The 71,063-nt window shown below is 44.2% G+C and overlaps 2 protein-coding genes and 2 long non-coding RNA genes across 12 annotated transcripts in view; 2 read left to right on the top strand and 2 right to left on the bottom strand.

The window, feature by feature from the left end:
- The window catches only part of LOC146405401 (uncharacterized), a 4,263-nt gene extending 2,251 nt beyond the window's left edge, over positions 1-2,012 (bottom strand). Inside the window, exons 1-2 of the long non-coding RNA XR_014837330.1 lie at positions 1,846-2,012; positions 1-805 (exon numbers count right to left, since the gene is read on the bottom strand). The exon at positions 1-805 is cut by the window's left edge and continues 2,251 nt beyond it. This is a non-coding gene — a long non-coding RNA (uncharacterized LOC146405401). The remainder of the gene's footprint in view (positions 806-1,845) is intronic.
- On the top strand, positions 1,135-4,488 carry RNF187 (ring finger protein 187). The gene is made up of 4 exons (NM_001435417.1): positions 1,135-1,711; positions 3,017-3,109; positions 3,311-3,532; positions 4,148-4,488. Exons 1-4 carry the CDS (start codon positions 1,322-1,324, stop codon positions 4,148-4,150), a joined length of 708 nt encoding a protein of 235 aa, NP_001422346.1. The 5' UTR covers positions 1,135-1,321; the 3' UTR covers positions 4,151-4,488.
- Positions 4,489-25,978: 21,490 nt separating this feature from the next.
- Positions 25,979-31,581, top strand: LOC146405400 (uncharacterized). Of its 2 annotated transcripts, none has more exons than XR_014837329.1 (4): positions 25,979-26,113; positions 26,224-26,393; positions 27,419-27,590; positions 28,835-31,581. It is a non-coding gene; the product is annotated as an uncharacterized LOC146405400 (long non-coding RNA). The 2 variants fall into 2 exon arrangements; XR_014837328.1 differs by having other exon boundaries at positions 26,224-26,503.
- A 59-nt stretch (positions 31,582-31,640) lies between these two features.
- On the bottom strand, positions 31,641-65,486 carry LOC146405399 (butyrophilin-like protein 10). Of its 8 annotated transcripts, XR_014837322.1 has the most exons (6): positions 65,211-65,486; positions 64,309-64,402; positions 61,340-61,442; positions 59,989-60,294; positions 57,364-57,622; positions 50,147-51,939 (listed from the first exon to the last, which is right to left on the bottom strand). XR_014837322.1 is itself a non-coding variant. In XM_085012153.1 (5 exons), the coding sequence occupies exons 2-4, from the start codon at positions 64,399-64,401 to the stop codon at positions 61,348-61,350; spliced, it is 495 nt and encodes a 164-aa protein (XP_084868279.1). In that variant the 5' UTR covers positions 64,402-64,496; positions 65,211-65,486; the 3' UTR covers positions 58,929-60,294; positions 61,340-61,347. The 8 variants fall into 8 exon arrangements, 1 of the variants encoding a protein (XP_084868279.1); XR_014837326.1 differs by lacking the exon at positions 50,147-51,939 and having other exon boundaries at positions 64,309-64,496; XM_085012153.1 differs by lacking the exons at positions 50,147-51,939; positions 57,364-57,622 and adding an exon at positions 63,622-63,928 and having other exon boundaries at positions 58,929-60,294; positions 64,309-64,496.
- Between the last annotated feature and the right edge of the window lie 5,577 nt (positions 65,487-71,063).

Below are 71,063 nucleotides of genomic sequence, written 5' to 3'. Positions count from 1 at the left end.
CTGACTACCTGGTTTTGTTACAAAAGCTATCTCGCCTCCTCCCTTACCTCTGCAGAGCACTTCCTCAGACCTGACTGAAAGGCAGCTAAGCACTCAGCAAATCTGAATAAAACATAATTCTCAAGTTTTACGTTATGCATTTTTTTCAGTTGATACCTGTTTCTCAGGTTATAGGCTTCAGTAAGTTCCCTGAATAAAACTTCTACATTGTGCATTTTTCTTTAAGTCAACACCAAGTTTTTTGTTTGTTTGTTTTTAAAATCTACAAACCCAAAAAGCAATACCTAGGAATCCAGTTTTGTACTTAACACGGAATAACAGATTCACTTAAAAAATTAAAAATTACATTAAAAAATTTAAAACCACATTCTTGTTTAAAAAAAAAATACCCCCAAAAAAAACCAACAGAAAACCCCACCACAACGTTCTTCCCCCAAACCATTTTTTGTCTTTTCTAAAGAAATAACTAAAAGCTTCCTAGTGTGGGCCTGGAGACTGGTAGCTCTGGGTCTTCGGTGTTTCCCTGCCTCCAGATTCCTCCGTTTCTGGGCTTGATGGGCAAACAGCCGCCGCAAGGTCCGTCTCCGGGAAGGATGTGGGATCTCCGCGCAGGGTGGCCCTCACAAGACGGTTTCCCCTGCAGAATCCATGCAGGACCCATGCAGGCCGGGCAGGCCTACGCGGTTGGGTGCCTGCAGAACGACTTCACACCAGTAGGTGGACTGGAGGGCGCCCACGTCTTTTCTAGCCACACTCCCACCCGGTGTGGGCATTGAGCCAAGAGGAGGTACTTGCAGCTCAGGTCCTAGCAGGTTACAAAAAATAAAATAATTTTTAAGTGGACTCCAAATAAAACTTGACTTCCCTGTCGCACACACAAGTCATTTATGGGAGAAGTGACAATCACTGTAAGATTTCACTGTGCGAGGACTTGGTCGGCCTGCGGGTGGTAGAATGCAGCGAACCACTGTCAGCTGGGCGAGGGAGTGGGATGTACACCGCTCCCAAGACCTAAACGACGTTGAGCGTCCCGCTGCCAGAAACCGGGAGTGTAGAGTACACCGCTGCCGGGACCTTACGTGGAGCACAACCCTGCCAGGACCCTGCGCCGGGCGCCCAGCCATCCCCGCCGCCATTCTTGTCTTCTATTCCTGATCTGTACCCCCGTCCGCGCGCTCCCGTCCCCAGCTCTCTGGCCGCTCTCTTCGTGCCTCCGGTTCCCCGGGTCTCCGCCTTGCTCCGGCCTCGCCCTTCCAGCCACCCTTACTCCCCGGTGCACGCCTCTGTCTGAGCCCTCCTTGAGGGCCCCATCACCGCCGCCCTGGCGCTTCCCGGGGGCCCTGCTGAGGCCGCCTGCGCCCTATGCCAGCGCGCGCCCCGCGAGCCAGTGCGTGCCGATTGCGGCCATCGCTTCTGCCGGGCGTGCGTGGTGCGATTCTGGGCCGAGGAGGACGGGCCCTTCCCGTGTCCCGAGTGCGCCGACGACTGCTGGCAGCGCGCGGTGGAGCCCGGCCGTCCGCCGCTCAGCCGCCGCCTCCTGGCACTGGAGGAGGCGGCCGCGGCGCCCGCGCGCGACGGTCCGGCCTCTGAGGCGGCGCTGCAGCTCCTGTGCCGTGCCGACGGGGGCCCTCTGTGCGCCGCTTGCCGCATGGCCGCGGGGCCCGAGCCGCCCGAGTGGGAGCCCCGCTGGAGGAAGGCGCTGCGCGGCAAGGTGTGCACGGACGGCGTCCGATGCGCTGCCCTTCCCCTGGAGGGTGCCCTGTTCCCCTCCCCACCCATTCTCCAGATGGCGCCCTAGCCCCCATTTCCATCTTTTGGATCATGCTCTGTTGGCCCTTTTCATACCTTAGTTGGTGCCCTGTACCCTTGCCATCCTCTGTGCGGTGCTCAGCACCCTTTTTCCCACCTCTAGACGGTGCCTAGTTCCCCCATTCCCTTACCCCAGACGTTGCCCTCTCCCCTCCCGCCGCCTCCGGAAATCATCCTTTTCCCTTTCCCCATCCCTGGACTGTGTATGTTCTCTCCACCTCCCCCACCCCCCCACTCATGTTGCCCCTTCCACATTCCCGGAAATGTAATGTTCTGCCCCACCCCCCACCCGCAGACTGTCCTACGGGCCCTGCCCGCACCCCCAAGCTTTGCCGGTTTGTGTCACTGCCCTGCCCCCAGCATGACATCACCCTATAGTAGCCCTCCTGCTCCTACAGGCAATGAAAGTGTACCAGACCTTAGGCCATCGGCCTCTCTGAGCCCCGTGCACCCCTCTCCCATTCTGACTTATCACCTGCTCTGGGCCCTCTGGAGTCCCTTCATTCTGTTCTGGAAACTTTGCTATGCTCTCAGCCATTATATATGGCACCTGATTCTGGGTCGGAACCCGCCTTTGTAGAGTCTGGTCACAGCTGGGGCCTGGGGACCCACCGGTGTGTGTAGGGCACAGCGTTATTTCTGAGAGAATAGACAGCCTGGCTCCTGGAACAGAACCAGAGGGGAGAGAATAGCACGTTTGGGGGTGCTTGTGTCAAGGGTTGGGTCTTAGGGTCCCCTTGGTGAGCAGTTGGGTGTGGAGTCCAGGGGCTGCATCTGGACTCCAGCCCAGGACTGGAGTTGGGCTCTCTTGCTGAAGGACTCCAAGTACCCAGTCAGTGCACTGGAGCAGGGGGCAGGCCCTGGGTGTGGCCATGCTCACCCCAAAGGGCCACCCTTCATCTCTGCTAGGGACAGTAACTCTGGGACCCAAATGGATGGTCTTGTATACAGTTACCCTGTTAGAGTCTTAACATGAGTATTTCTATTAGACTTTCTCCTGGAGAGAGCATAGTGGATCACTAAGACCCCCTCTGGTGCCTCTGGGGTTTTGAGGTGTCTGCTGGGCCTAGACTATGAGCTGGGGCCTTTTGGACAGTCAGATGGTCAGCTAACTCTGGTGGTACTATGTCCCCCCCTGGACTGGGCTAAGATGGGCCCCAGACCTTCAGATGTGGCCACTCATCCTATAACTAGTCTCTCTTTCCAGGAGAACAAGGGGTCTGTGGAGATCATGAAGAAAGATCTGAATGATGCTCGTGACCTGCATGGCCAGGCTGAGTCTGCAGCTGCTGTGTGGAAGGCAAGTCGGGGGTAGGGTTGGAGTCCATGTTAACAAGGGAACTGATCCTATTTGGCTGGGCCTTGGAATGCAGCTGAGTGCCATACAGTCAGATGGTCAGGGGACTCTCTTCTTCCTGAGGTGGTCACTGGTAAGGTGGGAATCTCAGGGTGTTGCCCGAGGACACGGGTGTCCCTCCCTGCCGCCCACCCCATCCTGTAGGGACACGTGATGGACCGGAGGAAGAAGGCCTTGACTGACTACAAGAAGCTTCGGGCCTTCTTTGCCGAGGAGGAAGGGCGCTTCCTGAAGGAAGCAGAGAAAGAAGAAGGATCCCCAGAGGATGAGGATGAGGACCCGGCGGAGAGGTTCAGGTCTCTGCTGCAGGCTGTGTCGGAGCTGGAAAGGAGGCACCGCAACCTGGGCCTCAGCATGCTGCTTCAGGTGGGCACCCTATCCTGATGGTTGGGGAGGGCATATATTACACAGATTAGAGAATTGGTAAGGTGGTAGTTTACCAAGAGAGAACCCTCAAGACCACTGCCTGGTTTCCATTTGGAGCTGAAGTTCATGAATGAGTAATCCAAGAGACTTTCCAGCTTCCACGTGGAAGTGGACATTCACAGAGAGGAAGGACTTGCATCCCAATATTGAAGCACTGATCCCCTAACCTGCCATGGGGCTCTACAGGTAGGAGCTGGCAGTGAGGTCAGGAGAGACAGGGATCCCGGGGAGGGTGGTGGTTGCTATGCCTTCCTCCTGAATATCCTTATACTCTGCCCTGAATTTTTGCCTAAATCTGGAGATTCTGGGCTCTTTGTGCCCCCAAGTCTCTGATCATTGAGCCAGCAGCCTTCATCTCTTCATCTGAGTTGGGAAGTGTCATTTCACCTCTGGCAATACTGGTTAACCAGCTCCAAGAGGTTGGTGATTGCCAGTGATGAGACTTTGGCCTTGGGGAATTGTGTGGGTCTGGTGGGGCTGGATTCTCCAGTCACCAGGGTTCTAGGATAGAAGCTCCCTCTCTCCTTCACTCTCCTTTTCTCTCTCCCCACACAGTGATATGCTGCTTGTCCAGGTACCAGGCAGAGGAAGCTTGCTTTATCCCTGGCCTGAAGCAGCTCCTCCGTTCACCTCCTTCTGGACCCCTTTGTCATCCTTCAAGACATCCCCTAACCCTGAGCGTCTTCACCTGGGTGTAGATATGGGCTGCGAACCGTAGGTGCCCAGCTTGGGTTGTTTAAGACAGTGCTCCTCAGAAGAGTGTTTGTGTTTCCTTTTCCTCTGGATGTTCATGTTTATAGACTGTAACCATTTCACTATAGAGATCTGTACTGGGGATAAGTTAATCCAAGTGTATACTGACTCCATAAAGCTCTTCGCTGCCCCAAGCCTTGTCACATTTGCCCGGGTCTTCATGGGCGTGGTTGTCATCATCTCTAGGTGGCTCGGGTTGTCCAGACCTGGTACCTGCCCTGTTTAAATGCAGCCCATATTCAGGCTGCTCCACCGGACATACACACCCAGGCACACGGACCCCTACCCATGCATCGGGCATGCCAATTAAATTTGGGGTGAGCAGTGAGGGAGAGGAATGTTCAGGGTGCCTGGGTGGGTAAGGTGGGCAGGTGAGACCTGTCACCTCTGTTTCAGGTCCTCTGACTGTGTACGTTGCACAAACCTACACCCATAGCTTGAGGTCTGTGTTGGAACAGTGTGGCCCCTGGCTGGCCATGTTCTTGAGACTCTGTCCCCATTCTGCCTCCTGGTGTGTCCACTCAACCTACTCTCATTCTTGTTTTTCATCTTCTGTCCCTTGGATGCCTGTGGTTTCCCAAGAATCTGCCTTAGCATCACTGTTCATCTGACCTGTCTGCCCACTCGCCTTTCACTGATCCAAGTTTTTCCTGGGACAGGAGAAGCAAAGCCAGGCTCAGGCCATCACCTGGCCTCACTGTATGTTTCATTTCCCTGTATTTCTCACTTCCCTTCATATTTCCTCAGCTACAGATTTAGCAAAAACCCCTGACTTGGTAGTAATTTCATTGTATAGTTTAGTTCAAGTGAGAAAAAGCACAGGGCAAGGTGACAAGGGGTCCAAGGGATCCTAGAATTGACACAGACAGATGTTTAGGATAGTGGTTGTGTCTGTGAGTTAACCCTAAAAGTGTAGCTTTGTGGTCAACGGCCCATTTATGAACAAAGCCTTCCAGACTTGGGAGTCATTGGTCTTTGGTGCTGCTGAGCTTTTGTGTTTCTGCGAACTTGGCGGTGGCCTGCCTGGCCTGGTAGCTAGCATTCACAGAAGACAGTAAATCACCCAGTTTGCTTGATTTCCCTCCTCCCACCTGTCTCCTCCCTATGCCCTGCCCAGTCTCTGAGGAGGCACTGTGACTGCATGGCCAGACTTCTGTGGGTGGGACATCTCTCTGAGGAGACCCCCCCCACCTCTTTCTTCCACGCGGTGAAATTGGGGAGCTGCCTCAGTTTCCTGTGGCTCAGATATAGCTGCCCACTTTGCTCCTTTGCAGAAATCTTTGAAGAGGCCTGCCCATTCTCCTCTCAGTTGACTGCTTGGAGACTGATGTGCTAGACAGAGCTGGAGTGCAGCCCAGAAAGGTGGTACCCCGGGTTCTCAGTGGTGGGGAGGTATGGGAGGTTGTTACACCAGCATGGACTGGCTTCTTACTGAAGGTATATGGATAGAATTCTCTGCTCATGGGCTGTTTCTCTTTTTCATATACTGTCTACATAGGAATGAAGCAGAGGAAAGGAAAAGTTGCTTGGTCTGTATCAGAAAGAGAAGGGTTTCATCGTCTTGGCAAACCTATAGGACCTTGGCCAACTAATTCTAATAAATAATCCTGACTCCTTAGGTCAGGGGTTAACTAGGGGTGCATCTGGACCCCTCCCCAGTTCCAGTTCGAGATGCAGCAGGGACATAGGAGGGAGCTGCCTGGCCTGTGTCTGGCAGGTCTGGAATGTCCCTAGCATGTATGGCTTTTGATTCCAGTAAGGTTTGGATTCCTGCAGCTCTTCTGAATGTCCAGTGGTGAAAGCTTCACACTGGCCTGCCAAGTTGTACAACCTATGCCTGTCATTTCCTCACTCAAGTCACCTCCCACTTTCTGCTCCCTACGGACTGGTCATAGTGGCCTATCCATCATGGGTCCCTATCCTCTGTAGAATAATGTTCCTCTTCCAGATGTATGCATGACTGGTTCCCTCATCTTCAAATCAAATTTTATAGAAATCCTATGCAATGGAGGATCTGTGCAAGCTCCTGCCCTTGACGTGGATGAGCAGGGTTCCAGTGAATGTGTGACTTCACAATTCAGATTCATTTGGCTGGCCAGGATCACATCAATCTCTGCATGTCTGAGGTCAGCGCAGAAGGATGAGTGAAGGGAAACCTAAGCTAGGCTTTTCATGATGTACAAGAAGTAGTTTTGTCTGCCAGAAGGTAGGGAGCACGTTTTAAAGAAATTGGTTTATTCAGTACTTAGATCCCTTTTCCTTCTAATTCTTATTATCAGAGCCTAGTAGGGAAGTGATGGATAGTTGGGGCCTATGGCCTGTTTTCAGTGTCAGGATCCTTTGTCTGAGGGGAGCAGAGACACATGCCAAGGGTTGTTTTCATACTCTTGGTTGAGTAATTTCATCAAGTTGATGATAACAAAATAAGAGGATATACTTTCACTCTTTGATACTCAGACTTACATATGGAAAGGCCAGTGAAGTATTGCTCCAGCTCTTAGGCTGATGGAAATTAGAGACCTGAGTGAAGTCAGGCTTGAGTCAGGAAGCCCTGAGGGGATATGCACTGGTGCTGCCCTTTGGGAGAGCAGCCTGAGAGGGTCAGACTAAAAAAATAAACTTAGGAAAGTCAAGCTATCTGATTGCTTAGAGGGAACCAGTGCCCAAGACCTGCTTCATGCTGGATAATTTTCTAGAAAAGCTCCCAGAGCTCACTGAAGGCCCTTAGGGTGAAGGTTTATCACTGAGAGAAGAGATAGGTTAATATAAGCCAAGTGGAAAGTCACATCAGGGAAAGTGCCGATTCTGTTGTCCTTTCCTCATGGAGTCAGGTCAGTGTTTTGGTGTCTGTGTGTGATCAGTCAAGTGAAGCATGGCCTATGGGGGGATGTGGGAGGCTTCCTGAGTCCCTAGCCTCCCTTGGGTCCATTGCATCTGCATGCTGACTCCCCACAGGGCTGGTCTTATCCTGCAGCCACTCAGGAGATAGAGCTATAGAACCCAAAGCCCCTGCCCCACATCAAAAGGTCAGACCACCCAGTGTGGCCCATGACCCTAGGCACAGACACTCCTATCAGGCAGAGTGCCCAAGGGTTCAGAGGTCACCTCCTGGTAGTTGACTAGACAATACAGTATGTGCTACTCTATGATGTGGTAATTCCAACCCTGGGTTGGAGTGCCAAAGAAATGACAGCATGGTTCTACGAAGTGGCATGTTCAGGACAGTTACTGAAACTTGTTTGTAGCATCAAGAGGTTGGAGGTGACTCAGATCCCTGTTACTGAGGTAGCAGAAAGGTGGCCATGGGGGATGCCAGTATGGGAGCAGTGCAGTGGAATTGGTTCTGCTACACAACATAGGACAGGGGTGCCCCGACATGCTCTGCATGACCAAGAGGTGTGGAGAACTCCAGAGAAGGTGGTCTGCTGATAGTGTTCTCCCTGCAGATGCAGCTTTTTCAAAGAGTATGACCTGCTGGGAAGGGTGGGACAGGCCTCAGGGCTATTGCCAGTGCTGAGGTAGGCCAGAGCTCTGTGCACACCTGTGGACTGATGCCCATCCTCCTGTCATTTTTAATAGGATATCCGCCTAGCTCAGCCCTGCCGCAGGTTGGGGGGTAAAGGGGGGGGGTCATGGAACACAAGAACTACCCACAGCTTTTTGACAAGAATACTGTTGTCACTTTTCTGCCACCAGTGGACAGGCTGGGGACCACCTGGTGCTGGGAATGGTTTTCTCAGGTGAGATGGTGGGGCTTATAAAAAAAAAAAATCCTCCTCCACTGAACCAAGTGTCTCATGGCCACAGTCAATACAGACAGGTGGAGTGGTAGATGTTTGCAGTGTTCAGACCAATGTGGTTCATACCGACAATGCAAGAAACTCCCACAAATCATGAAGAGCCAAAAGTGGCTGGAGTAAGATAACATGGCAGAGATATGGACAAACAAGTGCATAAGAGGAGCCAGAGGGCTCAGAAACCCAGAAGGAGAAGCTTAAACTCTAGTTTTTGGAGCAGAAAAATTACACGCCCAGGGAGTAATGACTCACTGTTGAGATGGAGATGGGAAAGCTGCCACCCTTTGTCCCTTGCCCTTCTGCTGGGTTCTGCGCCACTGCTACCAGATGTTATGAGATTTAGGGCATAATGACTCTGGACCCAGTGGTCCCACTCCCATGTGTTTGTTCCTTAGTCTTCACCAGGCCCACAGGAGGATCCTCAGGCCAACTTGGGCATCTTTTGCACTACTGTCTTGGGGTGGGCAGGGCAAGTGCCAGTGGTCCTTACTGGGGGAGGTGGAAGGTCAAGTGGGTGATGGAGGCTACAGAGCATGCAGAAGCCCTGAGATAGAGAGGAGCTGGACAGACATGGTAAAACTTAAGTCATGGAGCTGTGGCGTCATGCTGCAAAGTATAAGATGCAATACTGTTTACCTAAACTTAATGTGTGCACGTGGAACACTTCAAGATGATAAATGGAACCCATTAGTGTGATTTCCTATGGAACAGGGAATAGCACCAAACAAAAAGTAAAGAACCAAGGTAACAGGACTGTGGGGTGGAAAATGGGAAAGGGAGATTGTTTGGTTGTCCTGGGACCACCCTAACTTAGGACTTCACATTGGAGAAGAAAGTTGGGTTCCAGAGTACTTAAGGCCACTCTGGGGTTTCTGTGGTGGCTACCTAGTTCTGTAACTAGTTCCATATCAAATTTGGGTGTCTGGGTGTGTGTGAAAGGATCCTTAGAAGTTTTGGAATGTTAAGGTGGTATGCATCCTAGAAAAAGGGGTGCCCCTGCAATAAATAAACCATTAAACCTGCACAAATTAATGTGCAGGCTCACTGATTTGATCTTGGGGAATCAGTAGTTCTCTCTAGCCACACTCATTCAGATTTCAAGAGACCTTCCTCCAGACTGTTTTTGAGATCTTTGGGAGCTGTGCCCTCCCACCTTGGAGTGTCTTCATTTCTTTTTGCTCTCTCCATTGAGCCCCAGTAATGGCAGCTTCAAAGCCCTCTGCCCTGGACGTCCTTGCTTTGTCCTCCCCCAGGTGTGGGAAGAGTGGAGGCAACTGTTCTTACATCAGGTCCAAAAATGGCCCCAGGGCACAATTAGTGCTTTCTCAAGGGAAGACTATTGCCTGTGAGGGGATGAAAGGCTACAACTTAGCTAACAGTTGAAATTACTCAGAGAGACTCCCACAGGTTCATGCTGGGGGCAGAGAAGCAGTAAAACACTGCAGGTGCTCCAGAGGCATCCCCTACTGTTCCCACAGGTCAGGTGGTACAAAGTTATGGTGCTTCATTTCCTAACAGAATTTTAGTCCATTGAGAGGCAGGTAATTTAAATGGGACCAAGATCTTGAAGTCTTTTTTTTCTATTGAGAGCTGCACCTGTGGCATAATGGAAGCTACCTAGCTAAGGGGGTCGAATTGGAGTTAAGATGCTGACCTACACTGCAGTTTGTGTGGCAACTCGGGGTCCTTAACCCAGGGATGGAACCTGCATCCTCACAGACACTGTCGGGTTCTTAACATGCTGAACCACAACAGGAGCTTTTTTTTGGGGGGGGGGCTCAGAATTTTAAAAATTTATTCATATCTTTAAATTTTTAAAATTCTTCGTTCCTGAAGAAGGATGTGCTTGTCACTTCTACTTGACAAGTCTTTGAAATATTTATAAAACTAGAAATGCCAGTTAAACACTGTCATCAATACAACAAATGATGGGGTAAAACAGGATTAAATTCACAAGCTAGAGTAACAATTGAAAGGCGTCTTTGGCAAAGGAGAGGTTGCTTGTGTCATTTGTGAAAAACGAGACAAATTTGAAGAAACCCAACTATTGTAAAAGTTCTCAATCCCACTGAATTCATTCAGTGACAGATAGTGTCTCTTCCTCTGCGGGAGCAACTACTCCAGGTTGCCTTTGCCACAGACTCCTTTCTTGGTTAACTGTGAAGATTGTCTCCACTGTTAGGCTCCAGGACATCACTTTTCCGCTTCCTGAAGCATATCAGTCTGTGGGAGCGTCCCCAGCTATCTCAATCCGGGACTAGGCTGAGCTCAATGCCAACTGTGCCTGAGAACTGGCCACCAGCGCGTCCTGCCTTCCAGGGTTTGGCGCCCAGCAGTAAGATGATACTCTTGGGCAAGGCCCGCCTGGAGCCCTCTAGGCCACCTCCCGTTAGGGATATCTCGCGCTACAACCCCGCCCCCCGTCCCCCGCCCCGCCTCTGTGCCACCAGCATCGTGGGAAAGCTGAAGGTAAATTAGGACTGAGGAGTGTGGCCGAGCCAAAATGCCCCTTCCCCTGCCTTCCAGCTGGCAGAGGCTACCGAGCAGACCCTGTGAGTCTGGGGAGGCGACCATCAGTGAAGACGTACATGTCCCGGCGCTTGGAATACGAAGCTGCACTTCCGCCCCAAAGTTATATGTAAATGAAGTGACTTTCTAGGTCTCGTCTGATTGGACAAACTGAAGGGCATAGCAGCCAATGGGGCTGCGAGGTTGCAGAGCGCCTTTATCCCATTGGCGGTTGCAGCATGCGGCAGTGCTCACCCGGGTATAAAACCTCGCCCGCCATTGGCACAGAGGAGTCTGGCTGCCAAAGCAGGGTGGTGAGGCGCGCGCGTCCTACTTTTAGCCATCCGCAGCGACCTAGAGCTCAACAAGCTGCTAGGCTACCGCGCAGTATAGAGTCCTGCCCAGTAATCAGGATTTGCTGCTGCGACACCAAAGGGCCCTGCAATATCAAAGGCTGTTTTCAGAGCCACTCGGATGGTCAGAAGAGCTATGATATAGCATTCTCTCTTTGCTCTGTCCTTATCTTCGCTTGCCACTATGCAGCTGAAGTCTGAGGTGAGATAAGTGCACAAGCTGGCAATGGTCCTGGCCCTTAAGTAGGGAAGGTGTGCCTATCACTGTTGGCCACAGCAGGCACTCTGGACCTGGGCCATGCGGCGAGTTGTGCGCCTTAGTTCTCTGCAAGAACGCTGTATGGGGTTGGAGACATGTATGGGCTTCTTATAGCAGGGGTGTGAAATGGTTTTCCAGGGTGCTACCCAAGGGATACCCTCTGGAGTCTGGGCCCCTTTGGTGTGCAGAAGGCCCCCTGCTGGGTACATAAGTCATCCCTAGGAAAGAGCTTGGCTCAGTGCAGACTTAGCCTGGGTTCTACCCTCCTAACTGCTTCACGCAGACTTTTATCTCCAAAGCTTTTAATGCCCTTATCTAGAACATAAAACTTTCTGGGGAGTTCCCGTCGTGGCGCAGTGGAAACGAATCCGACTAGGAACTATGAGGTTGTGGGTTCAATCCCTGGCCTTGCTCAGTGGGTTAAGGACCCGGTGTTGCTGTGAGCTGTGGTGTAGGTCAGCTGCCGTAGCTCTGGGGTAGCAGAAGTGGCTTGGATCCCGCATTGCTGTGGCTGTGGTTTAGGCCAGCTGTCGTAGCTCTGAGTATACCCCTAGCCTGGAAACCTCCATATGCCGCGGGTGCAGCCCTAAAAAGACAAAACAAAAAAACTTTGTTAGATTGTTCAGGACACACTACCAACAAACATGGCACCTTTGCAAGTTGAATATCTTAAGCTTGAGAAATGACAAAGTTAGAGAAAATGGCAGAATCAGGAAGGTCACTCTCACTTGCCCCTGCCTCATCCTTCTATTCTGAAACAAGACATAAACCCTCGAGAGGTGCCCTACTTATACTGGGAGGAAAGGAGCATCCTTATTTCCAAAGGCAAAGGGACTCTGACACGAATCTGAACAAACAGTCCTTGCTTAGTTTTTTGCAGTTCACAACACTTAACCTCCTTACCTGTCATATTTCTCCACAAATATCTGTTCTTCATACCCAGCAATAAGTACTCAAGTCTGAGGAAAACCTTTCCTTCCCCTTTGATTGACTTACCTTTATTTCTCCACTGTGTTGTAAACTACACTACCGAGAACTAGGAAGAGCAGCTCCTGGTTCTTCAAATTGCCATGCCCTGAAGGAAATCTGGCACAAAAGACTCCTTTCTCCAAGCTTGAGCCCCTCTCTTCCTAAAGGGGAAGGAGTGGAGATGAAATTGCAACCCTCTAATCCCTTGATTGGTTTCCCTGGCAACCAACCTCTATTCTTAGGTGCTTTCTAAAAGGCACCTTATTAATTATTCTACCCCTGTCATTACAGAAAATTCTCAGGGCTTTAGGAGCTCTGCCAAAAACTGAGGGGCAGAGACTAACATATTATTTCTTATTGTGTCACACTTTGCTTTGCAACTTTTGTGCACACTTTCAGGAAAAAAAATTAAAAGCTTTAACATAAACAGTTCTACTGCATCAATTCTATCATGATTCTGCCCTCCTGTAGACACAGTTGGGGCCTGCAGCCCTTCTCCCCCGGCCCCCTAGAAGAGGCTCTTGACTCTCCTGTTCCTTTCATCCACTGGCTCCACTGGGATGCCAGTGGAGCATCCCACTCCCTGCCAGCCCTTCTGTAGTCTCTCACTGCCTCAGGAGAATCTTCAAAGGCCTTTCTGGGCCTCCTCTTACCACCTTCTCCACCACATCCTTCCTCCCCGCTGCCCAGGGATCCTCAGCTCCAGGTTCCTATTGTCCTCCCTGTTCTGGGAGAGTCCACAGCACACACACTTCTCCTACCTTCCCTCAGTCTGGAACACTGCCTCTTCTCCCTCTTCTCTATAAGGACTCACAGGCTGACAAAACATCAAGAGTCCCCAGCTCATTTTTCACCTGGCACTTGAATTGTCCTTTGGAGTCACTCAGACCTTGAGGGCACCTGAACATTTCATCCACTGAAGTTCATTCGTGGACATACCTGTTCCCCTTGCTGACCTGAGGGGCCAGTGGTGGTCTCCCACAGCACCTGGCCATTACTTGGTGGACTTGATTTGGATAAGGAAGGGGCCCAGGCTTTTTCACACAGTTTGCTATTACTCATCCTTAAAAAGGAAGGAGATTCTGACACATGTCACAAACCAGAGGAAACTTGAAAACAGTATGTTGAGTGAAATAAACCAGTCAGTAAAGGACAAATATATGATTCCATTTTTATGAATGAGATGTCTAGAATAGTCAAAGTCATAGGCACAGAAAGATTGCATGGGCTCAGCGAGGGGGGAGCCATTGTTTAATGGGTTCAGAGTTTCATTTTTGGAGGATGAAAACATTCTAGAGTAATGGTTGTATGACAATGTGAACGTACTTAGTGCCACTGAATTGTGTACTTAAAAATGTTTAAAATGGTTAAGTGTTATGCATATTTTACCACAATAAAATAAAAGTGGCACAATGTATTTTTTCCACAAGACTGGCTTTTCAAGATTCTTCACCTTGACCCATGTCTTGGGTTGGGATCCCTGGGAAGCTGAATCTGAGGTGTGTGCAGGTGTTTCTTAGGGACACTGGGCATAGTGTGTAATGATGGGCATTAGGCTGGAAGTATCACCACATCTCTGAGCTCTGGCACTGGGCAGCCCTGCAGAGCTGTCCTAAATGGAGGAAGCTACTATGGTCCAGTCCATGCATGACAAGTTCCGGTAGCATCATATCATTTTATGTTTGAAACATTATGCTTTCTATTCTATTTCATTTTAAAAATGTATTTTTATTATAGTTGATTTAAGTGTTGTGCCAATTTCTGCTGTATAGCAAAGTGACCCAGTCATATATGTATATATGTGTGTGTATGTGTATATACATTCTTTTTATTATATTATTTTCCATCATTATATATCCCAAGCAATTGAATATAGTTCCCTGTGCTATTTAAAAAATGTTGATCACTACCCACTAAATGGAGAAGACACTAATGAGTTGTCATCGACAGTCTGGAAAGTTCTACATGAGGGAAGTAGACAAGGAGAGACACTTTGGGAGGCCCAGAATACTCAGTCTCATTTCATCGTTTCTGTGGTCAGTTTTGCTGACTTATGTGCCAGAAGCAGCCTTCAAATTCAGCTAAAGAGGACAGGAAGGAGATTGGAAGGGAGTGTGTTATGAAGAGAGACAGCCTCAAAGGCTGCAGGGGAGGGGCTTTCCTGACTCTTCCAGCATTCTGATGGCTAAGTCACCCCAATCTCTGATTCTGTCATCACATTGTCATCTCCATTTGTCTCTGGGTCTCAAATCTCCTCCATTGTCTTCTGAGGACACTTGTCATTGGATTCAGGGCACACCCTAGTTCAAGGTTATCTCTTCTAAGATCCTAACTTAATTATATCTGCAAAGATGCTTATTCCAAATAAAGTCACATTCCTAGGCTCATGAATGTGTCATTTTGGGGAGTTACCATTCAACTGCTACACAGGGTGTATTAGTACCAATTCTTTTGGCCATATTTTGAGGACGACATATGTACTTAACCTCCCCATTTCACTGCTGGTGAGGAGATCAAGACAACATTGAGACACATAGCTACTATGGTCCTGCATGTTTGTTTCTTCATCTGACTTCTCTGACTTTGTGTACCCATTGCTCCCAAATCAAGCCTTAGGACCTTATGCCATAAGTAAATACCATGGAGGCCATGATTAGGTAAAGAAGGCTGATTAACCACAAGTAGCAAGCTGCACCATAAATTCCTCAGCCATCAGAGCTGCCAGGGTTGTGCCCTCCCCGAGGAAGTTTTCTGTACAAAGGGGCCTCCACTCCTGCCTCTGAGACACACCTCACATTACTGAGATGGCCCTTGTTCTCTGATGCTATCGGCTCACTGAGGGTGTTTCCAGTCCAGGTGTCATTTCCATAATTCATTCATGTGTATTCCACATTGCGGTGAGTCAGGGGGTGTCAGGAAACACTGAGGAATGAGCTGGTGACCACACATGCTCATCCTGGCAGATGATGGCATCTTTCTCCTCACCCTTCAGAGCAGGTTTTAAACTTTCAGATGCATGAGAAGCAGTTTGAAAACAGTTGTGGCTGGATTGTGTCCTCTCAAATCTATACATTGAAGCCCCTACCCCCAGCACTTCAGAATATGGCTATATTTGGATATGGGGCCTTTAACGAGGTGATCAAGGTAAAAGAGGTAATGTGAGTAGGCCCTAATCTGATAAGACTCCTGTCCTTATAAGAAAAGGCAATCAGGACACGGATTCACACAGAGGGACAACTACTGGAAGACAGGGAGAAGATGGCTGTCTACAGCCAAGGAAAGAGTCCTCAGGAGAAACCTGCCCTTTTACACTGAGATTTCAAACTTCCAGCCTCCAGGACTATGAGAAAATAAATATCTCTTTTTTAAACTTCTCTATCTTTGGTATTTGTTTTTCAGCCCAAGTTGACTGATACAAGAGCTTATGGAAAAATGTAAATTCCTGCCTCTTCCCATGGAACTAGTCTTGTAAGTTTGTGGTGGGGTCCAGATTCCAAATTGCCTCACACATGCTCCTAAGTCCCTGGAATTTATTCTAAGTAACTCTGCATTCCAGTGTAGACTCACAGGGGGGAAGAAATCACGGGATAAGTTGGTGCTTCTCAGCCTTTATTTCATCTTTGTCCCCACTAAGACTTTCTAAGACATTTTTTTCTGTCCCCATCTCCATGAAATTTTCACACCACAGATACACAGGGTATCTGTTTTTGTCCTGGGTCTTTGGAGGGCTACAAACCACTGTGTACATGCTTTTAGCCCCAAGAACCAATTTTTTTCCCCATAGGAAGGATATTACCCTCATCAAGAACGCATGGGACAGAAAAAGAATTGCCATATTTTTGCATAAGGAAAAATACTGCTTGAAAACATCTCACCCGTGAGGTTGGGAGCTCCATCTCATACCACCTATGCATTTGCAGAAAGCCCCAGGATCCATTCTGGGATCACATGGAGCAGCACAGTCAGTGGCAGGTGGATACTCATGGGTGAAGTAGGTAGATTTGGGGTTGAGTGTTCTGTCTCTGAGCTAGACTCTCATTAAGTCTGGCTCTTTGGGGTTCATTATCTGTGCAAGTGAGACCCTGAAGCCTACCTGTGAGGTTGTCAAGAGGTTAGAATGAGTGTTACAGAAGGCTCAGTGACCCATCTGTGTTCTCCAGGTGGTAGTATTTCCCCCATTCTCATTTCATCCTAATCAGGAGAGAGATGGGTTCGACTTGGTCTCAGGCACTTACCGAGTGTGCTGAGGTGGTGTTTTCATTAAATCAGAGGCGAATCCATTAACCTTACTTGTTAGGCCATTGAGGAGCCCTGGATTCCTTTGCTCATACAGTAATGAAAATCTGCTTTGGATTTGTGTGATGAGAATTTTGCTTCCTTCTGGCTCACAGGAAGGAGATCAGTGTCTGCTTGGGAAACAGTTCTTCCCATCGGACATCCATGGGAACAAGAATCCTTTGGGCTGCTGAATCCTCAAGGCCTCATAAGTTAAAGCATTTTCTCACAAGACTGCTTCTATTTCAGGTGCCATTCACAAATAATAGGGCCCACATTACCCAAAACTTCTGTCTGACTTTGCTGCAAATTGGAGATCCCCACTTAAACATTTGCTAGAACAGTTTACAGAACTCAGGAAACGCTTACTAATATTTCCTGTTTATTATAGAATAAAGGATGTGATGAAGGATGCAGAAGAAGAGGCACATGAGGCGAGGTCTGGAAGGGTTCCAAGCACATGAGCTTGTGTTGCCATAGAATTTGGGCGCACCAACTGCTGGGCACATGGATGTGTTCACTGATCCAGAAGCTCACACACTACTATTGGGATTTTAATGGAGGCTTTGTCATATAGGCATGATAGATCATTAACTTCATTTTCAGCCTCTCTCCTCTGGAGAATGCAGGATGGGACTGAAAGTTCCAAGCTTCTAAGGATAATTTTGTTTTTCTGGTGACCAGCCCCTCTAGAAGCCTACCCAGAGTGGCCTCATTAGAACAAAAGATACTTTGAGCACCCAGGAAATTCCAAGGTGTTTAGGAGATCTGTGTCAGGAACTGAGGTCAAAGACTAAATGTGGAGTTCCTGTCGTGGCGCAGTGGTTAACGAATCCGACTAGGAACCATGAGGTTGCGGGTTCGATCCCTGACCTTGCTCAGTAGGTTAATGATCCAGCGTTGCTGTGAGCTGTGGAGTAGGTCGCAGACGTGGCTCGGCTCCCGCTTTGCTGTGGCTCTGGTGTAGGCTGGCAGCTACAGCTCCGATTAGACCCCTAGCCTGGGAAGGGAGCAGCCCATATGCTGTGGGAGCAGCCCAAGAAATGGCAAAAAGACTTTATGTTAGAATAAAAAATTCTCTTGTCATCTCTTGTTATGGGGGTTTCAATTGCTCTGTGTCAGGAATGGGGACCCAAGACCAATATATGTATTTCTTATTTCACAGCAGGGAAGAAAGGAAGAGGGAAGTTCCCAGAAGTAATGCCATTGCAGGAAAATCCAGTCTGCTTGTGGATCTCCAGGACAAGTCCCTGAACTTGGCATAAAAATCCTGAAGTGTTGCACCAGGCCAAAAGTTAGTTGCCCTAGGGAAAGATGCACAGGCTGGAATTATAAGGAAATTAGACATTTTAATTTTATTTGTGTGACTATTGCATGTAGGGCACTGTGCCAAAACTTCTCTAGGCTTCATAGAGCTTAGAATTAGAGCAATGGGCAGACGCAGAAGAAAAGGACCCTGGGGACCAGACTTAACACTGTAGTCTCAGGTAACATGAGACCGTAGGAGCAGAGGGGGAACATTGCCCAGCGCACCTAAGTGACTGCAGGACTAACACTTTAATTATACATTTCTCAGTCAAGCATTTGGACATATATCCTGGCTACAAATGGGCTTATAGTTTCCAAATACAGTTGGACCTAAAACTCTGCTTTGATGGCTAAGTGATGTGAACCTGACCAGAAAAGAATGACCAAGAGTGTAACAGAGCTCTCCTGAGAAACAGAATGAAGAGGATATATGTGTGTATGTGTGTGTGTATGTATGATATATATGATATACATATTACCTGAGAGAGAGACTGAGACAAAAACAAAAATAGTTATTTCAAGAGAATGACTCATTTGATTGTGGGGCTGTTAAGTCAAATCTGCGGGGTAGACCAATAGGCTGGAGACCCAGGGAAGAGTCCATGTTGAAGCTCATGTCCAAAGGCCATCTGGAGGCAGAATTCTCCCTTCTTCAGGGAATGTTAGTCTTTATCACTAAGGCCTTCAGCTGATTGGATGCATCCCACCCACATTATGCATTCTCATCTGCTTTACTCAGAGTCTATTGATTAAAATGTAAATTGTATTTTTAAAGAAATACCTTAATAGCAAATCTAGACTGATGTTTGACCAAATACTTGGGGACTTTGGCCTGGCCAAATTGACACATAAAATAACCATCACAAGGAGTAAAATGTCAGCAGGTTAAAAGGCTTCATTATCAGAAAGTTGGCAAAGAAGTTACCATTGAGGCTCAGCGGAAATGAATCTGACTAGTATCCTTGAGGATTCATGTTCATCCTTGGCCTCGCTCAGTGGGTTAAGGACCCCGAATTGCAGTGAGCTCTGGCGTAGGTCAGAGACAGGGCTCAGATCTGGCGTTGCTGTGTCTGTAGTATAGACCAGTGGCTACAGTTCTGATTCAACCCTTAGCCTGGGAACCTCCATAAGCAGCAGGTGTGGCCCTAAAAAGACCAAAAAAAAAAAAAGAAGCTGGGAAAAGGAGTGGATGGAGAAGCTAGACTCAGGTCTCTTTGTCAAAGCTTTCATTGTTGCCATGTTCCATTGTTTCTTCATTAAAACAAAACAAAACAAAACCCTTTAAATAAATAAATAAATAAACAAGAAAACAGAAAGAATTAGAATCTGAGAGATTCTACATGACACTCATTCTGGAGCAGAAGCCCAGAGACTGGGCTGGATGCGGGCTCTATCATTTGGTTGCCAGTCCCTTGAGATTTCCTGGAAGGGGCTGGGCCAAGGAGAGAGGTGAAGAGGCCTTTTCCAGGCTCCTATCTCATGAACTCAGGTCCACCAGATCCTGTGGTGCCCAGCCAGGGAGACAGGGCCAGATCCTAAGCCAGAATTCAGAGATGGTCGGCCAAGCTTCCACAGAGGAGCCCTGAGGTCCACAATAAGTTTGGAATACCTTTTTCCTGGAGATGGCTCTCTGCTTCCCCTACTCTACAAGAGCATGACAAGATCATCCTTGTCTATGGATTCATGTGGACACAGATCATGAAATACAAAGACTATCTAGTCTCTAGCCTAGTCCACACCTCTTCCATCCCAGCACCTGATCCTTATTCCTTCATCCTAAGCCTCATCCCACCTCACCCCAGTGATTTCAACAGAAACCCATCTGTGCCCAGGCCCTTGCCACTCATGATTATGCCCCTTGGCTCCTTCACCCACTGGTCACTGGACCTGGTCCCCAGGGAGAGGTCAGCACCCCACCCCAAGCCCTGGCCTCTGAAACCCAGTGACCACACATCATGCTGTCTTTGCCATCCACCCAGCCATTGGTTTTCAGCACAAATTGCAGCTTCTCCTGTCCTGTTAGCCCTGTCTGCCCTTGGACCTCCCATCTCCCGGATCAGAGATGCCAGCAAAAGCAGGGAGTGATGAGGCAGACGCTGCACACCTGTAAAAGTATAGGAAGACTAAGGGTTGGGGGATGGGGAGGGGCTGATAGGCAGGTGTACAGCCTCCTTGGAGACCTTACTCTACCAAGATTCCCTGCCTAGCTGGGGGGGACAGCCATGATAAGGGGTCTTCCCAATCTGAGACTTAGGTTTACAGTGGAGTATTTGGTTTCTTCATCCACAAAACCTGCACAATTTGCCAGCAACAGCAAGAAAGTCAGGCAAGTCTGTAAGATTCAACAAAGTTAATTAAGTCTAATAAGCTGCCAAGGTAGTGGGGACAAGTGAGGCTTCATCATAGCCTTGGGCACCTGGGGCAGCTCCTTTTGGCCTGGCCCGATATTCTGTCAAATCCCAAGTTTTCCAAAGTTCCCTTCTGCTCTAGCTCCTTCTAGTAGATTTCAGGGTCATCTTCAGATTGTGCCAGGTGCCATCAGCAAGCCTGTCCCGCTGAAAACCCTTCCTTGTTCTCTACCTCTTTATATTTTGCGCATTTTTATAGCACTTAAAAATTCACCACCTGCTATTTTACTTGTGAACAAATTTAATTCAATCATTAAAATTTTCATCTATAGAATAGAGAAGGCTTTTAAAAAGATATTTTTCGGCATGTTTTGTTTGCTGCCCTGTCCCTGTTGCCTGCTACCTGGAAGAGGTTTAATGAATGAATACATGAAACGTCAGAGCCTTAAGGTGATATTTGCAAAATCCACTTAGTTTATAGATGAGAAAGTGAAGGCCCAGAAAAATGGAGGGATTTTCTTGAAGTCACATAGTCAGTGTTGACTTGGGATCTTTGATGGACTCTTAGCTGCCATGAGGAAATAGGGAGCTCCAGTCATGTGCAGGGGAGAGCCGTCCTCTACAGGATGAGACCCAGGCTTCATTTCTTTGATCATACACAGGGCCTGGAAGACAGGTCTTCAAGATTGGGTTCTCTCTGCTCACGGCCACTCACCCTCTTCCCCTCTCTTCCAAACTTCTGTCTTGGTAAAAGTGGGGGAAAGCTTACTAACTTCATGGGACCATTGTATGTGAAGTTGCCTTGTAATGTTCTGAATAATTTTGCAGGATGTGACTTGGGACCAGGGTCCTCTGGGGCATCTTAACATCCAAGGGCTAGAACACTAGAGGTTGGAAGCTGAACATCTTCTGTTTATAGGGGGGACTGGAGATGGAGTGAAAGGCTGAAATATTGCAAAGGAAAACCACAAAGCTTGTTAGTTTCCAGGCTACCTGCATATACTGGATTCACAACAAAGATGAGCTACCTTTCTGGCACACTGTCAAGGAGTTTCATGAATAATACTTAGTGTCAAGGAAAACAAGATTTCCCCCAAATTATGAAGTAGACAAATTGTCTTTTCTGACTTGGTTTAAAGAAGAATCAGAGGCAGCAGCTTGGTAGCCAAGATTTCACCTCTTGGCTTAGCTACTCCTGTCTGTACAAGGGCTCCTGCCTGCTCAGCTGCTTGTACATAAACAGCCTGGATTTTCCTGCGGCTTACCGAGTGGAAAACCAGCAGAGGGAGGGTGAGTTGACAGCCTCAGAAGTAGCCTGATTTCTCTCTCCCTCTCACACACTCACACACACACACACACACACACACACACACACACACACACACATTTTTTTTATATTTAATTACTTTTTTGGTTAAAAGCCAACATTCCTGGCTTCTCAGAACATCTTGCTCCACATTACCTCCTAATAATTGATAGGAAGAAGCTATTTTTAATCTTGCCTTAGACAACAAAACTTCCATCTTGATCTGATTTGCTACTTCCCTTTTCTTTTTCAATGGGCCACTGTTTCCCAACTCTATCATCCTTTTTTTTCATGCCCTCTCTGTACTTGCACACATATTTCAACTTTTCTGTTTGCCTTGCTAGTACAACATTCTCTTTTCCATGGACTAAAGTTTGATTTGTCTAAGAAATTTTATTTTTAACATCAGCAAACTATCAGTGCTACATATTCATTGGAAATGTAGTATTATTTAACATTACAACTCTTTTCTTGTGTGTGTACAATTTGCATTATGATTATGCAAATAACAATCATAATCTGCATCATGCTAATCTCACAGTCCAATGGGAGGGTGGGGTGTGAATTGTCACTCAGCAGAATGAAGATTTTAAAAGCAATTACCCTTCCATTGCATGGTCCCCAGTAAAGAATGGAACTTCTGCTCTTCAGAAGAGGCTGCTGCTGTTAGCGCAAGTCCCTGTGCCTGACACACAGTGAGGCCAAACAAATAAAAATGTTGGAGTTTGTAACATAGAAAGGTTTATTGCAGGGTATGAAAGGGGAGGGGTGGCCTATGCCCCCCAAAATCCCCTAATCCCTGAACCCAAATTGCAAAGCATTTTTAAAGGCAAAGTGAGGGAAGGGCATGGTTGGTTGTTGCAAAATTCTTGGTACAGAAATCGTTTGTTCTTGTAGATGTCCACAGAGGTCAGGTCAAGATATTTCTGTAAACCATCAGCCAAGATACATGTGATACTTTAGAGAGAAGCTAAAGCAAAGGTTATGGAGGAAGAGTCTGCTCCAGGAAAGGCCCATAGGGTCCTGCTCGGTTACACTGCCTCGTGTCTCTATCATGTCTATAAACAACAGGAAACATTTCAGTGCAGAATGAAAAGAAATGTGTGTTGATAAAAGGGAAAGGAAAGGGAACAGTGTTCCAGGGATAAAGAATAGCATAGGCACATTTCCTAGTATTTGTTTAACAAATAATATTAACCCAATTGAGTCCACTCTCTAGGCACTACAGAGTCCTACTTGAGCTGTGAATCTCTCTCTAGTAACACAAACCCTCTGATTACCCTCATTCCTGGTGGCCTAGAAATGTCTGCATACCTCATTTGCCAAGTCCTATCAAGGTTGTGCATTACTGTTTTCCCTATGATTTCTTCTTGGTTTCTCACCCGGAGCATGGCGGTATCCTTAAATATGTTAGGAAAGCTTAGTATAAAATAGCCTTTGTTCCCCACCCCTTCTGTGGCAGTCTTCCAGACTTCCTAGGAAGGGCTCCTTGTAATCAGGGAAATGACCAGGTACTCAGGTCAGAGAGGGCAAACGTGTACCAGCAGAAGGAAGCGTCACCTAAACTCTCTTTCCTTTCCCATGCTTGGTTAAGTTTAGATACAGCCAGGGCCAAGCCCAGCCATCCAGCTTGCAGGTTGCTCTGCAGGTAGCTTCTTCTCCCTTCCTGCCTGCTGGCAGCTGGAGGAGAATCCACAGTGTTTGCTTTGATAGGCCAATAAATCACATGCCTCGGCAGCTGGGTCTCACATCTTCCTGGCTGCAGAACCTATACATCTGATCTAGAGAAAGACATTCGTTTTGAATGGAGTCAGAGTTAGCCCAAGCTACATTGTCAGTTTCACAATACATCTGGAGTTCTCTTAGGTCTGTATCTGGGGGACAATTTTCCCAAAGTCTGCAATATGTTCTGATTATTTGTGGCTTTTCTTTACTATCATTAATGATTTGCCAACCCAAGTGACTTGATTTCCTTGATTTGTATGAAAACACCTAGTTATTGGAATGTAAAATGTGCCATAGTGTTGATTTACAAAAATCTGTTACTAATTGGCTCTCTTATTATTTTCTTTCTCATAAAACATAATTGCTATATGGTTGTCCAACCATATGCAAACTTCATCAGAGTCATGCCCCCTCAAATCCCCTCCCTCACACATGCATTAGATACTACTGACATTGTGACAAATTCCTCACTAGTGCATTTTAAGGGGCTGGATTTCAACATGATGTTTAAATAATAAATTCCCCTACTTAGAAGTATAAAACCCATTATAGGTGATTTTGTGAGCAAATTTCTAATTCAAAATGTGAAAATAGCTGTAAACATTGTCCTTGGGTATGACTTTGGCTTCTGTTTTGCTTTATTGGCTGAACTATAGCTTTGGTGGCACCTCCTGTTTTCCAGAGCAGCACTGCTTGGGTGCTGGTCACCTTGGCCTTGAGAGTGAATGGTGAAAGGTGAACAGACCCCGAAGTCTGCCACCCCATGATCCCATTTTGGACTCCCCTTCTTTCAGTCCACAGGTGGAATAGGCTGCTTTTGCCTTTAGTGGATAAACACCATTTTTAAACTTCGTTTCTACTCCCATCAATTTCATTAGGATTGTAAAAACCCTAAATTTTGATCTAACCAAGTTCAGATTTGCCACCATGACCCGTTCTGGCCTGTACATTCACACTGGCATGCCAGGGGACTGAGACAGGAGATGGGCACCACGATAGAAATTTACAACTAGTCACTTTTATGTTTATATTTCAAGATAGAAATAACAACAGGAACAAGGTAAATAACTGGAATTTGTCTCGAACACTTTAAAAAATGGTAATGGCAGGGGTAGAGAGGGGCTAAGCCCTGTTTGGGCAAAAGATCAAGAGGTCACATACTTCCCATCCTCAGGATCAGGGACACCCTAACTCTATATGTGCAGAAAGATGCCTCAGGGTCATAAAGGGAGCAGGGATCAGGCCATAATAAGTCCTGATAGCCACCCCCAAACCCTTTGGTCTGGAATCCATTTTGGCCAAAAGATCCGCATGCATATTGGGGAGGGCCCTGGGTCAGGTCGGGTGTGAGAAATAAAACAAGATAATTGGCCAAAGAAAAACAAAGGCCCAGAAGAACTGTCATATGTAAGTGATTCAAATCACCTCTCTGGCAAGCTCCTCATTCAAAATGGAATCCACATTACCAACAGAGCTCTCAAAAATGGAGCCAGAAAGCCACTGAAGAAATCAAAGGGGATATTAAAAAATACCTAGAGACAAATGACCACAAAGACGCAATGATCCAAAACTTGTGGGATACAGCAAAAAGTGTTCTAAGGAAAGTTGATAACAATACAAGTCTACCTCAGAAAATAAGAAAAAATCTTAAAGAAAAAACCTAAACTTACATCTAAAGCAACTAGAGAAAGAAGAACAATGTCCCAAGTTAGTATAAAGAAAGAAATCATAAAGATCAGAGCAGGAAAAAAAAAAATAGAAAAGATCAATGAAACCAAATTCTTTATAGATGCACCTGGACAAATGAGGGCCAGCATAAGTTTTTTTTTTTCCCCCAGCTCTGGTCAGACCTTTGCTTCCAAGAAAGGGGGAGCCAAATGCTTTTACCTCAATCAAATCTTGCTTGTGATGATTGACCTCCACAAAATTGGGACGTAAAAAGTCGCCATAAATATCTTCCATCTTGTGCAAGAAAAAAAAATAAAATTGCAAAAAAAAAAAAAAGTCTTACTTTGGGTCCTAAAAATTGCAAAATTTGGGAGACACAGATTTAGTAAAACCAATAGAGTGTTCTGGGGAAGAGAAAGGGTCAGGGGCTTATAATTACAAAAGCCACAGGTTGTTAATATTGCTTTTCAAGAATTGTGATGGACTCTGATGCATGTCAGGAAATATTTATCCTTAAGGAATATTTTAGGGTAAGGATCTGTTAAGTCTCTTGTTTCTGGCTGTGTTCTAGATGCCTTTGTTAGGACAGTAAGCAGTCAAAAGATCAGATTCTGTCCAGGCTGAGATGTGCATAAGTCACAGGTCCTTAGTGGCTTTCTGGCTCCGTTTTTGAGAGCTCTGTTGGTAATATGGATTCCATTTTGATTTTCCTTCCACAACCTCCTGGAGAACTCTGCAAGAAATCTTCCCAGTAGAATGCTCCTGAGGGGAAAGTAGCTCACTGCCTCATAAATCAGCCCTTTCATCATCTGTAGTCCCACGAGTTAGGAAGATCTGGATCTGAGTCTTAGGTCCCAGATACTCACTCATCCCACCAAAGGTAGATTTGCACATTGGCATTTCTAAGTGCCAGGTGCTCTTTTCAACCTTGGTCCTTAGATGAGCTCACTTCTCCCTCTCTTATAATTATAGCTCTTTTACAGATGAGGAATCCAAATCACACAAGAAATTAAAGATTAGTCCCAAGCCACAAAGTTTACAAGTGACACCAGGGCAGTCTGGCTTCAGGCACATTTCCTGGTCAGCACTGGGGTGAATATCTAGGCAATGGGAGGACTTGTGACTGCCTCTGTATCCCAGTCCCAATCACAGTGTTTTTCTTCCTTCCAGTCAGACCATCTTGGAATACTTTCCTCCTTTGAGTTAAAAGCGAGAGTGACAGTCCTAACCAGTGTCTGTTAAACATGAGAAGGTGTGTCAGTTTTCACTATGAAAATGCATTTGGCCTTGGGAACCATACATGGGCTGGTAGAGAAAAGTCACTTTTTCTCAGGATGTTTTGTCATTTTGTCCTTTTTTCAGCAAACTCTGAGCACGTACAATATGACAGGTTCGGCTTGATCTAGGTGTTGAATGTTCAAGGATGAAGAAGAAAGAACAGCTTGTCCCAGCCCTCAAGTCTGTCCTGATATAAAGGACAAAGTTGATAAAGTGATCATTAGAAAACATTGTTTTCTGTGCTACAGCAGAGGGTATGTGACAGGATTTCATGGGAATGGAGAAGTAGTGCCCTGTTCCATGTTGGGATAAGGGTCCAGGAACATTCTCTACAATTGAAATTTCCTATTCTAGAGAGAACCAGGTGAGTGAAAGTGCAGGATTATGACTACCAGGTGGAGCTTCACAGGGCTCCTATTCATCTCTGTGACCTTTGGCATTCAGGTGAAGCCTATCCAGAAAAGCATGTTTAAGTGTCTAAAATAAAGAGAACATAGGCAAAACATTCTCTGACAGCAACTGTACAAGTGTTTTCTTAGGTTAGTCTCCCAAGGCAACAGAAATAAAAATAAAAATAAACTAATGGGACTTAATAAAACTTATATGCTTGTGCATAGCAAAGGAAACCACATACACACACACACACACACACACAAAGACGACTTGTAGAATGAGAGAAAATAGTTGCAAATGACACAACTGACAAGGGCTTAGTCTCCAAAACATACAAACAGCTCATACAACTCAACAGGAAACAAACAAAAAACCCAACTGAAACATGGGGAGAAAATCTAAATAGACATTTCTCCAAAGAAGACATAATGATGGCCAACAGGCACATGAAGAAATCCTTGGCACCACTAATTATTAGAAAAATGCAAATCAAAACTACAATGAGGTACTACCTCACACTGGTCAGAATGGCTATCATTAATAGGTCTACAAATAACAAATGCTGGAGAGGGTGTGGAGAAAAGAGAACTCTCCTATACCGTTGGTGGGAATGTAAATTGATACAACCACTGTGGAAAACAATTTGGAGGCACCTCAGAAAACTAAATATAGAACTACCATATGCCCCATCAATCCCACTCCTGGGCATATATCCTGACAAACCTTTCTTTCAAAAATATACATGTCCTAAAAAAAAAAAAAATATATATATATATATACATACATACACACACATATATATATCCTTGTGATGATAATTGTACAGCTATAAATGTAATAAATTCATTGAGAAAATATATATATACATGTTCTCCTATGTTTATAGCAGCACTAGTCACAATAGCCAAGACATGGGAACAACCTACATGTCCATTGACAAATGAGTGGATTAGGAAGATGTGGTACACATACCAATGGAATACTACTCAACCATAAAAAGCACAAAATAATGCCATTTGCGGCAACATGGATGGAACTGGAGACTCATACTAAGTGAGGTAAGTCACAAAGAGAAAGAAAATACCACTTATATGCGGAAACTAAAATATGGCACAAATGAACCTATCTACAGAACAGAAACAAACTTGAGGACATAGTGAACTGACTTGTGCTTGACGTGGGGGAAGTGGAGGGAGTGGGATGGACTGGGAGTTTGGGGTTAGTAGATGCAAACTATTGCATTTGGAGTGGATGAGCAATGAATTACTGCTGTATAGCACAGGGAACTATATCCAATCACTTGTGATGTAACAAGATGGAGGATAATGTGAGAAAAGGAATGTATATACATGTATAACTGGGTCACTTTGCTGTACAGCAGAAATTGACAGAGAATTGTAAATCAACTATAATAAAAAATCTGCTTCCTAAAAAATAAAAATAAAATACATGATATTTTAAGAGAAACCCAACTGTATTGAAATACACCCTCACCAGCAGTATATTTTAAAATCTTTTGTAATATTATAATATATGAACTTTTGGCTAACTCATTAAATAACAAGGTAATATATTTAAAATACAAGCAATTTAAAATTCATATTTTAATAGTGTGAAAACTATTACAGCTTAGCTTGAATAAGAATAATATTAAGCTGTGGGGGGGCCATCTTGATAGTCAATGCTTAAGTCACAGGGACTATCCATCATTTTCATATTTTGAGTTGATAATTATAAATGTTGAACTCCAGCAGCAGTAAGAATTCTGACCTGAGAATGAGGAGTTCATCTCTGACTCCATCATAATCTATACCAGGTGATAAAGAAAAGCATTGCAATTCATGGCATAGTGTTGATGCCTTCAAGACAGAAATAATTTTTTTCAGAAGTTCTGAGGTGTTTCCAAGTATTTACAAAACTTTTCTTTCAAGTATGTGGACAAAGAACATTGTAGAAAGGGAGAATTGGAAAGTGGGTCATGCCATGTGGATGAGAACATATAATTTCACATCTGGTGGGCACAGCTCTGCTCACAGCTGAACTATTGTGTTTCCTGTGTTCCCAAAGACAGAAAGATTTCAGTCACATGCAATCCATTGCAGGCTGTGATTTGCAGCAGAAATATATGAATAATATTTTTAGATATTTCTAAGAACTATGTATTAAATCATGTATGAAAATGCCTGTGGTTTCTGTGGGTGACAAAGTCATAGGTACTGCTAACCTTATCACAGTTTGTTGCTTACAATCATAGCAAAAGAAATGCTAATTTTATTTTATTTTTTTTGCTTTTTCCTTTTAGGTCCACACACATGGCATATGTAGGTTCCCAAGCTAGGGGTCAAATTGGAGCTGTAGCTGCAGGCTGACACCACAGCCACAGCAACTCAGGATCCAAGCCATGTCTGTGACGTACACCACAGCTCACGGCCATGCTGGATCCTTAACCCACTGAGCAAAGCCAGGGATCAAACATGCATCTTCATGGATCCTAGTCAGATTCATTAAGCACTGAGCCACGAAGAGAACTCCAGAAGAAATGCTAAATTTTATTGCAGGTTAATGAAATTGAAAAGTTTAGTTTTTTTCTCCTGAAATTCATTGATCCATGGAATTGAGAGCCCAGCAATGAATAGTGAAGATGGAAGTGTCTGGGAATGTTCCCACTCTTGCAAGGAAAGTTCCTACCTAGGGCCACATCCAGGGTATTTAATTCCTTTGTGTTCAGTGGGACATGACTGAAATGTATCAAGTGAGAAAATGATGGCTCATATTTGTGTTTTACATTCTGTGTAAGGGGGACTTAACCGGGATACAATTGGAAACAGGTGAGCAGGAAGATAATTTAAGAAGTTCAGTTGAGAAAATATGGGAATTGAACTGGGGTAGTGACAGGGGAAGTAGAATTTGAATATATCATTTATATATTTAAGCATTGTTTACATGTATCTATATTGATTTATATATTTTTATATATACCCATATAATTTAAAGATGAAGTAAGTGGGATTGGTCATTTATTTGATATGGTGAATGAATGGAGAGAAAGGTGGCAAGAGTGAGTTCCACCTTTCTAGCTTGAGTGATTGGGTTGATGTGATGGCCCCAAATAGAAGATAAAAAATGAAGCAGTTGATTTGAAGCAAGTTGGGCTTGGTGGGGGAACCTACTATATACTCTCAAAGCATGAAAACAACCCAAATGTCCATCAACCCAAATGTCCATCAAAAGATGATTGGATTAGGAAGATGTGGTATATATACACAATGGAATACTACTCAGCCATAAAAAAGAATGACATAATGCCATTTGCAGCAACATGGATGGAACTAGAGACTCGCATACTGAGTGAAATGAGTCAGAAATACAAAGACAAATACCATATGATATCACTTACAACTGGAATCTAACATCCAGCACAAATGAACATCTCCACAGAAAAGAAAATCATGGACTTGGAGAAGAGACTTGTGGCTGCCCGACAGGAGAGGGTGGGAGTGGGAGGGATCAGGAGCTTGGGGTTATCAGATACAACTTGGAATAGATTTACAAGGAGATCCTGCTGAGTAGCATTGAGAACTATGTCTAGATACTCATATTGCAACAGAACAAAGGGTGGGGAAAAAATGTATACATGTAAGAGTAACTTGATCCCCATGCTGTACAGTGGGAAAAAAAATAAAATATATCAGGTGATGAAGAAATGATAGATCAAATTAAATAATGGATGAAATGAAGTTGCTTAGAAGAATCCATAAGTTAATAAAAGTCATAAACCAGGTGGCAAAATACCTAATGCATGAACAGAATGTGGAGAAAGCTGGCAGTTTGACAGTAATATGGGGTTGAAAACAGAAAGTAGGAAAATAGAATATAATGGACCTTAAAAAAATAGGTTTCCTTGCCCAGGCATATGTATTAGATTATTTCATGGGGATGAGTGCCATATTGGAACTTGGAATGAGAGGGACACCATTGCCATGTGATTGATAGTCATGGACTGACACAAAGAGTATAAACAAGAATAAGGTACATCCATAGAATTTACAAAATTTTAACTCATATGACCTCTGAATATCAGATTTACATACCCAATATTGAGGATTCTTCTCGTGGGTGATTATAATTATTGTGACTGAGTTCTTAATAAGTTTCAGGCACAATTTTACTCATATTATTTGATCCACACCTGCCCATGGAGTAATTTCTAATTTTCCTCACTTTTTATGAATGAAGCTGCTAAGGCTCAGAGAGATTCCATCACTTGCCTAGCACCACACAGTTAGTTAGTAAGGCAGTTGGCCTTAGAGTCTCTCCTGTTGGCCATCATAATCAAAATATCCCAAATAGATCTTATCCTTCCTTTTTTCCTGTCTTCAACATCAGCACCAGACTGACTCTCCATTCTCAGCTCACTGCACTAGATTTTTAGTAATTCCGACAAGATATATATTCTTCAAGAACTGTGCTTAAGTTTTCTGTTCAAGAAATTAAAAGACCTCTTTGCTGACTAAGGCCATGCTTCTCATGAGAAGATTCTGAGAAAACCAGGTTCAGGAGATATTTATTAGGTATTACATGAAGAAAGATTCCTGTGGTCAAATACATTCCACCTCCTAGCTTTACTGAGGTATAGCTGATATCCAAAAAACTGCACATAATTAATGTATACAATTTGGTGAGTTTGGACATATGCAAGCACTCCTGAAAGCATCACCCCAATCAAGGTAATAGACATATCCATCACTTCAAAAATTTCCTTCTATCCCTTTGTTGTGTCTCTGTGTTTAAAATATTGGCGAGAATTCTTAACACAAGATATACCCTCTTAACAGATTTCTAGCTGCACAATTAACTATTTGATTGTACTGTTATTTCTAGGCACTATGTTGGACCAAGTTTCATCCTGTATAACTGAAACTTTATAACTATTGAAGAGCAACTCCCCATTTCATCCTCCCTCTATCACCTGGTAACCATCATTCTATTGTTTACAGCTTTATGTTTGACTGTTTTAGATGCCCCGTATAAGAAGAATCATGGAATATTTGTCCTGTGTCTGGTTTATTTCACTTAACATATTTTCTTCAGGTTCATCATCTATATTGTCACAAATGGCAGGATTTACTGCTTTTTATAAGGCTGGAAAACAACTCAATAGCAAAAAACCAACTCACTTAAAAATGAACAGAGGAACTGAATAGACATTTTTATAAAGATAGTGCGATGGCCAACAGAAAAATGGAAAGAAATAGCATCACTAATCATCAGGGAAATGTAAATCAAAGCCACAATGAGAAATCACCTCACACCTGTTAGAATGACTATCATTAAAAAAAAAAAGAAATAACAAGTGTTGGTGAGAATGTGAAGAAAAAGGAGCAAATGTGTGTTGGTGGGGTTGTAAATAGGTGCAGTCACGATGGAAAACAGTATAGAGTTTTCTCAAAATATTAAAAATAGAAACACCATGCCATCTAGCAATTCCACTTTTGGGAATTATGCTATGGAAATGAAAACACTGTGTTGGAGAGACATTTGTATTCCCATATTCATAACAGCATTATTTACAATAGAAAAGACATGGAAACCACCTAAGTGTCTGTCAGTGGGTGAATGGATAAAGGAGTAGTGTATATATTTACAAAGGTGTATCCCTCTCTTCATCCACATTTTGCCTGACACAAGAGCTTTGATAGATGCTGTAGACCTCATTTGTTGCTGAATTCATGGAATTGAATTCAAGGAATTGAATTCATTAGCACTGCCCCCCTCCCCCAATGCTCCTCTAGTGGCTGCAATTTTTCCTCTTTATCAATAAGATCGACCTGGGGGCATGCAAGTGACTGCAGTCTCAGGGTGACAGGGAAGAGGTACAAACCTGGAGAAGGGTCTGGGTGCTTAGACAGGACCCCTCACCCAGGCACCTCACCCATATGGGGAGTGCCCAAATGGGCTTGATTCTATTGGCCTTTACCTCCCCCACCCCCAGAGCCCACTCACTGTATTTGACCAAGAGAGGTTTGCCTTTCTCTCCTTTTTGAATAAAATCCCTATGGCACAAAGAAGTAGAAAGTGCTGAGCTATCCATCTGGAGGCAGGAATGGCCCCTGCCATGGTCATTTCTAGCACCTGACCAGTTCTTGCCCAAATATCAGATCCCAACCTGCTGGTCACTATCTGGTAGGCCTCCTGCAAGGTATTTAATAGGCCTGGACAGTTTTCTCACCTACAACATGGCAGTTGTCATTAACTGAATTGTGTCTCCTTAAATTCATATGTTAGAGTCCCAACACCCAAGACCTCAGAATGTGTCTATATGGAAATAGGGTCTTTAAAGAAGTGATTAAGTTGAAATAAAGTCATTGGGGTGGGCTTTAATCCTATATGACCAGTGTCCTCATGGGAAGAGGAGATTAGGACATTGACACACATAGAAGTTTGATTGTGGGAAGACATCATTTACAGGCCAAGGAGAGAGGCCCCGGGAGAAGCTAGCCCTGAGCACACCTTGATCGTAGACTTTTAGTCTTCAGGATTATGAGAGAATAATAGTCTGTTGTTTAAAGTGCCCAGACTGTGGTATTTGTTGTGCAGCCTGAACTGACACAAAAGCCATGATAGTTCTTACCTGAGAGCAGAGTAGGTGGGTTGAACATGTGAGTATGATGTATAAAACTGTCATGGCAGGTCTTTTGTGTTTGCCATTACCATCTCTCCATTATTAGTAGATTTAAACATTTATTGGAAACCTGATGACTTTCCTCTTGCCTGCTCTGTCTGATGATCACAGCTGACCCAGAAGATGTGAGTCTCCATTTTCATGCATCCTTATGCATGGAGAAACTGAGGCATAAGGAGACTGCATGAGTTGTCCAAGCTCAAGAGCAAGAAGCTGGAGAATCCCATGTCTGGTTCAAAGCTTTCTCCGTTTTCCCCTATTGTGAACTGGCTTCTCTGCCGAGCCTCAGTACACATGCTCACTGTGTTTCTATATATAATATGTGGGATTTCACTACTATTTTCCCCACTTTATTGTGGTGTGACTGACTACAATATACTACATATTTGAAATGTACTTTCCTACAACTTTCGACATATATATATATCAGTGAAACTATCACCACAATTAAGATAGTGAGTGTTAACCCACCTAACATTCAAAATGGGGTTACTCTTAAAAAGATTTCTTTCAACATCCTGTTGCCTAACATTATTCAAAATGGAGTCACTTTTGACAAGATTTATTTCAGACATCCTGAGACCTGAAAAACACAGAGACTGAAACTCTGAGGAAAGAAAGAAACCATGACATAATGGCCAGTACAGTAAACAAGCCCATCCTGGAACTCCCAGATGAGGCTACACGCCATCTTCGGATAAAAATCTTGCTTGAGTGAGCCACCCTCTGAGTTGACACTGAACACAGCCACTTCTAACTCTTTTTAAAGTCAATAAAATCCCTGCTACCCTATTCTTCAGGGTCAGTTCCTCTATGCATCTGGCCCCTTTCTTCCCTTAGAAAGTGAATAAATCTTTATTTGCTCTTACTCTTTGTTCTCTGCAAATTCTTTCACAACCTGCGTTGGCTCACCTAATAGTGAATATATTACCATTCCCAAGTTCCTGCTTGCCCTTTCATCATCCCTCTTTTCAGACTCCTACAATGTATGTGTTTTCCAACACCACCAAGCAATTTACTCATTTCTGACACTGTCTACTTGGAGGTAGCATTGGATTTCACAGGTTAAGAGCTCAGTGCTGCAACACTGCCCCCCCAACTTCAGATGGCAGTCATGAGCCCTGGTTGTCACCTGTGCCTCTAACAGCTTGGCTGTAGATCAGAGGTTCCCACAACCCACTCCCTGGGTTTGATTAATTTGCTAGAGTGGTTCAAAGAACTCATAGAAACATTCTACTTAGTAGAATACTCTTATTGTTAAAGGATGTAACTCAGGAGCAGCCAGATGGAAGAGATGCATAGGGCAAGTTTTGTGGGAAGGGACAAGGAGCTTCCATGACCTTTGTAGGTGTGTTACTCTCCCCAAATATCCATGTTTACTGACTTGGAAGTCTCAAAATGAGTACTTTTGGGTTTTTATGGAGGCTTTTTTACATAGATATGATTAAATCATTGACCACTGATAATTAATTCAACTTCCAGTCCCTCTCTGGATATCAGGGGAGGGAACCCAAAGCTTCAACCATAGGGCTGGTTCCTCTGGCAACCAGCCCCCATCTTTAGGCTTTTCCAAAAGTTACCTCATTAACATAAACTCAGGTGTTGATTGACAGGGACTTGTTGTGAATAACAAAATATGCTTTTATGGCTCTTATTACAGAAAATTCTAAGCATTTCAGGAGCTCTGTGTAAGGAATGAGGATGAAGCCTAAATTTATATTTATTATAAACCACAATATCACCTCTCATCTCCAGGCCTCCTTATGAAACCACTGATCTGCCTTTTTTCCCCATTTTAATTAGTTTTCATTTTCTAGAGTTTTTTTTTAAATAAATGGAATCCTTCAGTGTGTACAGGTTCTATTCTTCTTTCCATCATTCAGCATGATTATTCCAAGATTCATCCATGTTGCAGCATCTGTCAGAAGCTTGATCCATTTTCCTGCTAGTCTGGATACTAGGATTTGTTTATCCATTCACCTATGGCTGGATATTTGGGTTATTTTCAAATGTTAGGCTATTACCGTTAAAGCTGCTATGATTGTGAGTCTTTGTGTATATTTATGCTTTCATTTCTTCTAGAATGAATGTGTAATACCCAGGTCTTCTGTAGGCATAGGTTTAACTTTTAAAGAAACTATCAGTGTTTTTAAAAGTGGCCGAACCATTTTACATTCTGACCTGCAGTGTATGAGATTTTCAGTCAATTTCACATCATGCCACCACTGGTAGGGCCTGCATGCTAATTTTAGGCATCCTAATAGATGGGGCATGGTGCTGCATTTTGATTTTATTTTCCACTTCCTGAATGACTTACTGTGAGCATCTTTCCCTCTGTTTATTTGCCTCTGTATGTCATCCTTGGAGAGTTCCACACCAAATCTTTCATTAATTTAAAAAATTGTGTGTTTGTTTTCTTTTTTTTTTATTTTTATTTTTTATATTCCCACTGTACAGCAAGGGCGTCAGGTTATCCTTACATGTATACATTACAATTACATTTTTTCCCCCAGCCTTTCTTCTGTTGCAACATGAGTATCTAGACAAAGTTCTCAATGCTATTCAGCAGGATCTCCTTGTAAATCTATTCTAAGTTGTGTCTGATAACCCCAAGCTCCCGATCCCTCCCACTCCCTCCCCCTCCCATCAGGCAGCCACAAGTCTCTTCTCCAAGTCCATGATTTTCTTTTCTGTGGAGATGTTCATTTGTGCTGGATATTAGATTCCAGTTATAAGTGATATCATATGGTATTTGTCTTTGTCTTTCTGGCTCATTTCACTCAGTATGAGATTCTCTAGCTCCATCCATGTTGCTGCAAATGGCATCATGTCATTCTTTTTTATGGCTGAGTAGTATTCCATTGTGTATATATACCACTTCTTCCGAATCCAATCATCTGTCGATGGACATTTGGGTTGTTTCCATGTCTTGGCTATTGTGAATAGTGCTGCAATGAACATGCGGGTGCATGTGTCTCTTTTAAGTAGAGTTTTGTCCGGATAGATGCCCAAGAGTGGGATTGCGGGGTCATATAGAAGTTCTATGGATAGATTTCTAAGGTATGTCCAAACTGTTCTCCATAGTGGCTGTACCAGTTTACATTCCCACCAACAGTGCAGGAGGGTTCCCTTTTCTCCACACCCCCTCCAGCACTTGCTATTTGTGGATTTATTAATGATGGCCATTCTGACTGGTGTGAGGTGGTATCTCATGGTAGTTTTGATTTGCATTTCTCTTATAATCAGCGATGTTGAGCATTTTTTCATGTGTTTGTTGGCCATCTGTGTATCTTCTTTGGAGAAATGTCTATTCAGGTCTTTTGCCCATTTTTCCATTGATTGATTGGCTTTTTTGCTGTTGGGTTGTATAAGTTGTTTATATATTCTAGAGATTAAGCCCTTGTCGGTTGCATCATTTGAAACTATTTTCTCCCCTTCTGTAAGCTGTCTTTTTGTTTTCTTTTTGGTTTCCTTTGCTGTGCAAAAGCTTTTCAGTTTGATGAGGTCCCATGGGTTTATTTTTGCTCTAATTTCTATTGCTTTGGGAGACTGACCTGAGAAAATATTCATCATGTTGATGTCAGAGAGTGTTTTGCCTATGTTTTCTTCCAGGAGTTTGATGGTGTCCTGTCGTATATTTAAGTCTTTCAGCCGTTTTGAGTTTATTTTTGTGCATGGTGTGAGGGTGTGTTCTAGTTTCATTGCTTTGCATGCAGCTGTCCAGGTTTCCCAGCAATGCTTGCTGAATAGACTTTCTTTTTCCCATTTTATGTTCTTGCCTCCCTTGTCAAAGATTAATTGACCATAGGTGTCAGGGTTTATTTCCGGGTTCTCTATTCTGCTCCATTGGTCTGTCTGTCTGTTTTGATACCAGTACCACACTGTTTTGATGACTGTGGCTTTGTAGTATTTCTTGAAGTCTGGGAGAGTTATGCCTCCTGCTTGGTTTTTGTTTCTCAGGATTGCTTTGGCGATTCTGGGTCTTTTGCTGTTCCATATAAATGTTTGGATTGTTTGTTCTAGTTCTGTGAAAACTGTCATGGGTAATTTGATAGGGATTGCATTGAATCTGTAGATTGCTTTGGGTAGTATGGCCATTTTTACAATATTTATTTTCCCAATCCATGAACATGGAATATCTTTCCATTTCTTTACATCTTCTTTGATTTCTTTGATTAAAGTCTTATAGTTCTCGGCATATAGGTCCTTTACCTCCTTGGTCAGGTATATTCCGAGGTATTTGATTTTGTGAGGTGCAATTTTAAAAGGTATCGTATTTTTGTATTCCTTTTCTAATATTTCATTTCTGGTATACAGAAATGCAACTGACTTCTGAATGTTAATCTTATATCCTGCTACTTTGCTGAATTTATTAATCAGTTCAAGGAGTTTTTGGGTTGAGTCCTTAGGGTTTTCTAGGTATAGTATCATGTCATCTGCATACAGTGACAGTGTTATCTCTTCTCTTCCTATATGGATGCCTTTGATTTCTTTTGTTTGTCTAATTGCTGTGGCTAGGACTTCCAAAACTATGTTGAAGAGCAGTGGTGAGAGTGGGCATCCCTGTCTTGTTCCAGATTTGAGTGAGAAGGCTTTCAGTTTTTCCCCATTGAGGATTATATTTGCTGTGGGTTTATCATAAATGGCTTTGATTATATTCAGGAATGTTCCCTCTATACCCACTTTGGCGAGGGTCTTGATCATGAATGGATGTTGGACTTTGTCAAATGTGTTTTCTGCGTCTATTGAGATGATCATATGATTTTTGACTTTTTTTTTGTTAATGTGGTGTATGATGTTGATTGATTTGCGTATGTTGAACCATCCTTGTGAACCTGGGATGAACCCAACCTGGTCATTGTGTATAATTTTTTTGATAAGTTGTTGGATTCGGTTGGCTAAGATTTTGTTGAGAATTTTTGCATCTATATTCATCAATGATATTGGGCGATAGTTTTCTTTTTTGGTGGTATCTCTGTCTGGTTTTGGAATGAGAGTGATGGTAGCATCATAGAATGTCTTTGGGAGTATTCCTTCTTCTTCAACCTTTTGAAAGAGTTTAAGGAGGATGGGCACCAATTCCTCTTTATATGTTTGATAGAATTCACCTGTGAAGCCATCTGGTGCTGGACTTTGGTTTGTAGGGAGTGATTTTATGACCTCTTCAATTTCATTTCTATTGATCTGTCTGTTCAGTTGGTCTGTTTCTGCTTGATTCAGTTTTGGCAGGCTGTAAGATTCTAGAAAATTGTCCATTTCTTCCAGATTGTCAAACTTGTTGCCATATAGTTGTTCATAGTATTCTCTTATGGTTTTTTGTATTTCTGATGTATCCGTTGTGATTTCTCCTTTTTCATTTATGATTTTGTTTATTTGGGTTCTTTCTCTCGTCTTCTTAGTGAGTCTGGCCAAGGGTTTGTCAATTTTGTTTACCTTTTCAAAGAACCAGCTCTTGGTTTTATTAATTTTCTCTATTGTTTTTTGAGTCTCTATTTTATTGATTTCTTCTTTGATCTTTATAATTTCCTTCCTTCTGCTGACTTTAGGACTTTTTTGTTCTTCTTTTTCTAATTCATTTAGGTGGAGGGTTAAGTTGTCAATTTGGGATCTTTCTTCTTTTTTGAGAAAGGCCTGGATTGCTATAAATTTCCCTCTGAGCACTGCTTTTGTAGCATCCCATAGATTTTGAGAGGTTGTGTCTTCATTATCATTTGTTTCAAGGTAGTTTTTAATTTCCTTCTTGATTTCCTCATTGACCCATTGGTTTTTTAGTAGCATGTTGTTTAGTCTCCATGGAGTAGGTTTTTTCTCTTTCTTTTTCCCATGGTTGGTTTCTAATTTCATGGCATTGTGGTCAGAGAAGATACTTGAGATAATTTCTGTGCTCCTAAATTTGTTGAGGTTAGCTTTGTGTCCCAATATGTGGTCGATTCTTGAGAATGTTCCATGAGCATTTGAGAAGAATGTGTATTCTGCTTTTTTTGGATGTAGTGTCCTGAAGATATCAATTAAGTCTACCTTTTCTATTGTTTCCTTTAGGATCTCTGTTGCTTTATTGGTTTTCTGTCTAGAGGATCTGTCCATTGATGTGAGGGGGGTATTAAGGTCTCCTACTATGATTGTATTCTCATCAATCTCTCCCTTTATGTCTGTTAATATTTGTTGTATGTATCTGGGTGCTCCTGTATTTGTCGGCATATATGTTGATGATAGTAACATCCTCTCCTTGGATGGATCCCTTAATCATTAAGTAGTGTCCTTCTTTGTCTTTCTTTATGTCTTTTGTTTTAAAGTCTATTTTGTCTGATATGAGCGTTGTGACTCCTGCTTTTCTGTCATGTCTATTGGCGTGAAATATTTTTCCCCACCCTTTCACTTTCAATCTATATGTATCTTTTGTCCTAAGGTGAGTTTCTTGTAGGCAGCATATTGAAGGTTTTTGCCTTTTTATCCACTCAGCCACTCTGTGTCTTTTGATTGGGGCGTTCAGTCCATTGACATTTAAGGTGATAATTGATAGGTGATTATTTATTGACATTTGAACCTGGTGTTCCAGTTGATTCTATGGTTCTCCATTCTTCCTTTCTTTCTTTTTTTTTTTTTTTTTTTTTTTTTGGTTGGATGGTCTCCTGTTATTATCTGCTTGAGTGTATTTTTTTTTCATTTTTTGCAAATGCAATATTTGGTTTTGGCTTGTGGTTGCCCTGTTTTTTAAGTATGCTAACCCCTTCCCATAATTGTGTGTTTTAGCCTGATGGTCCTGTAAGTTCAAACACTTCATTACTATATTAAAATTAAGAAGAGAGACATACAAACAAACAAAAAGGGTTATTTACTTCCTAACATCCCTTGCCCACATTTTATGGTTTTGATGACTCTTTTTAATTTTTTTCTTTTTAATTTTATTTTGTTTGAAGCATGTTCATGATTAAATCGTTATGCTGGCTTATTTGAGTGACTGCTCTCTGATTGCGGTTTCCTCAGTCCTAGTTCTTCCTCTTCTTCTTCTTTTTTTTTTTTTTCTTTTCTTTTTTCTTCCCTTTCCTTCCTTTCTTTTTGGTTTAGAGAAGCCCTTTCAATATTTCCTTTAACCTGGGTTTTGTGTTGCTGTATTCTTTAAGTTTTTGTTTGTTGGGAAAAATTTTTATTTCCCCTTCCATTTTAAATGATATTCTTTCTGGATAGAGTATTCTAGGTTGCATATTTTTTCCTTTGAGCACTTTAAATATCTCTTGCCATTCCCTCCTGGCCTGTAGTGTTTCTGTAGAGAAATCAGCTGATATTCTTATGGGGTTCCCTTGTAGGTAACATTCTGTTTTTCTCTTGCTGCCTTTAGGATCCTCTCTTTATCACTAACTTTTGCCATTTTTATTATGATGTGCCTTGCTGTGGGTCTATTTGGGTTCAACTTGTTTGGGGCCCTCTGTGCTTCCTGTATCTTGAACTCAGTATCCTTTAGATTTGAGAAGTTTCCAGTGATAATTTATTCAAATATATTTTCCATCCCCTTATCTTTTTCTACTCCTTCTGGAATTCCTATTATGTGTAGAGTGGCCTGCTTTCTATTATGCCATAGGTCTCGTATATTGCTTTCATGTTTTTTGATTTGGATTTCTGTCTGCTGACCTGATTGAGTGATTTCCATTATTCTATCTTCCATATCACTGATTCGTTCTTCTGCATTATTCATTCTGGTTTTTGCTGCCCCTAGTTCAGTTTGCATCTCTGCAAATGAATGTTCTAGTTTTTCTTGGCTCCTCCTTATATTTTATAGTTCCTTCCTGAGGGTATCTGCATTACTGTTCATATCTTCTCTTAATTCCTTCAGTATTTTCACTATTTCTCTTTTGAACTCCAGGTCTGTCAGACTGCAGAGATCTGTTTCATTGTTGACTGTTTTAGGTGAGTTCTCCTGTTGGTTTGACTGGGGGTGGTTTCTCAGCTTCTTCATCTTGCTTGTTGTTTTCTTTTTCCTGAGGGAGTTGTACTCTCCGTTATCAGGCAGTGTTTGCCTTGTCACTGCTGTGGAATATTTCCTGAGGGCTGGCGTTGTTGGTCAATCTTTTTTGAGGCTGTGTGGCTTTTCTGGAGTGTTGATGGGGCTAACAGTGTTTCTTTGAAGCAGAGGAGGACTTCCTGAGGGCAGACAGGACTGGGAGGTCCACACCACGATAGTAGCAGATTTCACTTGGTCATGCAGAGCTTGCTCTGGTGTTTTTAGGCTCTGGGGTTCCTGCAGGGGGTTGGTGGTGTTGGGCAGCTGTTCCTCAGGAGTGAAGCACCCCCTGGGGGCTGGAGCAGCTATCTGGGTCACTAAGAGCCTAAGAGGCTCTTCCCTAGGGCATCCCAACTCAGAAGGAGGGCCTGAGAATGTAGGCGGATATTTTCACAGTCTGGCCAAGCTTGTTGCAGCTTTTCTGGGCTGCAGGGGCTCTTCTAGGGGGCTGGTGGTGCTGAACAGCTATTCCACGGGAGTGGGGCACCCCCTAGGGGCTTTGGCAGGTAGCAGGGCCACTGGAAACCCAAGAGGCTCCTCCCCAGGGCAGCCTGACTCAGAAAAACCATCTAAGATCTTTTCCCGACTCGGCCAGGCTTGCTGCAGCTTTTCTGGGCTGTAGTGGGTCCTGCCTGGAGCTGGCAGTCCTATGCAGCTGATCCACTAGGGCACCCTCTGGGGGCTTGGGCGGGTAGCAGGGCCGTTGGAAACTGAAGAGGCTCCTCCCTGGGGCAGCCCTACTCAGAAAAACCATCCGAGAATTAGGCCAATCTATTCACAGCCTGGCTAGGCTTGTTCTAGCTTTTCTGGGCTGCAGGCCTTTTCTCGGGGGCTGGTGGTGTTTGGTGCTGCTCTGCGGAAGTGTAGCCCCTCCAAAGGGCAAGCAGGCCTGTGCAGGGACAGCCCCTGCGGTGGTAGGCTTCAGGCAATTTTTGAGGCCAGCCCTCCTGGATGGCAGGCATCCCCAGGTTCAGCGAGAGCGTAGGGGATGGCGGGGGTGGGGGGAGGGGATGCACTGGGAAGCACAGCTTTCAGCTAGCTAGTGGGCCTGTAAGCTTGCTGTGGCATGGGGGGTATTCTATGGGGACTCACCCCTTCTTCTCTCCCCTCCCCAGCACGGGCGCAGACCAGGCTCTTCTCCCAGGTTCCACTTCCCCGCCCCTAGAGTATTGCTCCCTTCCTCTGCGACAGCTTTGTTTTCTAGTCTTCCAGGCAGTCTCTGCCCCGTCAAATGGTTTCTAGACCTCCCAAGCAGTTTTTGGTCTGCCCCGCCCTCCCAGCCTGGGGACTAACCTCTGGAGCCTAGGTCTCTCTCTGCCCAGCCCCCACCCAGGCGTCCCCTGGTCCTTTCTCAGGGACTAACCTCTGGAGCCGAGGATTCAGTGCCCAGCCCCCACCCAGGCGTCTCAATTTTTGGTGACTGTGCCCGTAGTTCAGACGGTCCGTTCGGTTCTTGATTGGCTTTTCCGTACTCCAACTTACTGCTACACTCTTCTCTGCATCTGGAGATTGCTCCGATTTGTTTGATCTTTCTCCTGTGTAGGTGACTTTCCAGGGTGCGGGATCCCTTTCTCCTCCGCAGTTCCCTTTCAGGAGCTCCCGTCCTGCTTGGATTCACCTTCTCTCACTCTCCTCTTTTCTCCCGTTCTGCCCAGTAATGTCACAAACTTCTTGCTGTTATTGGAGTTTAGGTTCTTCTGCCAGCGATTGGTTGCTGTTCTGTGCGAGTCATTTATTCTGTAGATGTGCTTTTTTTGTTGTGTTTGTGGGAGAGGGCGAGTGTGTCCCCCTACTCCTCCGCCATCTTGTCCTCTCTCTCCGTGTTTGTTTTCTTATTGAGTTTTGAGAGTTCTTCTGTGTTTTCTTTTGGGAGTTTTATGGTTCTAAGTGTGACATTAGTTTTATGATCTGTTTTGATTTAAATTTTGTATATGATGTTAATTATAAATTCAAAGTTTTTTGGATGTATACAATTATTCTAGCACCTTTTTTCCTTTGTCAAAGATCAGTTATGTGGGTTTATTTCTGGGCTCTCTATTCTGATTTTTTTTTTTTTTTGGTCTTTTTAGGGATGCATCTGCAGTATATGGAAGTTCCCAGGCCAGGGGTCAAATTGGAGCTCTAGCTGCCAGCATATACAATATCTGCAATCTACACCACAGCTCACAACAATGCTGGATTCTTAACCCACTGAATGAGGCCACTGATCAAACCCTCAACCTCATGGTTCCTAGATGGATTTTTTTCTCTGTGCCACAGTGGGAATGGGGTGATTATATAATTTTTCTTTTTCTTTTTGTTTTTGTATCTCTCATCTGTTTGTTTGTTTGTTTGTTTGTTTTTTGTCTTTTTGCCATTTCTTGGGCCGCTCCTGCGGCATATGGAAGTTCCCAGGCTAGGGGTCTAATCAGAGCTGAAGCCGCTGGCCTACACCAGGGCCACAGCAATGCTGGATCCGAGCCGCGTCTGCGACCTACACCACAGCTCACGGCAACGCCGGATCATTAACCCATTGAGCAAGGGCAGGGATCGAACCCGCAACCTCATGGTTCCTAGTCAGATTTGTTAACCATTATGCCATGACGGGAACTCCCTGTATCTCTCATCTGTTAATGTGATGAATTATTAACTTTGGAAGTTAAGGTCACCTTTTATTCCCAGCATAAATCTCACTGGGTCATGATGTATTTTAATTTTTGTATATTATTGGATGTAACTTGCTAATTTATTTTAAAGAACATTTGCGTTTATCCTTGTTAGGGATATTGGTCTATAGTTTTCTTTTCTCACATATCTTTGCTTCATTTTTGTATCAAAGTAATGCTGGCCTCAAAGAATAATTTGTACACATTGCCTCTTATTTGTTTCTTTTCTTAAAATTATTTTTAAATTGTTATTTCCCCAATATAATTTTTTTTCTACTATACAGCATAGTGTCCCAGTTACCCATACATGTATACGTTCTTTTTTCTCACATTGTCATGATCCATCATAAGTGACTAGACAGTTCCCAGTGCTACCCAGCAGGATCTCATTGCTAATCCATACCAAAGGCAATAGTTTGCATCCGTTAAACCCAAGCTCCAAATTCAGCCCACTCCTTCCCCCTCCCCCTTGGCAACCACAAATCTGTTTTCCAAGTTCATGATTTTTTTTTCAATAGAAAGGTTCATTTGTGCCTTATAGTAGATTCCAGATATAAGTGATATCATATGATATTTGTCTTTCTGTTTCTGACTTACTTCACTTGGTATGAGAGTCTCTAGTTCCATCCATATTTCTGCAAATGGCATTATTTTGTTCTTTTTTATGGCTGAGTAGTATTCCATTATGTACATATGCCACATTTTCCTAATCCAATCATCTGTCAATGGACATTTGGCTTGTTTCCATGTCTTGGCTATTGTGACTAGTGCTGTAGTGAACATGTGGGTGCATGTGTCTTTTTTAAGGAAAGTTTTGTCTGGATACATGCCCAAGATTTTTCATAAATAATTTGTGCAAAATTGGTATTATTTCATCCTTAAATATTTGGTAGAATTTACTAGGGAAGCCAATTGGGCCTGGGTCTTCTTTGTGAGAAAATTTTAAATTACAAATTCAATTTATTTAATAAATGAATGGTATCTCTTCATGTTTTTTACACCTTTTTGGAGTAAGTTTGGGTAGTTTTCTTTTTCAATATAAGAATATTTATCATAATAGTCTACTATTATTCTTTTAATGTCTGCAGACTCTTCTCTGGTGTCATCTCTCTTACTCTTGATATTAGTAATGTAAGTCTTATTGCTCTCTTGACCAGTCTGGCTATATTTTTCTCAAATGTATTGATATTGTCAAAGAATTAACTTTTGGTTTTACTGATTTTTTTCTATTGCCTTTTTGTTTTATATTACATCAGTTTTCACTCAGATAGTTATTATTTTCTTTTTCTGCCTACCTTTGGTTAATTTGTTTTTTTTCTGGTTTCTTAAAGTAAAAGTTAAGGTCACTGATTTGAAACCTTCCTTCTTTTCTAATATGGGCCTTTTTGTATTATAAATTTTTTCCTAGATAATTTTTAGTTATTTCTCACAAATTTTACATGTTTTATTTTTCTAATTATATCTTTCAAAATTCTTTATAATTTTCATTTTGATTTCCTACTTAACACAAGGGTTATTTAGAAATATATTACTTAATATTCAAATAAACCATATCCAAATAAAAATAATCTGGAAAATTTCCAGAAATATCTCTGACATTATATCTAATTGAATTCAATTGTAATCAGAAAGCATACTTTGCATGACCTGAGTTCTTTTACATTCAATTAGAGTTGTTTTATGGCTCAAAACATGGTCTATTTCAGTAAATGTTATATGTGCATATGAAAAATATGTGTCTTTTGCTGTTAAATTGTCATTTCTATAGACCAAATACCTATATTTCTAATCACCAAATATCAGTTTGAAGTTTCATTTTTAGATGCATAGATATTTAAGATTGCTATATCTTTATGATGAATTATCATAAAATAGTCTCTAGTTATGATATTATATTTGCTCTTTATCTACTTATGGTATTCATGTAGTCACTTCAGTTTTCTTTCCGTTAGTATAACATGATATGTCTTTATCCTTTTACTTTTAACTTACCTGTGTCTTTATATTTAAAATGTGTTTATTATAAGCAGCATAGAGTTACATCTTTTCTTTTTTAAGCATAATCTGTCAATCCCCACCCTTTAATTGCAGAGTTTTGTTCTATTATGAATTAACTCTCTATTGTCCTGTCATAAAATATCATCACCTTAGTGGTTTAAAAGAACATCCATTAGGAGGGCACAATCTTTAAGGCATTAGTCTGCTGTGGCCTCCTTTGCCTGGCAAAGCAATAAAGCTCCCTTTTTTCTCCTTCACCCAAAACTGTATCTCCAAGTTTCTATTTGGCACCAGTGAACAGAGGCTGTTCAGCAACATCCTTATCTATGGTGACCTCATCATTATCTCATTACAACTGTTTATGGGGGAGCAGAATTCGCTAACTCAAAATGTGTCTCTTTGGCATCAGGATTATTTTAGGCTAATTATTATTATTATTGTTTTTGCTTTTTAGAGATGCACCTGCAGCATATATAGGTTCCCAGGCTAAGCATCGAATTGGAGCTACAGCTGCAGGCCTATGCCACAACTACAACAACATCAGATCTGAGCCACGTCTGAGACCTACACTATAACTCATGGCAATGCTGGATCCTTAACCCACTGAGCAAGGCCAGAGATTGAACTGCAGCCTCATGTTTCCTAGTCAGATTCTTTTCCACTGCACTGTGACAGGAACTCCTAGGCTAATTATTTTTAAGAAATAGAAGACTCAGGAGGCCTAGAAGTTTGGGAATTCAGCGTAGTCATTTGTCATAGCTGTGGCTTGGGTTACTACTGTGGTGTGGGTTTGATCCCTGGCCTGGGACCTTTCATTTGCTGTGGGCATGAGAAAAAAAAAGAAAAAGAAAAAGAAGAAGAAGAAGAAGAAATAGAAGTTTTATTAAGAAGAAGAAGAAGAAGAAGAAGAAGTTTTATTTCTACCTTCCCCTTAACTACCTAAAATAATTTAGGGAAGGGGCCTGCTCTAGGAAGAGCATCACTGCCAGAAATATCTACTAAAAATATGGATCCAGTGTTGTAGAGGGAATTCAACAGGGCCTGGAGACCAAAGTCCTCTCTAGTTCTCTGCATGGCATGGCAAACATTTGTTTACCAAACATTTGTTTTTCCATCACAATAGGATAGCATTCCATCCCTGTGACCTCTCAAACCTCTATCCCCCTACCCCCTTCTCCTTCTCTCAGATGGCATATAAGCCTCAATTGCCTGATTTATTTGTCCTTGGGCTTTGTTTTTCTTATATGGCCCCCTAAACATAGATAATTAAACTTGACTTTCTCTTTTTAATCTGTTTCATGTCAATTTAATTTTTTTTTTGCTTTTTTTTTTTTAGGGCCGCATGCGTGGCACATGGAAGTTCCCAGGCTAGGGGTTGAATCAGAGCTTTAGCTGCCAGCCCATACCACAACCATAACAACACCTGATCTGAGCGGCATCTGTGAACTACACCACAACTCAGAGCAATGCCATACACTCAACTCACTGAGCAAGGCCACGGATCAAACCATATGCTCATGGATACTAGTTGGTTTAATTACTGCTGAGTCACAAAAAAGAAAAAGAAAAAAACAGAACATCCATTTATTATCTCATAGTTCTGTGCATCAGAAACTCAGGTGAGCTCTGCTTAGGTCCCACAAGGTCAAAAAACAAGGTGTCTTGGTTTGCTAGCTCTTTCCTGAAGGCACTGGAGAGAATCTGCTCTAAAATCACACAGGTAGTTGGCTGAATCCAGTTCCTGCAGCTTCAGCCCATGAGATGGTAGGGAATTATAAACAAAATCTTCTTCTGACCCAGAAAATTCCTACACAAAGGTGAAAGAGAAAGGAAATAGTTCCATTACTGAGTACATGCTAAATCAGAATGTGATGTGCACCACAGGCAACCCACAAAAGAAATTGCAAAGGCAGAAAGAAATCTCGTCCTTTTGTAGACCTAGGTAGACAAAACTCTTAAAAGTTCTGACTCCAATTTTCAGTTTGTTGAGGAAGTTTCTCCACAGCACCAAGCAATGCTCTAACACCAGTTCGTTGTCCTAAATTCAACCTAATTCTCACACTAATTGCCTAGAGATAGTATCAAATCCTACAGGTTAGTCTGGCCCTATAAGACTGCACCCTTCTCCTGCTTCAGATGCCAGTCTTAAGTCCAGGTTGTCACCTGTGCTTCTGACCAAAGAATTATAGATCAGAGGTTTCCATGACCCCCTCCCTTGGCTTCAGACATGAGTTGAAAGTTTAGGTTGTTACTTGTACTTCTGAAAAACTGGCTATATATTAAAGTTTCCATTGTCCCCTCCTTGGGCTTGATTAATTTCCTAGAGCAGCTGAAAGATCTCAGGAAACCCGTACACTCACTAGATTACCAGTTTATTACAATGGATATTAAAGAATATGAATCAACAGTCAGATAAAGAGATATGTATGGTGAGGACACAAACAAAGGATCTTCTGTCTAAACTGGTCCTTTTTGGTTTTTATGAAGGTTTCATTATGTAAGCGTGGTTGATTAGCTTATTGTCAATTGGTAATTGATTTAACCTCTAGCCAAACTTCCCACCTTGGAAATCAGGAGGTGGGATTGGAAATTCTAACCCTTTCTAGGTTGGTTTCCCAGACAACCAGCCTCCATCTTTAAGAGATTCCCAAAAGTCAGTTCATTAACATAAACCCAGCTGGGTGGAAAGGGACTTGTTATGAATAATTAAACACCTATGTTATCATTATGGCTCTGAAGTATTTTCAAGAACTGGGGATAAGAAAACAATTATTTTTTTTTTTAATTTTATGACCACACCCATGGCATATGGAAGTTTCTGGGCCAGGGATTGAATCTGTGCCACAACTGGAACATAATCCACAGCTGTGACAACACCAGATCCTTTAATCCACTGTGCCAGGGTGGAAATTGAACCTCCTGTGCCTCCTCCACCACAGAGAACTGAGCTGCTGCAATTGAATCCTTTTTTTCTTTTAAAAAAATTTTTTTTTGCTTTTTTAGGGCCACACTTGTGGCATATGGAAGTTCTCTGGCTAGAGGTGGAATCAGAACTACAGTTGCAAGCATACACCACAGCCACAGCAATGCAGGATCTGAGCTGCATCTGTGACATATACCACAGCTCACAGCAACTCCAGGATCCTTTAACCCACTGAGTGAGGCCAGGGATTGAGCACACATCCTCACAAAAACTAGTTGGGCTTGTTACTGCTGAGCCACAATGGGTAGTTACTGCAGTTGGATTTTTAACCCACTCTTCCACACTGGACACTAAGAGAGACTAAATTTTAATAAGAAAAGATGATTTCCTTGCTGTCACTGCCAGAAGTTTGTGGGGGCTATATGCCAGAAATTGTGGACAAAGACCACAATTTGAAATACATTTTGGTGATCTGACTGACCAAATATTTATATTTCTTACAAAATTTTCACTATTATATCTGTGTTTTCAAGATAAAAATGCTAATTTTTTCTATGACTGGTGGTAGGGTTTAAAATTTGGATTCAGATAACAGCTGAATTTAGCTCTGTGTCCTCCCTCAATGTGGGGAGAGGGGGCACAAAGGAGATCATTCCATATCACCACACAATATGCCACTTTGGCATAAGAATTATTTTGAGCTAAAGGCATCTGAGGATTGGAAATCCCTTATGTATCTAAAGCAGAGCCTCCCCAAAGCATTCAAGTGTCATAAATTGCTTTCCCAGAGCAACCTTAATCTTCCCTTCTTAGAGAAGTCAACACCACTCCCAGACAGAATTTGTCACAAACTATCCATCACACTTCTGTTCTTCTAAGCGCACATTTATCTTTCCAAAAAGTCTTCTGCTTTTCCATAAGCTCCATACCTCCCTTCCCTTTTCTCTCCTAAGTTAGGTGTAAGGATCCCGAATTCTAACAACACTTCTGAGTGCTCCCTTATTCATGTTGTGCAAGTTAATCAACTTCTGTTTGTTTTCCCCTTGTTAATCTGTCTCTGGCTAGTTGAATTTATAGGGCTCCAGCTGGAAGACAGCCCAAGATAGGTAAAGAATTTCCCCCTTCCCTACAGGCACTGTCTTCCTTGCTACATTTCAAAGAAATGGCTCCTTGAAGAATGGCCCTTGAAGCAAACATCCCTGGTTGTGGGACTGGCCAGAGAGTTAGTTAGCCTTTGACTTTATAATGCAAATCAATGTCAAGCCTAAAACTGCTCTTTCCATAAGTATTGAGATAAAAGTGGCATGGTGAATTTGTTGTGGAAACTGCAAAAACCATGGCAGCTGAAGCAGAAAAATGGCACCCAGAGATATGGAAAAGCAAGCTTTATTCAGCACTGGTGTGGGCTCAGAGGAGTCACCTCCAGAATCTGAGCACCAGGTCTTTGTTCTCAGCAACTTTCATACATTACAAGGTCTTGATTTTCCCATGTAAGTATCCCAGACCTCCCCCCTTCCCCAAGCAGACAGTGTTCCTCCCTAAGAAACTGAGCAAGTAAGGTTACAGAAGTGGAACTGATAAGCACTGCTGGGTACATGATTAGCAGGGCTGCTGGCTTGGACATAGCACTCACGGTTGCTACATTATTACAAGAAGGGTGATATGAGGTGAGCATAGCTGGAAAGGCCTGCAGCTGCCTTTTTAGCCAAGGGGGTGGGGGTTGTTCCTTAGTTAAAACTCTTATTTCATTGTCCCCTCTTGATGTTCAGGGTGCATCTGCACACTTCAGAGATCATCAGTCATTACCCATTGGTAACCTCTGATAAGTAGCAGGTGGGAGGCTGTTTTTCTTTCAACTATGGTTCTTATAAAACCTTAGGCCTAAACATGTTAGGCTTCCAACAGAAACACTGAACCATCCTCCCCTCTTCACCAGAGTTTCTCCCTATAATAGCAGTTCTGAGGAGCCATACCCCACTGGTGAGTTGGGGGTATGCAGTTTCATTATGAGGCTCTAATGGGTTCAGTTCCATGGATTGCCAAGGCCAGTGGTCTCCTGTGTTCATTCCCCCACATACATAAAAATAGAAGACCTTGAGAGTTTGTGCAATAGTTTCTGCTAGGGCAAAGAACAAGTTCTTAGCTGAGGTGTGCTGTTTTTTTCATCTTTTCATAAATGGAATGAAAGACCCTGTGAGAGGCAGCTTGGAGTGCAAGCATTATTCTCTGGAAATGTGGCACAGCTCCAGGGCCAAGTCCTCTTTCATTAATGCAAATGCTTATTTTGAACCCCTCCTTCCATTTGGGCTCACTGGAATTGAAAATAGTGAATTTAACTGGGTTACAAGTTTTAGTCTGACAGTCTGGAGGGGCTGTACCCTTTTGAAGGACAGCTGTTCTGTCTCCCTTATCCCAGGTTGCCCAGGCTATGCAGCTCCAGTAAGTGCATACCTGGCAACCACTCCAGGTGGTCCTACAGCACATATATTTATCCTGGAGCCTATATTCTCTTTCCCAAGATGGGCTTCCACATGGTCTAGTAGAAGTCCATGACCCATTCATAGCTTCATAGGCATCAAAAAGTATTTATACTGGCAACTCAGGGTTGGTAATTTGGGTCCAATTAATTAGTTGCCCTGATTTATGAGAGTGCTGGACCTCTAACCATTCCTCAGTTGGTGAGTATCGTGGATCAAAGCAAGTATATTGGTCCCCCTGTTGACAGATAGAATAAGTGGTCCTGTTGTGAGTACAGTTTCCTTGAATTTCTCCCAAACAGGGGAAATGAGTTGAGTAAACCAAGTCCATGTAACCCCTTGATCTGATCAGGTCACTCGAATGCATGGGTCACATGAGGAAATGGATCCTGGCAGTGCCAAAGGGGACCAGATTAACAGCAACAGGCAGCAAACATACATGTTGGATATAAGATAACAGTATATAACAGTAAGAAAGTCTCTTGTGGAAGATAAGGTAGTTTATTTTACTGGGCAGACAATTCCTCAAGCTTCAGCTGTGCATTGACGGACCAGCTTCCAGTGTGGTCAGAGCAGGGCTTTGAGATCGTTGTCTCCTCCTCTGTATGGTCAGGCATAGAGGTCTCTCTGTATCAAGGGTAGTCTACCACTCTCCACGGTTGTCAGCCGGACCAGCCAGTTTGATTCTGGAATGATGGAACCAAGCATCTAACTCTGTTACTTTAAGAACAGTGGGGGTGGTTAGAATTACAACCTGGGGCCCTTCCATACCAGCCTCAAAGCCTCCTTTTTCCAGTCCTTTATCCACACCTTGTCCCCCAGCTTGTGGGGGTGAACTGTTATGTCTAAGGACACAGGTATTCTATCTGTGACCCTTCTATATATCTGAGAGATAGCCCCAGTCCCTGTAATTGTTTATGTAATTTCAAGTCTCCCAACTCTCTGGTGTTTCCTTTTAAATTGATCAGCGGAGGTGGCCTCCCATATAAGATTTCAGATGGTGAGAACCCTATTCCCACTCGGGGTGAGCGTCTCATTTTAGGAGGGCCACTGGCAACATGTCTACCCAGGGCAAGCCAGTTTCCTGACATACCTTTTCCAGTGTCTGTTTAAGGGTCCAGTTCATGCGTTCTACTTTCCCTGAACTTTGAGTGCAATAAGCAGAATGTAATTTCCATCAGATCTGTAAGGCTTTTGCCACCGGCCGCAAATGCTGGTCCATTATCTGACCCAATGGTCAGAGGCATTCCATATCTGGGAATAATGTCTCTTAGGAGTGCCTTGGCTACTTCCCTTGCCTTTTCAGTTCAGGTAGGGAAGGCGTCTACCCATCTTGAAAAAGCACAGATAAAAACTGGTAAGTATTTGTACCCCTTACTAGGGGTGACTTCAGTAAAGTCCACTTCCATATCCTCAAAAGGGGACAGTCCACAGTGTTGTGTCCCAGCTGGTCTGCTGGGCCCCTGGCGAGCATTATTCTGCAAAAAGCTTATGCATCTTTGGGAGACAGAGGAGCAGAGTGCGAGAAGATGTGTAATGAGATAGTACCCGCCCAGTAAGGTCTCTAAGGCAGTTTTGCCCATGTGGGGTAGCTCATGTTGTTGGTGGACTAGTTTGTAGGCTAGCTGTTCTGGAACATAAACCCGGTAGTCCCATGTGACCCAACATCCCATCTTAGTTTTGGTTCCTCCTTCCTCCCCTATCCATTTTTCTTCCTCTGGAGAATAATTTGGGGACAGCTGGCACTTCTGGGGCCAGCAAGACCTTAGGTTTGTCTGGCTGTTGTCCCTGGGCTGCCTGTCTGGCAGCTGCATCAGCACTATGGTTTGTTTCCTTTTGTCGCTGGGTCATCTCCCTTTTGGTGGCCTTTACAGTGGATAACTGCAACTTCTTTAGGCTCCCATACTGCCTCTATGAGCTTTAAGATTTCAGCCTGGTTTTTAATCCCTTTTCCTTTCTTTATATAAGGCTCCATGGACATATAAATTTGCAAAGGCACACCGTGAGTATGGTCTCAGCTGAGCGCCAGTGCTCTTATTAAGGCTGATAATTCTGCTCTCTGTGTTGACCAGCCTCAAGGAAGCACCTCTATCACTTCTAAGTCAGATACCACAGCATATTGTGCCATCCTTTTCCCATCCCCCATAAAGCTGCTGCCATCAGTATATAAAACCAGGTCAGGATTTTGGAGTGGTTTATCAGTCAAGTCAGACCTGAAAACACCTCATCTAGTACCTCTAAGCAGTTACGGTCTGGGGGCCCTGCTTCATATGGCAGAAAAGTGGCTGGGTTCAGAGTTCGTACAACCTCCAGTTTTACCCATGAATTTTCACATAGTAACCCTTGATATTGAGTCATTAGTGCATGCGTGAGCCAGTGGTGGCCCCTAGTGTCCATTAGGGTTACAACTGAGTGCAGGACTTTAAAGTTGAGGTTTTGTCCCAGAGACAACTTGTCAGCCTCTCTCCCTAACAAGGTGGTAGCTGCCAGCGCTCTGAGGCAGGGAGGCCATCCAGCAGCAACTGAGTCAATTTGTTTAGACAGCTATGTCCCTGGCCTCTGCCAAGGCCCAAATTCTTGGGTTAGGCCTCCCAATGCCATCCCATTTTTCTCATGAACAAAAAGGTTAAATTCTCTGGTTACATCAGGAAGTCCCAAGGCTGGATCCTCATTGAGTTTGGTTTTGATTGTCGGAAATGCTGCCTCCTGGCTTGGTCCCCATTCAAGGGGAGTCTTTTCTTTCCCTTTTAGAGCCTCATACAGAGGCCTGGCCAAGTCTGAAAACCTGGGGATCCATATCCGACAGAATTCTGCTGCCCCTAGGAACTCACGAAGTTTCCTGTGGGTGGTAGGGAGAGGAATGGCACAAACTGCCTGCTTTCTTTCAGTTCCCAGCATTCATTGGCCCTGCATGATGTTAAAGCCCAGATACTTGACTTGCTTCTTACAGATTTGTGCCTTTTTGTTTGATACCTGATACCCTGCCTCCATTATTAGGGAAAGGAGAGCTCTTGTTCCCTCTAGGCATTGAGCCTGTGTGGTGCTAGCTAGTAAGAAGTCATCAATGTACTGTAGCAAAACACAGCCCAGTTTTTGTCCAGGAAATTCAGCCAGGTCAGCGGCTAGGGTGCTGCTAAAAAGAGTGGGAGAGAGAGAGAATTTTTGAATCCTTGTGAGCTGTTCCTTTGTATGTGGATTTTCTCATTCAAAGGCAAACAACAGCTGACTGGCAGGTGCCACCCAGAGGCAGAAAAAGGAATCTTTTAAGTCCAGGCAAGTAAACCAATCAGCAATGGAGGGGATCAGCCCTAGCAGGGTATATGGGTTAGGGATGGATGTGTGTAATGTGACTGTTGCTTCATTTATGGCTCTCAAGTCTTGTGTTCCCAGTTTTCTTATGGACAGTAAAGGGGTGTTCCAGGGCGACTGACATTTTATTAACAGTCCAGCCCATCCAGGTGAACTTGGATTCCCAGGCAAGCTTCTCTGGGAATTGAGTATTGCTGTAGCTTTACCAGTTGAGCTTCGGGTTTTAGATCAATCAAGGTAGGAGCATGGTATTTTGCCAGTCCTGATGGGTTTCCTTCAGCCCAAACCAATGGGTATTTAGTCCTTAGTTCTGGGGGAATGGTCCCCATTTCTGAAGGGGAAGAGTTCAAGCACCATTCCTCTTCCCTTCTTACAGCAAGAGCCATGATTAAAGGACAGGGGGATTCTGTTAATTTGAATTGGCCTGATCCATCAGTGGAAAAAGGAAATTGGTGCCCCCATTTTAGCCAGCAGGTGTCTTCTTTTCAAGGGGACTGGGCAGTCAGGCAGGTAAAGAAATTCATGTATTACTTCATGGCCTCCTCATCGGTATTGCTGGGGACCACAGAAGGGACTGTGGGCTTAGGCACCTGTAGCCCCAGTGATGGTGGTTTCTTTCCCCAAGAGGGAAGATACAGGTTGCATGACCACAGAAAGTTCGGCAGCTGTGTCTACCATAAATTCTATGGGATGGCCCCCTACTTGAATTCTGACCATAGACTCTTGGGGGCCCAGTTGGAGACAGCCTGGTCCCCCCAGTCAGACTCGGCTAGGTCGATCAGGTTGGTGCTGAATAGCTCAGATCAGTACCGGCTAGGTGGGGCCTTGGTCCTTTTCTCAGGATGGTTGGTCCTTTTCTCATTTTTCCAATGTCCCTTTTCTTTGCAGTAAGCACATTGATTATGTTCCAGGGGACTACTTTTCCCTGGCCTTGGGCCTTGTCCCCTATGGTGGTCCCACTGGGGGCACAGGTTTTGACAGGGTGACCACCAGAAGTGTCACTTTTTGTTTCATTCTCTTTTCTTCATCATGGTGGGCCACCTGATCTTGGTTAATAAAAACCTTGTTGGCTCTTTCCAACAATTGGTAGCATTCTTTGCTGCAAATCCTTCTAATTTCTGTAGCTTTTTACGGATATCTGATTGGGCTTGTCCCACAAAGGCAGCATTTATCATCCATTGGTTTTCAGGTGCCTTGGGATCAAAAGGGGTGTAGATTTGAAAAGCCTCACATAGTTTCTCATAGAATTTGGCTGGGCTTTCATTCAGCTCTTGTAGTATCTCACTGGTCTTAGCTATATTAGGATGCCTTTTAGCCCCAGCTTTTGCCCACTGTAGGAAGGCCTGCTAGTACCTCTCTAGGTTATGTTTCCCTTCTTCAGTGTCATAGTCCCAGTGGGGGTTTTCTTCTGGGAAGTCTTCCCTTCCCCAGTTTGCCAAGTCTTCTTGACCCCCTGCATTGGCGTGAAGCCATTTTTGGGCTTCTGTCACAATTCACCAGCACTCTTCAGTGTCAAACAGAGTAAAAAGTAGTTGCTGGCAGTCTATCCAGGTGGGGCAGTGTGTCTGGAAATTGAATTCTAAGAGATCAATCAGAGCCTGAGGCTTTTCAGAATATGAGGGAGTATGGTGTTTCCAGTTGAGGAGATTGGCAGTGGAGAAGGGCTGGTAATAAAAAAAACCATCCCCCCTCTTGTATGGCCCCATCGAGGGTGATTTGTCTTGGTCCCCGTGTCTCCCATAAGGGCATTTTCAATGCTGGAGCGGCTGCTCCCTGGGCTGACTGGAGATGTCTGCTCATTGGTTCTGGTGAATTTGGCTGTGGGGGTGATATTGCCTTGGGAACTTCAGGAGCAGGAAGAGGAGGAAAAACAGAAGGCGGTGGGCTATCTGTCATCTGGGGACCTTTGGCTCCCAGAGGTGGGGCTGGCAGCACATAAGGTAGTGGCATAGAGGGCAAGTCCTCAGTTTCCCCTTGAAAAATAGGTGGAACCTTTTCTCAAGACAAGGTTTTCTTGGACTGGGCTACTAGCAACCTACACTGTCCCTGGCCTGTGGCACAGAACCAAACCCATAGGAGCCTCAAATAGGCAATTTCCAACCATTGATCAATATATGGAAATTGGTATGGGTGTCCAGGGTCTCCTGTTATAACATTATATACTGCTCCAATCATAAACACATCTAAGGTCCTTTCCAGAGGCCATACAACACCAAAGGTGGGCCATTCTAGGGTACAGAAGGTACACAGTTTTCCAGGACTCAGTTTAACACCATAATCTCTAGAAAACCCTTTCTTAAAATTCTTAACCATAAACTCTAAGACAGTGGGCTTGGAAGCCAATTTACCCATTGTGTAAAGTCCCACCCTGTGATGGTGACACAAGACAAACAGTGAGGACAAGGCCTCAGGTAATAGTCACTTTGTCCACCTGACAGTTCCCATGGAGGAGATATTTCAGGTACCTCTTTGCTTTGGTGGGACTGTATAAACCCCAATGTCAGGATCCCTCTGAAGAAGGCCACCATAAGCCGTATGAGGGTTGCCACAGAACTGCAGTTTAGGACTCACTCTGGTTTCATAGTCTGAAGATGGTGGAGCATGGTCTCTCATTCTCTACACACACACACACACACACACACACACACACACACACAAACAAACACCAGAATTGACAAGCGTCCCAATTCCAAGGGAAAAAATCCTGACCTGAATGACTCTTTGGTCACTGAGAGGTGATCAGTCTCTCCTTCCGCCATATGGTGGGACCTGACTTGGGCAGATGTCCCAGGGGTACTTACCAATCCAATGTCCTGTTCTGGAACCTGTTTCCACTCTCCTTCTGAGTCCATTGGGGAAGAGGTATGAGCCAAGGCCAGCACTGCTCAAATGAGTGTCTGGATCTGGCAAAATGGCCAGTGTGCACTATCTCTCTGTCATCAGGCTGGTGACCCTGGCCTCCCCTGGTTCTCTGACAATGTTGGCACAAGAGTCCAGCTCAGTTGTCGGCTTCCTGGCCAATGCACCAAAATGTTGTGGGAACTGCAAAAACCATGGCAGCTGAAGCAGAAAAATGACACTCAGAGATATGGAAAAGCAAAGTTTACTCAGCACCAGTGCGGGCTCAGAGGAGTCACCTCCAGAATCTGAGCACCAGGTCTTTGTTCTCAGCAACTTTCATACATTACAAGGTCTTGATTTTCCCATGTAAGTATCCCAGACCTCCCCCCTTCCCCAAGCAGACAGTGTTCCTCCCTAAGAAACTGAGCAAGTAAGGTTACAGAAGTGGAACTGATAAGCACTGCTGGGTACATGATTAGCAGGGCTGCTGGCTTGGACATAGCACTCACGGTTGCTACATTATTACAAGAAGGGTGATATGAGGTGAGCATAGCTGGAAAGGCCTGCAGCTGCCTTTTTAGCCAAGGGGGTGGGGGTTGTTCCTTAGTTAAAACTCTTATTTCAAACTGACAGCATCATCTTTTCTTTCCTGCTGATACACAGAAAGTGGTGCAGGATAGTGTGTCTTCAAGGGAAGCAGTCTGGAACAATGAAACTTGATCTCATCTCTCTATTAACCACATAATAACTACAGATGTATGGAGAGGTCACTGTTCAGCCCTCGGATGGGCATGGTCTCCTCAACCTCACCCAGGAGGTGGAAATGGCATTTGAAGGGGCACAAAGTTTGCCACCCCAAAATGTCTCTCTGGCATGTGGATGATGTTGAGTTGGAAGCTAATTAAGACCCAAAGACTCAGGAAGAAATAATGACCTTCCTCAAACTGCTGAAGGAATTTTGATTGAGGGGCCATTACAGGGAGGGAACTATTACCATCGATGACGATAGTATGAGGGAGGTGTGGTTGACAGGGGGAAACTAACAAAGTCTGTCTTTTAAAATTACTCTCTGTGCCCCACTGTTTCTGCAGGACATAGCAAACATTTATTTACCAACCATTTGCTTTCCTATCTCCCTGTAAATTGTCTTCCTCCCCTTTGAAATTCCCAAACCACTGTCCTGACATCCTCTTTTTTCTTCAGCTGAAGATGGTATTTAAGGTGAGGGTTTCAGCCATTTCGGTGAGTTACTCAGTTTTCCCGGGTCTCTCCCATGTATACGTGTCATTAAACTTTTGTTGATTTTCTCCTGTTACTCTTTCTCATGTCTATTTAATTCTTAGATCAGCCAGAAAAACCTAAGAGGGTGGGGGGAAATCTCTTCCTCCCCACTGATGCACAATTTTAGCCATCCTAAGAGTTTATTGAATGGGTCATGGAATAAAGTTCATAAATAGATGCTGTAGTGGGTTGAATTGTGTCCCTGCCAAAATGCCTGTCAGTGAAAAAATTCACCAATAGTCAATTAAGAAAGAAATGGAAAATTTTATTTGCACTGGCTTGACAATTATTATGTGGAGGACAGTCTTTCAGAAAACTTGGAGTACTGTTTTGAACAGTAGAAGTCAAAGCATAATTAATTATATAGTTTCTGAGGCAAAGGATTACATATGAAATGACATATTGATAGTTAGTCCAGACCTGCATGCGGCCACTTGCAAGATTAAGACAGGCATGCTATCTGTGAGAAATGAAACATTGCCTGCCATATCCGTAAACAAAGGATGTCACAGTCATCAGTGATCGCAGCCACCTTTGGTGGTGAGCCCTGAGGGAACTCAGGAAGGAAACAGAGAATAACTACCATCTAGCAGCCATCAGACTGCAGCCACTCCTGATGGTGAGGCCTGAGGAACTCAGGATGTGAAAACAGGATACTGGCCCCCATAGCTGAGGTGCACATCAAAGAAATGATTTCAGTGAGCCCAGACCCTCAGACCTTCCCATACATAGAAATGCACTAAATTCCTTAATTTGGGATGTCTGGCTTTCTTTTATTAGCAGTAATCTTAAGCTCCTGTTACCTGTCTTTTGTTATAAAACTTCTATATATCTTAGCTCCCCCTTTGCCTCCTCAGAGCAGTTTTCTCAGGGTTACTTCAGATATTTCCTCCCAGGCTTAATTTCTCAGTTTTGTCCACCAAATGAAATGGAATGCTCAACTTTTAGGTTGTGGATTTTTTTTGGGGGGGGGCAACAATTCCTAGAGATGTACTGTGCTGTTGCCAGGAGAAAACTGCTCTCCGGATCAAGCAGGCATTCCTGTTTCTTCTAAGGAAGTCTCATTAAGGTATAATGCAGATGCACAATGCATACTAAAGGGGAGGAGATAGTCACCCACATGACAGAATTTTACGTTTAAATTTTTTCCCCGTTTTGCCTTAAAAATCTTTTTGTTTCATTGTATGTAAATAGTACCTTAATACAAGAGGCATTTCCTGGCCACTCCAGTCACTGACTACCATAGTGCTCCTGATTCTAAACTCTGAAATGGTGGATGTGGAGATAGTTTTTATAAAACTCACCCTGTCTTTGCATGAAGATCTTGACTGCACAAAACATTTTCAGACTCCTATAGTGTCCTTGTTTTCTATGTTCATCATACGCTGAGGTGGCCCTGCCATGCAAGAAGGTGTGCTTGTCCTTCAGCCCTTGTGTTGCAACTCCACACCCCCTGTTGTGGGCTGAAGGGGGACCCCAAAAACAAGTGTTCAACTCCTAATCTCTGCAACTGTGAATGGAAACTTCTTTGCAAATAGTGTTTTGCTGATTAAGGTATGGATCTTGAGGGTAGATCATCCTGGGTTAAGGTGGCCCTGAATCCGGTGTCCCTGTAAGAGAAAGGAGAGGGAGGTTTGAGACACAGTGTCATGAAGAGGTGACCACATGGTGACAGAGGCAGAGACTGGTGTGATGTGGCCACATGCTCAGGGAAGCCTGGAGCACCAGACAACATGAGAGAGGCATGGAATGGATTCTTCCTCTCAGGCTCCAGAGGCAACCAACACAGCTAAAACGTTGACTTCGGATGTCCAGTCTCCAGAACTGTGAGAGACAGTCCTGTAGTTTTAAGTCCCCTAGTGGGTGGTGCTTGGTTAGGGCAGAGCCAGGCACTACTACAAGACTCCTTGTGCTCCACTCTGCTGTGGGGATACTGACTCTATGCGGCTCTTATCAGCTGTTTCCCACTAGGTTAGAAAATGGGTATCAAGGGAGCAGCACACAGCCTGGGGGACAGTCCCAATTCTGTCCCTCTTAGTTGTCACAGTGCTGTACCTCAGTTTGCATTCTTAGCACTCTGTGGAACCAGCAGCATGGGGTCTCTACTCTGCTCCCCAAATAGGGGCCTGACATCTATGGGTAAGTCCTCAGCTCCTGAAGTGACATAGAAGGCAGGGAATGGAATGAATGGATGAGTGGAACAATCAATATGGGACATATTCCTAACAATAAGCACCAACTCCCTGCATGTACCAAGCATAAGATCACTTCAGGAGGCTTTCAGGATGGTAACATCACCCCCAACCAACCAACAGTCCCCTTCAAGTTCAGATGTGACTATTTCCCAGAGGGAGACCAAAAAACCTTCCCCAAATCACCTGGTAAAGAATAAGCTGGGGTCTCAGAGACAAGATTTTCATTGTACGTATGGTAACTGGGCAATCCCAGAGCTGGGGCTACTGCAGGTCACTCCATTCCTACTGTATATGAGGACTTGCAAAGGAATGCCTTAGCACAGAGCTTTGTGTGAATGCCCTTGGTTTGCATCCACTGGGGGTCACTGCACACTGTGGATTGGAGGGCCCCTCTCCTCCTGGCTCTCCATCCCTGCTCCTCTGTTTCACATGCTCTCTGTCCTTCCAGCCACTGTCTTACCTTTCCCTTTAACGACATAAGAAGTAGATGATTCCACTCGTTGCAAGCCCCATTGCAGTGAGGATCAGAGGCAAAGTTACTGTCAACACTGTGCTCAGGAACCCTGTGGAGGGAGTTGAAGGGGTTTCCGGGGAGTCAAGAATATCAGGGTGAGAGAGCTTCTTTGTTCTTAACATACTGATGCTAGAGGGTTCATGTTTACAAAGTACTCTGAGATGTCTAGACGCAGCATATTGTGCATTTGTTTAGCTAGAGCTAGTCAGATGCACAGGAGATAGATAGTAGACACAGGGAGAGAAATGGTGAAACAAAGGTGAGACAGAATGTTAAACATTGGGTGAACCTGGGTAAAGAGGGTGCAGAATTCTTTGTAGGATTCTTTCAAATGTTCTCTAAGCTTGAAGTCACTTAGAATAAAAATTGTATACACAGGTAAAGTTGAAAGTCACCGAGATGTCCTTCAGAGGGTGATGTGTATAAATAAACTATGCTTCATAAAAACTATGGCATGTTATTCAGCCCCTAAGAGATAGAGACTTTCAAGCCATGAAAAGACATGGGAGAACCATAAATGCATATTCTTCAGTGAAAGAAGCCATCCAAATAGGCTACATACTGTATGATTCTAGCTCTGTGACATTCTGGAAAAGGAAAAACTACATATAAAGAAAAAGATCAGTGATTGCTAGGAGCTGGGTGGGTGGGGATAAATAGGTGGACACTTTAGGGCAGTGAAACTACTCTGCATGATACTGCAGTGGTGGATCCACATCCTTACACCTTTGTTCCAGCCCATGGAATGCACAAGACCAAGGTGACCCCTGATGTAAACTGTGGACTCTGGGTGATGATGTGTCAATATAGGTTCATCGGTTATAACACATGTACCACTCTGATGGGGGATGTTGATAATGGGGGAGGCTGTGTGTATGGGGGCAAGGAGTATATGGAGAAATCTTTGTTATCTTCTCTCTCAATTTTGCCATGAACATAAAACTGTTCTAAAAAATAGTGAATTAACAAACTAAAAAAAAAATGTTAATATGGGGTGAATGCTTCTCTTTCTTCTAAAAGGCAAAGCTTTCCCTGGGTCTCCCTCTATACCCCATCTCTGTTCTACTTCAGTAATAAGCATGCAAAACTCTGCTTTTCCCCTTGACTCCCACTCCAGCAGGCCATGGACAGAGATCTGCTGCCCTGTCCACTCTTGCTGCAAGCCTCTAGGCTCCCTCCTAATGTCCTGGCATCTGGGGCCATAAGCACCTGCACTCAGAACTTTAAAGGCCAGAACTGAACAGAACTCTTACCTGACAGGTCAATCTCAGTTACCTTCTTCTCTCCAAGGAGGGGATTGGAGATGGAGCAGGAGAGGCCTGTCACATTGCTGCCCTGGAGGGTCACATTGGACACCACAGTCCAGAGGCCAGTTGTTGGTGAGGCTGAGAGACTGAGCACAAAAGGTAAGACATGTTTCTTGAAGTCTCTCCACTCCACCTGTGGCTCCAGGTACCAGCCCTCCAAGAGGCACTCTGCCCTGATGACTTCCTCCTGGTCAACTTCCACTTGAATTCTGGGCTCTGAGCCAGCCCTTTGGGAAAAGACGCCTGTTCCAATCTCTGCAGCTGCTGCTGCTTCCATTAGAAAAACTAAAATCTTGAGAATTTCCAATAGATGTTAGGTGTTCTTACCAAACCACCTACCATGTGTAATATTACACTCCAAATATGTTACCCTTATTTCCAGAAAAAAACAGCAAAGAAAACAAAAATTTCAGGACAATTAAATACCTTTCTAATATTGCAAAATTAGCACCTCTTTCTCTTCCTCCTTTTCTCTCTCTGACCCTCTCTATGTCTCAGTTGTTACTGTGTCTGTTTCTATTTCTCTCTTTTTGATTCTATCTCCCTGTCTCTCTGTCTCTATCTGTCTCTTTATCTGTCTCTCTGTCTGTCTCTCAATGTTTCTTTCTGTATCTCTGTCTCTCTTCATGTCTATGTCTCTGTCTCTCTCCATCCCTCCCTCCTGCCCCTATTCCATTTTAGTGGGGTGATTAAGGAAAGGAAAATTATGAATAAAGCCACATACATAATCAGAATTATATTTTCTGAGATAAACTGCCCTTGTGCAAAGCATCTGATAAATGGATTTGCTTGGAAGCGCATTTTGTGGGAAGTTCTCAGGCTTATGCACTTTGGGCTACCAGGGGGATGAGCTGCAGCCTGAACCAAATTTGGGGGATGAAGCTCTTGGGAAGGCCAGGGGCCCTACCAGTTGAAACTTACCTACCACCCTTAGCCACAGTGTAGCCTCACTGAAGCCCTTATCACTGAATTGGCAGTGGAATGTCCCATTATCAAGACCATTGGCATTGTGTATCCTCACAGCTGCTTGACCCTGGGCCACATAGTCCTTCACAAAGGTTGTCCTTCCCCGATACAACTCCACCTGCTCTTCCTGCACGTCTGATCCATTTCTACACACATGCACAGCTGGGGAAAGCTGGTCCCTGTACCACCAAAGTTCCATGTCCTCAATGTTGATGTTGAGAGACAGGTTGCACCATAGGTCCACATCTTCCCCAACCTTGACCTGGACAGGATCAGTAGGCCCAAATACCTTGAAATCAGCTTTCTCTTATGAGGACAGATCCAACAGAACTGGTTAGGCCAGTGCAAGGAGACCATTGGCTCTCCTATCCACACCTCTATTCCTCTTGGGGGGAATCCTTGGATCCTGAGCTAACAGGGAAAGGTGCCAGCTCTGCTCCCCTCTGGAGCGCCTCTCCTTCTACTAAGGCATTTATTCTTTTGGGTGAGCCCTAGGCATGCTGAAGTTCCTGGGCCAGGGATCGAACTCCAGTCACAGCAGCAACCTGAGCCACAGCAGTGACAATACTGGATCCTTAACCCACTGAGCCATCAGGGACCTCTGGGGCATTTTTTAACATGTTGAAGGGAAAGCTCTCCTACCATTTCCAGGGATGGTGCTGGACAGGACTGCAGAAGAACGAGGATGATGCAAAAGCTGGGTAGAAAGACATCTCGACCATGAGTCTTTGACATCCTTGCCAGGGACAGAAAGACCCATGAGACATCAGAGACAAGGTGGGGACTGATTTAATTTCTCTGTGTGTGTGTGTGTGTCTCTCTCTTTTTGTCTTGGTAGGAGGCAAGGCAACACCAGGAGACCAACAGGAGCAAAGGAAAAATGACCAGAAGAGAATAGTTAGTTTTAACCATCTCAGCCACTCCCAACCCCTAATATGTTTTTAATCCTAGAAATAGAGAGACAACAACTACGATCTATTCTTGTGTCCGTCTACATGTGGATAGAGTTCCTCTGTCATCATCCATCCTCCAAACTCTGAGGAGAAAATCCCCCAGCGTGAATGGGTTTTATTTCCTCACCTACTCACATAGAATTTTTGCCTAAGCTCTGACCATGTGCTGTCCATAAGCATGCTAGGGGAAAAAACCCAAACTCTCTTTACGTGAATCCAAGGCCAGAACTGCATCTGTGGACCCTCTTAAAGCCCTCTTTTTTCCTCTTGTCTCCATGACAACTTCTACAATTGGAAGAGGAAGGATTCAACCCCCAGGGCTCTTTGAGAGCAATGCCTGAGGCCAAGACACTCTGTAAGCTTTACTATTAATTGTGCACTCAGTGTAGAGAGCAAGGGCTCTGAACACATCTGCTGAGCTCTCAGGATTGGCATTTATATGAACAAATAAGGAGTTATTTAGGCCAGGGCTATCATTCTGTGGTATTTCTCTTCCTGGAAAGGCCCCAGGGTCTTCCTGACACTTGAGGATGACAAGGGGGTGGAGAAAGCAGAAAGCAGGTGAGTATCCTTAAGTCAGAAAATACTCACCAGGTCCCAGTCCCGCTGCAGGCTTCCCACATAAATTCTGGTGGTACAAATTCCAGGCAGGGTGTGAAACAAGTGAACCACGCTGACTGCAGGTGGTGATATGAGAAGGGAGCCTAGGAATCCAGTGAAAGCAGCTGAGTGTCCCAGTTTCTGTAGAATCCTCCTATTCCTTTTTGCAAAAATAACCACCTGTCTTTTTGGCAGTTGCAATAGAAACACACACACACACACACACACACACTCAAGGGCTTCCTAAGGGGAGTGGTCAACAGAACTGAATACATTGAAGGCTGAAGAGCAAAATTCTGGTAGCAGGAGATAAGGGGAGAGATGGAAACAAAGGGCCAATTAAGGGCTGATGGAAGGATGGCTGTCAGGGCCAGTGCCAGAAGCCCCAAGGAGGTGCTGTGGAAATGAGAGGCAGGGATCCAGGCCAGGCAGAACCTGAGGGATTCAGATAAAGTTTCTCCATTATCAAAAGACCTCCAGTCCTGGCCAAGCTGGGCCTGGTTCCTTCAGGAAATTTTTTTTTTTTTTTTTTTGCCATCAGGTTGAAATTTGCCAGATTCTGTCTTTTCCCTCTAGACTCCTGTGCAGAAGTTCAGACAACCCCTTCTGTACCCCTTTGGCCAGGGTAGCCTGTCCTCATTGCGATCTTGACTCAGGCCAGGCTTAGAGCACTCATGTGGATTCCCCTATACCTGAGGAAGGTGCTTGGTCCAGTTGTGTTCCCGTCTGTTCTTCTTGATTGTTGACTCAAAAGTCTAGATATTTTCCAGAAGGGTTTTGGTGGGGAAAGAGCTATAGGGAAGGGCTGCATGGTGTTCTTGGAGGCGAGGTGTCAAATTTAACTTGGCAGAATGTGCCAGACTGAACGTTTGTGTCTTCTCCTTCCCAATACAGTGCTCACCTGATGCTGGCAACACCCACCCCAAAGCCTCCTCTGCATTCCTCCTCTGGCAGTGAAATTTCCATAAGCAAGTTGTTCCTCCTAATATATATCAACAAGAAGGATTGTACCAGTTCTTCGTCTTCATCCTCCTGTGCATTCTTAACCAGATGATGACATCTCCTAAAACTCAGTTTGGTGTACTTTTGAATTGCAAAGGAGGACTGAGGTCTTCACAGTCTAGAGAGCGCCCCTAAGATGAGCCAACCGTGACAGAAGCAGGATGAGGTGCTTGCATAGAAGAAGGACAAAGTGCTGTGAGATTTTGAGGAGCAACAGCATTTAACCATGATTAGAAAGTTGACATGGAGGAGGTGTGGGGCTCCACCTGCAGGGAGAAACCTGTCTTCCAGGTCAGCTGGCGGCCACCTGGATGAGGACTCTGTACTGGGCATGAGCTCAGCATGACCTGGAGCCTTTAATCTGGGCAGCAATAACTACAAAAGGCATTCACCCAACCTCCTCAGGTGCAGCATTTAAACTGAGGTGGGGATGGGCTCCCTGAAAGTGTGGAGAGGTGGATACGGGAAGCAGATGTGAGAGGCCACCTAGTGTGGGATTCCTGTCTATAAAATGTCCAGAGGAGGTAAATCCAGAGAGAGAGAAAACAGATTGGTGGTGTAGATGCACTGAGAAAATGGTGGCAAATGCGTGTAACTTCTTATTGTTTGGGGGGTTTTGTTTTAGGGTGATGAAAACATTTTGGAACTAGATAGAGGTGGTGGTTTGACAACACTGAATTTCCTAAATGTCATTGAGTTGTTCACTTTAAAATGGTTAATTATATTATTATCATTATTATTATTTTTACCTCATTTGGTTAAAAAGAAAAATAAAAAAAGAAAAATAAAAGGAAATAATTTTTAAAAGGAAAAGAAAATTGAAAAAAAAAGAAAAAAAAATAAGAAAATGGAGGGAGGCGGCAAGATGGCAGAAGAGTAAGAGGACATGGCTCACCCTGTCCCAGAAACACATAAAAAAAACCACATCTACATGTAAAACAACTCACACAGGACATCAACTGCATGCTGGCAGAAGAACTTAAACCTCCAAAAAGCGCTAGAAACTCTTGACATAACTGGGTAGAACAAAAGGAAAAAAAGAGAGAGAGAAAAGGAATTAGGACGCGACAAGCATTCCTGAGAGGGATCTGTGAAGGAGAAAGGCAACCCACACCCTCGGAAGCCACCTAACCTATGGAAAGATCAGTGGAGTTGGAGCGATCTCCAAGACACCGAGGAAAGTGCAGCAGCAAGTCTGAGAACTGAAAAATAGAGTGAGAGAAGCACAGATCTAACCACTGGCACAGGCACCACAACCTGAGAAGCTTGGGTGGGGGCTGGGCGTTCAGACCTAGACTCCAGAGGTCAGTCCCTGAGAGCAGGCTGGCATTGGTGGGGTGGAGACAGCCTAAGAATCTAGGGAGCCGTGCACCATGGGCAGGGGAAGCGGTACCCTAAGGGCTGGGGAGTGGAAAGCCACAGCAGAGGGGGCCCGGGAGAAGGTCCAGACCCACAGGAGAGATAAGGCGCCATCGTTAGGGAGGGGAGAGGAGATGGGACAGGCCACCACCACAGAAAACTCCTTATGGCCCAGCTTATGCATGCTTGCCCCCCCCACCCGCCCCCATCACAGAGGGCTGAGAGTGAGGTGCAGCACCCTGCCCAGTGGGAAGCGGAGAATGTGCGCCCCCAACCTGCGAGAAGTCGGTGCCGCTTTGCAGTTCTCCAGACCCGACAGGACCCAGGAGAAGCTGGCAGAGACCCGGACCCGCCTCGCCCTGGGGAAAGCCCTGTGTGGCTCTGCAGAGCTCAGGGCCACATCTCCGGCGCCCCGCAGAAAGCCGTGCACAACTTTGCAGCGCTCGGGGCCTTTCCTTGACCCGCGAGAAGCCCCGCGGCACTTTGCAGTGCGCTGGGCATGCTCTGGCCCTGCTTCCACCTGTAAGAAGCCAAGAAGCTTTGCAGCGTTCAGGGACCACTGGGGGCGGGGCAGGGGAGGGGGGGCGTTTGCGGCTCTCCATAGCTTCCAGCAACCTTGACGGGCGGGTCAGAAGCTGCGTGGTGCTTTGCATTGCTCCAGGCCACCTTGCCCCACAAGAAGCCGTGCTACCCACCCTGGATTGTGCCTCTCAGGCGCAACCCCTCTCTACCAGAAGTCACTTGCCAGCCCACCCTAGACCTGGTGTCTCCAGCAGTGGGAAGCCCCTTGCTAGCCCACAGTGGACGGGACCTGCAGGTGGTGGGAGCAAACCATGGCAAGTATCCCCGACTCCAGAAGTGGGCATAGTCTACCACAGCTAGGGACATCTGAACAAAAAACATTTGCAGCCTCAACCATTTCAGAAGGCATCACAGAGAAGGACATTACAACGGAGTACCACCTGATGTTGTTCTTGCTCCCCTGGGAGCACACAAACACACTGCAGCTGCCACTGCCAAAAGTTCTGGGAGGGGCCCAAATGCTTGATCACTGGTCCCTCCCTAGGAACCTGCAACTAAGAGCACCTGGTTCAGCACATCCTGTGGGGTCTAAGCAGGACCAGATGCTTCTTACATGATTTACAGGTGGCAGGGACAAACCACCACAGTTATCTCTAGCTCCAGAGGTGGCAGTGGCCCAACACCACTAGGAATTGGTGAACAGGCATCACTTGCAGCCCCATTCACCCCAAGGGCATCACAGAGGAAGGCATTGTGACTGAATCAACTATTCTATTGGTGCTTGTGCACCCTTGTGATCACACTGGCCCTGCTGCCACCACTGAATGTTCAGGACAGTACCCATATGTCAGAAATCTGTCACTTCCCAGGATCCTACAACTAGGAACAGCCTGTGGAGCACCTCTTATGTAGGCTAAGTAAGACGAATCACCTCATACATGGTCTACAGGTGGCAGAGGCAAACCACCGCAGTTATCACAGAAGCTAGAGACGATCATGACCCACTCCCACTAGGGGTCCCTGCACAGGCACCACCTGTGGTTCCAATCACCTCAAAGGAGGGCATTGCAATCAAACACAAGTCTTTATTGCTCTCACCCCCCTGGGAACTCACGCACCCTACTGCAGCTACAGCCAAATGCTCTGGTCACCTTGCAGATGCTTCTAGAGCTCATTACCACTGCCCAGGGTCCTGCAAATAGGAGTAACCTGTGCCTCCTTCCTGCAGGTCCCTGCTTCTGTTGAGAGCCCAATGAACAGTCAACGAATGCTGGCCCTACCCATTGCCCCCTTCTCCCTGAAAACACGCTAAGCATCCTGGGGATAACACTGCTCACACCAAAGAAAGAGACAGCAAAGATTCAACTTCCCACACCGAAAAAAAAAAAAATAGTAACTCGCCCCCAAAATTCAAAGGGGTATTCTTGCATAGAAATAGACTTATAAAACTACAGTTTGGCTTCCCCAAATTCACAGGAAAAAAAAAAAAAAGCAAGAAGAAGCTCAGAAACCATCCCCAGTTAATCCAACAGGAGAACTCACCTAAAGCAGTCAACAATGAAACAGAGCTCTGCAGTCTGACAGACTTCGAGTTCAAAAGGGAAATAGTGAAAATACTGAAGGAATTAAGAGAAGATATGACCAGTAATGCAGACTTCCTCAGAAAGGAACTAGAAAATATAAGGAGGAGTCAAGAAAAACTAGAAAATTCATTTGCAGAGATACAAACTGAGCTAAGGGCAATAAAGACCAGGATGAATAATGCAGAAGAATGAATGAGTGAGGTGGAAGATAGAATAATGGAAATCACCCAAATAGGACAGCAGACACAAAACCAAATGAAGAAACATGAAAGCAATATAAGAGACCTATGGGATAATATAAAGCAGGCCAATCTACCTATAATAGGAATTCCAGAAGGAAAAGGGAAAGAAAAGGGGACTGAAAATATATTTGAAGAAATTATAGCTGAAAGTTTTCCAAATCTAAAGGATACTGATATCAAGATTCAGGAAGCACAGAGGACCCCAAACAAGTTGAACCCAAACAGGCCCACACCAAGACATATTATAACAAAAATGGCAAAATTTAAAGATAAAGAGAGGATTCTAAAGGCAGCGAGAGAAAAGCAAAAGTGCTAATTATAAGGGAACCCCAATAAGGCTACCAGCTGATTTCTCTATAGAAATACTACAGGCCAGGAGAGAGTGGCAAGATATATTTAAAGCACTTAAAGGAAAAAAATGTACAACCTAGAATACTCTATCCAGCAAGAATATCATTTAAAATAGAAGGGGAAATAAACAATTTCTCCAACAAACAAAAGCTGAAAGAGCACAGCAATACAAAACCCAGTCTAAAAGAAATACTAAAAGGGCTTCTCTAAATTAAAAAAGAAAAACAGAAAAAGGAAAATCTAGGATGAAGGAAACCACAACTGGAAAGCAGTCACTTAAATGAGCCAGCATACTGATCTAAACAAAGATGTTAAAAGAAAAAGAAAAAAAAAAAAAAGACATCAAATTCATACAATTTGGGCAAGGGAAGTAAGACAAATTAGATTCTTTTCCTTTTTTTTTAAGGATGTGTTTGAGCCTATATGATTATCACGCTAAAGGAAACAGATATAGGAAGGGTTTAACATATTTAAAAAACAGGGCAACCGCAAATCAAAACTGAACATTACATTCACAAAAACTGAAAAGAAAAATATTCAAACATAAAATAAATGGAAATCATCCAACCAAAAAAGAAAGATAGAAAAGAGAAACATAGAATCAACTGGAAAACAAGGTTTAAAATGGCAATAAATACATATCTATCAATAATCACCTTAAATGTCAATGGAATGAATGCTCTAATCAAAAGATACAGAGTGGCAGATTGGATAAAAAAGCAAAAACCTTAAATCTGCTGCATACAAGAGACTCACCTTAGAGCAAAGGACACTTAAAGATTGAA

Source organism: Sus scrofa, chromosome 2 (assembly GCF_054392235.1).
Source record: "Sus scrofa isolate SSC_HxYL_T2T_F1_AM1 chromosome 2, Sscrofa_HxYL_maternal_Yorkshire_Landrace_v2.0, whole genome shotgun sequence".
Taxonomy (NCBI): Eukaryota; Metazoa; Chordata; class Mammalia; order Artiodactyla; family Suidae; genus Sus; species Sus scrofa.
This window is presented reverse-complemented; position numbering and strand designations above follow the sequence as displayed.

Coding starts and splice junctions, on each gene's coding strand:
- LOC146405399 (XM_085012153.1), bottom strand. CDS start 64,401: ATGTCAAAGACTCATGGTCGAGATGTCTTTCTACCCAGCTTTTGCATC. Junction 63,929..64,308: donor CAGCACCATCCCTGGAAATG/GTAGGAGAGCTT, acceptor GATCCTGTCCAG/GTCAAGGTTGGGGAAGATGT. Junction 61,443..63,621: donor ACTGTGGCTAAGGGTGGTAG/GTAAGTTTCAAC, acceptor CTCCCTCCACAG/GGTTCCTGAGCACAGTGTTG.